Source organism: Notamacropus eugenii, chromosome 6 (assembly GCF_028372415.1).
Source record: "Notamacropus eugenii isolate mMacEug1 chromosome 6, mMacEug1.pri_v2, whole genome shotgun sequence".
NCBI lineage: Eukaryota > Metazoa > Chordata > Mammalia > Diprotodontia > Macropodidae > Notamacropus > Notamacropus eugenii.
In genome coordinates, this window is record NC_092877.1 from 135,580,721 (window position 1) to 135,641,668 (window position 60,948).

The 60,948-nt window shown below is 40.5% G+C and overlaps 1 protein-coding gene across 4 annotated transcripts; it reads left to right on the forward strand.

The window, feature by feature from the left end:
• Window positions 1–25,033: 25,033 nt before the first annotated feature.
• On the forward strand, window positions 25,034–57,760 carry NOCT (nocturnin). 4 transcript variants are annotated; one of them, XM_072621064.1, is made up of 3 exons: window positions 25,034–25,667; window positions 53,441–53,710; window positions 55,677–57,760. In XM_072621064.1, exons 1-3 carry the CDS (start codon window positions 25,418–25,420, stop codon window positions 56,510–56,512), a joined length of 1,356 nt encoding a protein of 451 aa, XP_072477165.1. In that variant the 5' UTR covers window positions 25,034–25,417; the 3' UTR covers window positions 56,513–57,760. The 4 variants fall into 4 exon arrangements, with proteins under 4 accessions (XP_072477165.1, XP_072477169.1, XP_072477166.1 ...); XM_072621068.1 differs by lacking the exon at window positions 25,034–25,667 and adding an exon at window positions 35,704–35,848; XM_072621065.1 differs by lacking the exon at window positions 25,034–25,667 and adding an exon at window positions 36,460–44,706.
• The last annotated feature ends 3,188 nt before the right edge of the window (window positions 57,761–60,948 follow it).

Genomic DNA, 60,948 nt, shown 5'->3' on the forward strand with positions numbered 1-60,948 from the left:
CCCCCTACATCCTCCCTTCTCACCTCTGCCTCTTAGATTCCCTAGCTTCCTTCAAGGGTAAGTTCAAACACTTCCTTCCTACATCCCCACCCACCCAACTTGAACTCCCTCCCAAAAATAATTTCAATTTATTCTGTATATACTTTACATTTACTTATCTGTGTACAAGTTGTTTTCCCCTCCCCAAAAGAATATAAACTTCTTGAGGACAGGAACAGTTTTGGTTTTTGCTTTGTATCCACAGTGCCCAACATAGTTCTTAACAAACGGCAGGTACTTAATAATGCTCAACGAATGAAGAGATGAATGAATGAATGAATAAATGAATGAATGAAAAGTGATTTCCCTCATTTGATCTCATGTCCTTTGTACATGGCTTTCATGTTTATTTGATTTTTAGTAGGATTGGTGTAGGAGGCAGATGTTCCTGGAACAGTCCCCAAAATACACAAGCATAGGCAGGTCCTAGGAATCTGGAAAGGCTGTGAATACTGACCCAGAGAGGCACTATGTATCTGTTGTCCAAAGACCAATGTAGTTGCGCTTGGAAAAGCTAGTCATCAAACTGGCCATGTGGTGATGAATTTTGCAGTCATAGCAACTTATGAAACTGCCTTGCAGGTCATATGTGGTTGTGACCTTTATTGATGGATAAAGGACCCACAATGATGAAATCATGGACTTTCTGGTGTGACAGCACTGAAATATGCTTTTTTTTTTCCAATTTGGGAAAAAAGAACAGAGTGCATGTCAGCACCACGGAGAGAGACATGATAGGATTTGTAGCAGTTGGCTAGGTCAGCTCTATAGTCTGTACAATGGCAGAGCTGGTCATACGGATGCATTTTACTTCTACTGTGGATATCAGTAGACAGAAATTAAAGGAAGCAAAAGAAGATTGTTTGCTGTTGGTAGTAGTTAGACTGGTTGCCACTGTGAAATCCTTGGGCCAATGAGGTTGTTTGTGGGAAGATTCAACCCAGGTAAGTCTGTGTATAAACATCTCCATGCCCCAGTGGGCTCAGGAAAGGCATGACTGCCTTGTTTACAATGCCCAGGAGACCCTCTTGACATCAGTGTGCCTCTGTGTATGTCTCTTGGTACCTCTGGGAAGGCACACAGGAGACATGTGTGATATGTTTTACATTCTCCCTTCCTTTGGAGAACACTGGGGCTGTGTCTAAAACTTTCCTAGTGGCTCAAGGTTCAACCTTCTAGTACAGATGAGTATGTGATGATAAAGACTTTCTGCAATGATCTGGGCTGCATATCTGGGACAACATTCACCTGAAATTCTATCCCATCGATCTAGAGATCTAGAGAGCTCAAGTTCATAGATTTTTCAGAGTGCCTAGAAAAGATCCCCCTATGTGACATACTGGACAAGTAGTCATTCAACCTCTAACTGAAGAATTCCAGTGAGGAGAAATTTCTTGACTCTGGTGAAAACCCTATTACCTTTGTTATTAGTTCTAATCATTAAAAAGTTTTTTCTTGTAACACACACACACACACACACACACACACACACATTACTTCTTTGCAGCTTTCATATGTATCTCTCCTCTGGACCTAAACAGAGAAGATACAACTCATCTTTCACCTGAGGGAAAGTTCTAGACAAAATAAGAAGGAGGTAAAGGTCAAGAGTACAATAAAGGGCAAAAGTGAAGGGAAGCAGAAGCTTGGGAACTATCCCAGAAATCAGAGTCCTGTATTGTGCTAAGGCTGCATGAACCATTTTTCACAGAGCTCCAGGAACTTTCAGTGTCCCTTTGTACAGCTCCTGTCTCAACCCAAATTATCTTCTCAATGACAAACTGTCAGTTACGGTCACAGGTCTCAGACCTGGAATTTAGATCATATTTTATATATGAAGAAACCCAGGCCAGAGACAAAAATAAAACCATCTCAGAGTCTCTCCGGGAACTTACATGTTAACATGAAAACAGTAGAATATAAATAAACAGATACACCTTACAAGTTTGTTTGTTTGTTTTAATATTAAATTGGGGGGGGGTGCAACCTAAAATAAATTAGGCTACAGAAAATCAAAAAATAATAAAGATATAAAATACAACTTATGGCATTTCTTTGTAGTACCACAAGTTATCACAATGATGATAGATGACCTGAAGTGTAGAAACAATTGTGGAAATTTTGTTAAAGGAAAAATATCCAAACAGCATTTTTTGTTTCTAAACCCACAAGGTATATCTGTTCTTTTATATTATACCATGTAAAGCATTCTAGTACCATTTCATTTTTGTCTCTGTATCCCCAGTGCCTACCAAAGAGCCTTGCACATAGTAAGCATTTAATAAATGCTGGCTGGGTCAGATTGAATTGAATTGAATGCTTGGTTGCTAGATAGTCAACTTTCTTTTTGGTAACTAAAAAGCATGGCCTCTGCTAGAAATTAATAAAGCCACATTACCAATCTGAGATGAGTTCTCAGCAGTCAAGTTGTGATTATTTTTAATTATTACTTTCGTCAGTTTAAACACAAAACAAAATCAAAGCTCTGACACAAGACTGAGTATAGCTCTCACATTAATTGGTATGTATGTATGTCAAGGAGCAACATTTCAATCACCTCCTTGTGTCATCCCCTTTCTAAAAATGAAAGTACTTGGCAACAGGGACTAGATTGTGAGTAAAGAGATGGTAGACCTAGCTTTGAAAGCCTTCTGTATCATTATCTAATTGGACACTTAGACAAGTTCCTTAATGGCTTAATGGGGGGCCATCTCTAGTGGTCATGATCTATATCTGGCCATTGAACCCAGATGGCTCTGGAGGAGAAAGTGAGGTTGATGACTTTGCACAGCCTGCCTTCACTTCAATCCAATTCACTTGCAAGTCATGGCATCATTTTCCTGATGTCATGGTCCTCTGCGAGAATGAAAGGCAAACAACAACGACTTGATGTCTCCTATTCCTCATCAGGTAAAATGGGAGACTGAAGCATTCAGATTAGGTGATCATGGGGTCATAGATTTAGAGTTGGAAAGAATTTTAAATGACATCCAATTTCCCCTCCTGATTACAGAGATGAAGACACAAACTCAGAGTGGTTAAATGACTACCGGTGATCACAGAGCTAGTGAGCATGAAAGGCAGGATTTGAACTCAGGCCTTCCAGCGCTCTATCCACCATGCTATGGAAATAACAGTAGCTCCCCCCCGTACCTCACAGAGATGTTGTAAGGATAATATGACATAGCAACTATGAAGGTACCTTCAAACTAGAAGAGGCTACACAAAGGTAAACTATTATTAAGAGGCCTTATCACATTTGGGAAATCACCCAGTATTTTCAATGATCCTGAACTATTTATTGTTACAAAAATCCATCTCTTCAGTGAGAGTATGCTGGTGTCTACACTCTCCAATCCATCCTCCCCATAGATGCCAAATTGACATTGCTACAAAAGAGATTTGGCGATGCCATTCCCTACTCTAAAATCTTCCATGGCTCCATATTGCCCTTAGACAAAATACAAACTCCTCACTCTGGCATTTAAAGCCCTTCAAAACATGGCTAGACAGCTAGGTGACTCAATGGATAGAGTACTTGGCCTAAGGAAAACCTGAGTTTAAATCTGATGTCACACACTCACCTAGGCAAGTCACTTAAACTCTGCCTCAATACACTAGAGAAGGAAATGGCAAACCATTCCAGTTTCTTTGCCAAGAAAACCCCATAGACAAAAATAATGGTCTAAGGGGTCACAAGGAGTCAGTTACAACTCAACAACAATACATACAGATGTATGTGTATACATATATGTATCTATGTATGTATGTGTGTATAGAAATATAAACATATATATTTGTGTGTGTATATGGTGAGTCACTTATCCTGTTGACCTCAGTTTCTGAAAGGGCAAATCACTTCAGTATCTTTGCCAAGAAAAGCCCAAATGTGGTCACAGAGTCAGACAGGACTGAACAACAACAAAAATGTGGCCCTTGTGTAAGTTTCCAAGCTTTTTTCACATTACTTCCTTTCATGTACTCTATACTCCAGTTAAACTGGCCTTCTACATTGTCCCCATACTCATGATTCCACTTCCCACCTCTTCATCTTTTTCACAGGGCATCCCCATATCTGGAGTGCCCTCCTCCCTCACTTCTACTTCATAGATTACTGATCTTCTTTCAAAGCAAAATTCTGACTGAGCATGCTACCAATGGTGACTCAAGTGAGAGGAGTGACTCAGAAGAGACAAGGATTTGAAGAGTCAAAGAAACGTGAGAGGTTGTCAGATAACAAGAAGGAGAGACAAGAGATGGGCAGCAGTGTTACATTGATATTAAAAGAAAAAGAGAAGGCCATTGGGCAAGATTTTTAGCAAGATACAAACAAGAATCACACCAAATGAGAAGACATGGGAGCTCACAGTTTCTTTGCAACTAATGAAAGTTAATCAGACAGGCATCATTCTCAACAGGGAAGAAGACTGAGGAAAATCAAGAGACCAATCAATCAACAAGCACTTATTAAGCATTTACTGTATGCCAGGCCACTTTTCTAAGTGCTAGGGGTAAAAGAAAAAGTAAAAATAGTCCTTTCTCTCAAGAAGTTTACATTGTAATGTACATATTAGACATGTATGTGATACACAAAAAAATTACATGAAGTAACCTTAGACTTATCCCATGAGGAGGGGTGGGAAAGGGCAAGTAATTCTAATTAGTATCATTGGAGATCATCTCTTCAGCAATCAAGGGAATGAATATATTTCCTGTACCCTTCACCCATTAAATGACCAATGAAAGAGAGAAAAGGAAGGAAGGAAGGAGGAAACAAATATTTACTAAGTATCTACTGTGTGCAAGGCACTCTGCTAAGCACTTTACAATCATCATGTCATTTGAACATGACAATGACCCTGGGAGGTAGGTGTTATTATAATCCCCTTTTGTTCTAGCAAGGATATTACAGCAATATATCCCAAAGATTATATACATTGACCACGTTGAATTTACCTCAAAAATGCAGGGCTCGTTCAATATTAAGAAAACTATAAGCATAATTGACCACATCAATTTAAAAACAAGAATTGTATGATTATATCAATGAATGCAGAAAAAGTTTTTTTGAAAAATTACAACACCCATTCATATTAAAAACACTAGAAAATATAGGAATACATGGAACTTTTCTATCTCCATTTTACAGTTGAGGAAACTGAAGCAGGTTAAATAATATGCCCAGGGTCACATAGCTACTAAGAGTCTGAGGTTAAATTTGAATTCAGGACATCCTGATCCCCAGGTCCAACATTCTATCCCTTGAGTCAACAACGACCTCTTTAGGTAAATATACTATTTATTAATATATGTAAAATCCTTCAAAAATCTATGACCAATATAATAGCCTTCACTAATAATAATAGCATATATTTATATATTACTTTAAGATTTTCAAAGCATTTTAATATGTTATCTCATTTGATCCTCATTATTTCTTTCAGCAGTACCGGTATTTACTTAGTCTCCTAAGGGTGAAGTTACTTTGTACACATTTTATATTTATTTATCCGTATACAACAAAACAATCACTGGGCCATTTGTGGCCCAACAAAGGATTTCAGATGATCCATGAAAAATGTAAAAGAAAGTAAAGATGTAAGGAGTGCTTTGTCCATGCCCCGCTTAACCCACCTTCCACTAGTCGTTGTGTCTGCATTATAACTTGATAGATGGGTTGCCACTGTGTACTCTCTCCTGTTTATCATGTGACTCATTAATAAGTGTAATTAATTAACATTTATGGAAATTTTCCTTTTTTAAAATAGGATTTATTTGAAAAATAGTTAAATCATGGAAAGTGAGCCACTAAAAACCAATCTGCAGCCCAAAGAAGTTTAGCCTATTTTAATTTTGGCCCCTGCCAACTGTCAAGTTGTGCAGGTCTAACATAGCAGAATGCAAGTTCCCTGTGGCCAGGAGCCACTTTATTCTTATCTTTGTCTTCCCAGTGCCTGGCATATGCTAGTCAATTAATGTTTGTTGAACTGAATTTTGAAGAAATCTCTCCTTCCCTTGAATGCTCAAGCAACTTCTGTGCCCAAGAAAATTTTCAAATTCGTCCCTCTCATTTCCATTAACCCTCATTTCTACTGGTCTCAATTATTGTAATATTGTATCCTAACAAGTATTCTCATTTCTGCTTTCTCCTCTGCCCAATTCATTCTTCACAAGGCTCCTGATTTATCTTTCTTACGTACAGATATTTTTTGTGTTTGTCCTTTGTTGCCGAAGAAGACCATGCCATCAAACAAATGATGACATGACTTTCACTTGACTTTGTTTTGAGTGAGGGCGGGCTGTGCAGGTCACCAGCCTCACTTCTCCTCCAGAGCCATCTGGATCCAGTGACCAGATATTCATCAGGATGACTGGCGATGACCCAGGATGCACTGGGAGACCTGGGCCCTTTAGGCCAAGGTCTTTGCAAATGCTCACTTAGGGTGAGGCAATGGCCATTCATTCAGTAGGACTATTTAAGAGGCAGCCAGGGCATGGCCCCTTTAATGAGGTCAAGAAAACAAAAGCATCCTGCTGGGCGGGAAACAGCAACAGTTACTATTGATAATCACTCTAAAGCCAGGAGGGTCCAGAGGAGCCCTTTGGCAGGGCCCCATTGGTGACCCAGCTACTCTGAGAGAAAGAACAATTGAGTGGGTAGAGAGCTGACTTTGACCAGGTCAAGTCTAGCCCTATGACCCTGGGCAAATCACTTAACCTCTCATTGCCCAAAACACTTCTCTAAGCCTACAAGCTTCAGAGAAGGTGCTGACCTTCATTTGGGAAAGGAGTTTCTTCCCTGAGAATTCCCTGTACCAATGACATCACAAGGCGAGCTCCAAAAATTAAAAAAGTCTATATCTGATTATATCACTCATTGTAATTCTTAAAACTCATACATTTTAGCCAAGCATTCAAGACACACTGCCACATAACTCTAGATCAGGATTTCTTAAACTATTCCCACTCACAACCCCTTCAGCATTTCTTTAACTGTAGGTCATGACACCATATGAGTCTAGATCAGGGGTGAGGAATCTGTGTCATCAAGTCTACATGTAGCCCCGAGGCCACAGTTTCCCCATCCCAGTCTGGTTAATAGATTATAGAGTTTAGATCTGGAAGGACCTAGACAACTAGTTAACTAAAAGCCATCTAGTCCAATGGACTTGTTTTACATGTAAGGAAATCTACACTCAGGTAAAAATAATTTGACCATCTTCACAAAATAGCAGAACTAAGCATAGAACTCAAGCCAAGTTGGACTAACCCACTTCTAAATGTGTCTCAGGGGCAGCTAGGTGATATAGTTGACAGACTGCTGGGCCTGGAATCAGGAATGCCTGAGTTCAAATCTAGCCTCAGACACTTAAAAGCTGGGTCACCCTGGACAAGTCACTTAACTTTGCTTGCCTCAGTTTTCTCATCTGTAAAATGAACTGGAAAAGGAAATGGCAAACCACTCCAATAAACCCCAAGTGGGGTAACAAAAACTGAAATGACCAAATAAGAAGTGTGTCCCACACTTTCCCACCTCTATGCTTTTGCTAGACCACTCCTTTTACTAAGAATTGAACTTAAGAAACAAAGGAGCCAGGTTGTAAAGTGCTTTAAATGCCTAGCAGAAATTTTTATATTTGATCCTGAATGTAATATGGAACCTTTAAAATTTACTGAAGTAATGGGTAAAGGGAGAAGATGCAGAAGGTTGATGAGGCCAGACCTGCACATTAAGAAAATCAATTTACCAGCTCTATAGAGTGCGGATTGGAGTAGAAGATCATGATGTTGAAAAAGTTCGAGAGGTATGATTGCTGAATATGTAATCGTTCTATTAATAATGTTAAAATATTACCAACAAAATAGGTTAATGACATTCTTGAATTAGAAAGACCAGTCATGGTGGTGGGTTCACAGCTTATATGCCCTTGGGAAAGTGAGTGTTCCTGAGGATGGCAATCAACTCTAATTGGCTTACAATTAGTGAGAAAGAATAAATATTACAATAGAGGTGGACCTGTTCTAATGATGGACTGGAGGGAGGGGGGAAATGTAACACTGATTAAGTCATTTACTTCTAAAAGACACAGCCTTCAGCAATTTACTCAAAGAATGTTTCCCCATCCAACCTGCCAGAACACAATGGGTTTCTCCACTTGGGTGGGCGTGAACAAGACTGAGGAGAAACTTAATTCAATCTCATTAGCAGCAATATCCTTCAGAGACTAAATAGCCTGCATGCTTCTGAAAAAATCCTGGTCCTAATTCAATAATTGATTATGAGTGTGAGGGAGAAATAATTATTTTTCTCAAGAGACTTGAGTCAAGGAGGCAACCAGAAAGGTTATTTAAATAGTCCAGGAAAGAAATGTGGCCTGAATTTAGTGGGGAGAGGGGAGCAGAAAAGAATGTATAGAAATGACAAGATTTGGCAAGTGATTGGGATATGTTATGTAGGAATGTTAAAGAAAGGGAACCATGTATTGAGGTTTGAGGTGCTTGGGACCCCAAAATACAAACACCCCAGGTCCTGCCCAAATGAATTTAACCCAAACCTTCTTTCAGCTAAAGTAAAACAAAGTTTATTAAAGATTTGCCATATTGGGTTGACTCTTTTTTTTATTTAAGTTTTCAACATTCATTTTCACAAAATTTTGAGTTCCAAATTTTCTTCCCATCTCCCCTCCCCCCACTCCAAAATGAGGAACATTCTAATTACCCCTATCACCAATCTGCCCTCCCTTCTAACATCCGTCCCTTCCCTTATCCCCATCTTCTCTTTTGTCCTGTAGGGCAAAATAAATTTCTATACCCCATTACCTGTATTTCTCATTTCCTAGTTGTATGTAAGAACAATACTCAACAGTTGTTCCTAAAACTTTGAGTTCCAACTTCTGTTCCTCCCTCCCTCCCCACCCATCCCCACTGGGAAGGCAAGCAATTCAATACAGGCCATATCTGTGTAGTTTTACAAATGGCTTCCATAATAGTTGTGTTATGTAAGACTAACTATGTTTCCCTCCATCCTATCCTGCCCCCTATTTCTTCTACTCTCTCTTTTGACCCTGTCCCTCCCCAAGAATGTTGACTTCTAATTGCTTCCTCCTCCCATTACCCTCCCTTCCATCATCCCCCTGTCCTACTTATCCCCTTCTTCCCCACTCTCCTGTATTGTAAGATAGGCTTTCATACCAAAATGAGTGTGCATTTTATTCCTTCCTTTAGTTCAATGAGATGAGAGTAAGCTTCATGTTTTTTCTCTCACCTCCCCCCTTTTTCCCTCCACTGAAAAGTCTTTTACTTGCCTCTTTTATGAGAGATAATTTGCCCCATTCCATTTCGCCCTTTCTCCTCCCAATATATTTCTCACCCCTTAATTTCATTTTTTTAAAGATATGATCCCATCCTATTTGACTCACCCTGTGCTCTCAGCCTGTGTGTGTGTGTGTGTGTGCATGTGTGCGTGTGTGTGAGTATGTGTGTGAGTGTGTGTAACCCCACCAACTACCTAGAAACTGAAAAAAGTTTCAAGAGTTACAAATATTGTCTTTCCATGTAGGAATGTAAACAGTTCAACTTTAGTAAGTCCCTTATGACTTCTCTTTCCTGTTTACCTTTTCATGCTTCTCTTGATTCTTGTGTTTGAAAGTCAAATTTTCTTTTCAGCTCTGGTCTTTTCATCAAGAATGCTTGAAAGTCCTCTATTTCATTGAAAGACCATTTTTTTTCCCCTGACGTATTATACTCAGTTTTGCTGGGTAGGTGATTCTTGGTTTTAGTCCTAGTTCCTTTGGCTTCTGGAATATCATATTCCAAGTTCATCAGTCCCTTAATGTAGAAGTTGCTAGATCTTGTGTTATCCTGATTGTATTTCCACAATACTTGAATTGTTTCTTTCTAGCTGCTTGCAATATTTTCTTCTTGACCTAGGAACTCTGGAATTTGGCCACAATGTTCCTAGGAGTTTCTTTCTTTTTTTTTTTTTTTTGGATCTCTTTCAGGAGGTGATTGGTGAATTCTTTCAATATTTATTTTGCCCCCTGGTTCTAGAATATCAGGGCAGTTTTCCTTGATAATTTCATGAAAGATGATGTCTGGGCTCTTTTTTTGATCATGGCTTTCAGGTAGTCCCATAATTTTTAAATTGTCTCTCCTGGATCTATTTTCCAGGTCAGTTGTTTTTCCAATGAGATATTTCACATTATCTTCCATTTTTTCATTCTTTTGGTTTTGTTTTGTGATTTCTTGGTTTCTCATAAAATCATTAGCCTCCATCTGTTCCATTCTAATTTTGAAAGAACTATTTTCTTCAGTGAGCTTTTGAACCTCCTTTTCCATTTGGCTAATTCTGCTTTTTAAAGTATTCTTCTCCTCTTTGGCTTTTTGAACCTCTTTTGCCAATTGAGTTAACCTATTTTTCAAGGTGTTATTTTCTTCAGCATTTTTTTGGGTCTCCTTTAGCAAGGTGTTGACCCGCTTTCATGATTTTCTTGCATCTCTCTCATTTCTCTTCCCAATTTTTCCTCTACTTCTCTTACTTGATTTTCAAAATCCTTTTTGAGCTCTTCCGTGGCCTGAGCCCATTGAACATTAATTATGGATGTTTGGGATACAGAATCCTTGACTTTTATGTCTTTCCCTGATGGTAAGCATTGTTCTTCCTTATCTGAAAGGATGGGAGAAGATATCTGTTCACCAAGAGAGTAACCTTCTATAGTCTTATTTTTTTCCCTTTTTTGGGCTTTTTCCCAACCAGTTACTTGACTTTTGGGTCCTTTGTCCAGAGTAGGGTATAGTCTGAGGGTCTGTAAGATCTCAGTTCCTCCCAAGTGGCACAATCAAACGTGTACACTGGTCTAGGAGCAGGGAGAGATTTTTGGGCCCAGAATCTTAGCAGAGTTTCCTCTTCACAACCACCTGGCCTCCAGTTCCACCAAGAAAGCACTGGGGGCTGAGATTCAGATAAGCTTCGGGGGCAGGGACATCATTCAGTGTGAGATAAAGATTGCTGCAATGCCTCTACACAGGGCCGAGGTAAGAATCAGCTGCTCAGTGCCCCCAGGGGTTTTACTATCCAACAATGGATGTAGGCTGCTGTAGGGGCTGCTGTGGGAACAGCTACCACATACCCCATGTGGCTTCTGTGCTCGCTGCCTGAGGCCGGAGCTAAGGGAAGGTCCTTCATCCTTCTGCCTTCTCAGCCAGCTGAAAAAACCCTCTCACTGACCTTTGGCACCTGTGGGTTGAGGGATCTGCAAACCGCCGCTACTGAGACTGGAGATTCCGCCCCTGAGCCCTGTTCATATCTTCCTCCCAGAGCTGAGCTGCACCTAGCGGCCAAGGCTGGGTTGGTCTCCACTCCGGGTCTGGTGCGACTCATTTTTTCATTCATATTTCTCATCGGCCTTTCAAGTCACCCTGGGCTGGAAATCTCCTCTACTCTGTTGTTCTATGGCTTCTGCTGCTCTAGAATTTATTGAGAGTCTTTCTTTACAGGTATTTTACGGGCTGTGGGGGAAGAGCTAGCAGTATGTGCGTCTTTCTACTCCGCCATCTTGGCTCCGCTCCCATATTGGATTGACTCTTAAGACTCACCATTTGTGATACTTGTACTAACAAGAGGGCCAGACAGAATCTGAGCTAGATTGAATCTAAACTAGATAAAACCTGAGCTGGATTAAATCTGAGTTCCTTCATGGAGACAAGAAGGATCTCATATACAGAAAGACTGTGGGAGGGATCTGGGGTGGTCTAGTAGGCTAGGGTGACAGGAGGAAGGGTTGAAGGAGGATCTTGATGGGACTGGGGTGACTGATCAAGGGTGGGAACAGCTGGAGGCAATAGGAGATCAGACAATGGAAGGTTTAGGTGGGAAGTATTCAAGGACAGAAAGGAGCCAGTCAACAGACAATGGAGGGCCAGGCTAGGTTAAGGGTAACAAATTTGGGTATGAAAAGCTAGATTAAGTGGAAAAGTTCAAGGAGAGTTCAAAGAGTTTCCCAGAGTCTGTACTCCATCAAGAATAGGGAGTCACGGATAAAACTGGGGCTGCAAACCTGGGTGACTGGAAGTGTAAGAAGGGATATTGGTTTTGCTCTTATTTTGCTTCCACAAATGTTCTTGAAAAATAGTAAAATTCCTAGGCTGATGGCACCTTGTGATAAGATAAACTTGCCAGGATGATGGTCAAGCACATCTTGGCCTCAGGGGAAACAAGAAGGGTGGGGACTTGACTTGACAAATAACTCACTGCCACTACCATGCCTGTGTAATCTGCATGAAGAGGGAATGTTGGAAAATAAAGTGAGGAATTTGACTAACCCTAACTGTACCAGGAAGGACAGAACTGTATAACCTCACTCTTTCTTCTATAGTGGTGTGGGTGTTCCTAGGGAGCACCACACCCACTTCTTCCTGAGAAGCCTTAAAAATAAGTATCTTCCTCCACCCACTCTGTCTCTGAATTCTTTCGGTGAGAATGGGTCTTCCAGACAGTACTCTGAAAAGGGGAGCAATGGGCAGCGACAACTCAACCCCAGGCTAACTCCCTGACCTTGCCTGGGAAGCCCTATATTCCCCACAGCCATGTTAAGGGGCACATGTGGGGTATTTTTGATCCCCTTGTAATAATCAGTCAGAGACTTGTCTTAGAAAAGGCAAAAAGGAGTTTATTGCTTTCTCATGAGAAAGGGTACCCCTTCATTGCCCTAATAGCATCAGCCAGGGAGTACAAATGTGTGTGTTCGTCCTTCACCACTGAAGAAAACCATGCTGTCAGAGAAATGATGACATGACTTGCACTTGACTTTGTTTTGAGTGAGGGAGGGCTGTGCAGGTCACCAGCCTCACTTCTCCTCCAGAGCCATCTGAATCCAATGATCACAGATTCATCAGGATGACTGGAGATGACCCAAGATGAGGCACCTGGGGTTAAGTGACTTGCCCAAGGTCACACACTAGTGACACTAGTGAGTGTCAAGTATCTGAGGTGAGATTTGAACTCAGGTCATCCTGACTCCTGCACTGGTGGTCTATACACTGCACCACCTAACTGCCCCTAAGGGAGTGCAAATACACACAGCTCAAAGCAAGTTTATATAGTCCCTAGTGGAACCCCCATCCATTCACTGGCTCCTCCTCCCATTGGCTGGGCCTCAGAGCTCACTGTGTAAACGTGGGAACTTCTCCCCAAGAACAAAGGACAAAAAGGCGGGAAACAGGGAACTGTTTGCTCAGCAAAAACAAAGAAGGGAAGTGGAGGGAGAGTGTAGGGCATAGACAAGATCGGGATGAAGGAGGAGTCAGGCACAGTACAAGATATGTTACAAAGTGTGCTTCTCTACAAGGTTAACTAGCTGCAGATGTTCAAGGAGGTGTGTTTTAATAATGCAAGAAAACAATGAACTCTAAGGAGACTTTGCTTCTGAGAGATGATCTCTCACAGGCACATCACATGGATTTTCCTAAGGGCATGCTACCTGGGAAGCAGTGGACAGTGGAAGCTAGTCCAGGCTAACTCCTTGACCCTGCCTGGGAAGTCCTGTGATCCCTACAACCGTATTTCTCACAGAAGGATGGTGTTGCCTTTAACAATAAGAGGAATGTTTAGAAGAGGGTTGAACTTGGTGGGAAAGAAAATGAGCTATGTTTTGGACATACTGGATTTGAGGAGCCTATAGGACATCCATTTCTAAATGTCAAATAGGCAGTTTATGATATGAGACTGGAGATCAGAAGAGAGACTAAGGCTGGATGTATAGATTCAAGAGTCATCAGCATGAGGACAACTGAACTTATGGGAGTTGATAGGATCAACAAAGGAGAAAGTATAGAGAGAAAAGAGAAGAAAGCAGGTCAGAGCATTGGGTGACACTCACTGTTAGTGACCAAGATATGGATGAAGATCCAGCTAAGAAGACTATGAAGGAGCAGTCAGACATATAAAGAAAGAGCAAGAGAGATCAGTATAAAAAAATCTAGAGAAAAGAGAGGAGCCAGGAGGCAAAGGTCAAATGTGTCAAATGCTTCAGAGATGCCAAAAAGGATGAGGACTGAAATAAAAACATTAGATCTAAAAATTAAGAGATCACTGGTAACTTTGGAGAGAGCAGTTATGCTTGAAGGATGATGGTTGAAGACAGATTGTAGGGGGTTTAGAAGAGAGTGACAAGAGAGGAGGTAGAAGCACTGAGCACAGATGGCTTTTTCAAGGAATTGAGAAAGGAAAGAGATGTGATGATCACTAGCAGGGATCCAAGATCTAGCAAGAGTATTTTAAGGATGGTGATCAGTCCAGATCAAAGGGAGAGGGTATTTATAGATAGCAGAAAAGGAACTAGTAGATCAATTAAAGACTGGGGCAGGAAGAATAATGATAGTGGGAGGCATCTGGTAGAGAAGATGGGAGGGAATCGGATCAAGGGTACATTTAGAGGGGTTAACCTTGACAAAGAAAAAAATCACCTCTTCATGAGAAAATAGAGTAGAAAAGTACATAGTATGGGATGATATCAGGGGGATATATGAGAAAAAGAGGATAGAAGGAGTTTGCCTTAATTTTTTTTTTTTGGTAAAGAATTGGGCAAGACAGAAAAGAGTGCTAAAAGAAGCTTGAAAAGAGAACATTTGGAATAGCTATATCCAGTAAGGAGAGAAAATCAATTAGGAAAGTGGAAAGATTGCCTAGCTACAATGAGTTTAAAGAAAATAAATTTATAGAAAATCCAGTTGGCATGGTTTCATGAGTTCCTCCAGTTTCATTTGGCACCACAGGAGTAAGATTAAAAAAATTTAATGAGCTGGTAGGTGCAATCCAAGGTTGTATTCAATAAGACATGATATGCAGTAGAGTAAGGAGAAAGGAATGCAGAAGTAGAGAGTGTAGAGTTGAACTGTTTCATTAAGGGATCAAGACTGGGAAGAAGAACACGTAACCAGTGCAAAATTGATGGCAAGGGGAGCTACTAATGGGCAGATGGATTGGAGGCCATGAGAGGAATATAAAGCATAGGAAGAGAGAGAATGATAAAAAAATGATCAGATAATAGAGTTTTGAATTTCTTGAATGTGAAAAGATCAAGGGTATGACCACTCCATCATCTAGCTGAAACTGAGTGAACTGGAAAGTTGGGATATTTGCAGGGATATCAACATGTGTATCGAAGTGCCCTAGGATGAGGAGAAAGTGAGATTGTGCTGAAAAACATGAAATGACTTACCCAACGTCACATAGTAGATTAGTGGCAAGATCTGTGATAGGACTTACCATTGGCTCCCAATCACTGCCATCACAACCATCACACCATAGTTGATCAGTGAATCTTTCTTTCTTACACTGAGCTGTATTGTTTGGATAGAGAGAATCTGGAAGGAGAGGTAGCAGAGAGGGAGAGTCATGAAATGGCAACATGATACCCAGTTGTCCATGTCCATGATATCCATAGTCCAGTCTATGAAAAGGAACATTCTTCAGATGAAGGCAGATGACTGAAAGACCAATATGTATTAAAATGTTTATAGCAGCATTATTAGGAATCACAAAAAGCTAGAAACAAAATTTTCATTTAATTACTAAGAAGCATTCACTTAATCAACCACTTTTGTTATTGTTCATTTTCAGTCATATCCAACTTTTCATGACCTCACTTGGAGTTTTCTTCGAAAAAATACTGGAGTGATTTGCCATTTCCTCATCCAGTTCATTTTATAAGTGAGAAAACTGAGACAAATAGGGTTAAATGAGTTGCCCAGGGTGACACAGCTAGTAAATGTATGAAGTCAGATAGGAACTCAGGAGTAGGAGTCTTCCTGATTTTAGGCCCTATCCACTATGCCACCTAGATGTCCCAGTCGAGCACTGTGTACCAAACACTGTGCTAAACTCTAGTGAGATAGCAAGGTCCAATGGTCCTTAAGGTGCAATGACAAAGCAATGGATAAGATCCAATAATCTTAGGGTGCAGTGACAGGGCAAAGGATAACACAGCCATAGGAAAAGTGGCAAGATCCAGTCATCCACATGACAAGTAATCCACTTTGGCTGGAATGTAAAGGGAAATTAGGCTGAAGTACAAACACATCTTCTCTAGTGTCATTTGCATGATAGGACAGGAAAAGCTAGTTACATGGCAAGAGAAGGATAAAATATAAACAACCAGAATGTTCCACTTGTGTGCTGAAAATGTTAGGAGAAACCAAGCAAATCCTTCCACTGTGGACTCAGAGTGAACTTTTAGGAAAACACAGAAAAGAGACTCATTGGATTAGCAGCCATGGATGGGCTGAAATCTTCATTGTTAGAGGAAGTACCCAAAAGAATGAGATCACAGATCCACTTGAGAGGTTCTGCAAGCATTAGTTATGTTACTGTGGGCATCACTTAACCTCAAAGAACATTAGTTTCCTTATTTGGGCATTAGAGGAGTACGAGTAAAACATTTCCAAGATCCTTTCCAACTCTGAAACTCTTCTAAGTGTAATTCTGAATGATGGTCTTGAGCCCAGATTTAGCATTCTGAATCTCAAACTGAGTTGCTTTCCTGTAGAACTAAACTTGCTTAAGTCTAATTCACTGCTTGTGAGCTATGAATTCATTCACCATTCTGGAAAACAACTTGTTGCTACATTTGTCCTTCTTTCTTAAAGAGGACCATGACATCAGGATGATGACATGACTTGCAGTTGACTTTGATTTGAGTGAATGAGGGCTGTGCAAGGTCACCAACCTCACTTTCTTCTCCTCAGCCATTGGAAAACAACTTAGAAAGATGAAGGAAAAGTTATGAAATTCTTTCTACTCTTTGACCCAGAGATTCTATCATGAGAAATATACCACAACAAGTTAAGACATAGATGTACAAAAATGTTTATAGCAGCATTATTTGTATTCACAAAAAGCCAGAAATAAAATGTGTCCAGTGAGGAATACGTGCCCAGATTATGAAATATGAATGTACTTGAGAGAACTATAATGAGGACAGAGTGAAAGGAGCACTAAAATTTAAAGGATATAAAGTTTAATGCACTTGAAATATTTCCGCAGCATAGAAGACAGTAAGTAAATGGCTCTCATTCTCAACTAAATTTGCTTTAATTAATTCTTAAATTACTTTCTCATCATGTAATGCAAAGCACCATGTGTGGTGCTTACACCAGGCACATTTCTTGCTGGTTGCCTTGGGTGCCAAAATTACTCACTATAACCCTAATAATGGAACATTACTGTGCCATAAGGAATTATGAACATGAAAAAGAGAAATATGGAAAGACTTGCATTAATGATGCACAATCAAGAAAATAATTAAAAGAACACTATAAGGATAACTATAAGAGTCTAGATGAAGATAACAGAGAATAAAACCCTGGTCCAATACAAAAGTTAGTATCCGGCTGTCAAAGTTGAAGGACATACTACTCCTCTCTATAAACTCCTTGGGGAGAGAACGAACATACTTTGTTGATTTGAAAGGGTTTAGGGTGCTGTTATAAAGCATTTTTCGTAAAGGGTCTATTGTGTCAAAAACAAAATGTATAGGAAATTTTTAAGGTTAAACATATTTGTGCTCTTATGATCAACCCATATTAAAGAGTGTTTGCTTAGCCTTTAGCCCTGACATATAGAGGAGGGTCTGCTATCACAGGTTCTTTGATCTGCTTTTCTAAAAGGAAAGGCAACTTTTGAAGGATCAACAATCACTTTAATTAAGCACATAAACATATGTATATATATCATTCACTTAGTTCAGGGGAAAAAGTCACCACTCTGAACTTCAGAGAAAATACAGAGAAATACAGATCAACAGACTTCCAGCTGCCTGACCATAAGCAATACATACATCACAGATCAACAGACAGATCCAACTGTCTGACATACATACATAGTTACCAGAGAGAGAAGCACCAACCTCTGGGTTTTCAAAGCTGGGGGGCTCCTCAGCAGCTGCCTAGAGTTTCGTCTGGCCAAACAAACACTTCCAATGAGTAAGCGCCAAAGTAAATCCTTACCTCAGAGTACTTATACATTTTTCAGAGCCAGAGGCCCTCACAACCCTTGAGAGCCAGTGCTTCCTTGACAAAAGGTGTGGGCCTTCCTACAAATCTTCCCAGGTCCATTAATGGGTGGGGAAGATCTTCCCATTAAGAAGGAATTACATTGTTAATATAATTTTAACAATAAGCAAAAATATATTATCAATACCACCCTCATTATTGATAGAGCATACTCTGCTTCATACATTGTTCATCTCTGACCTGAAATGTGGTGCCTTGCTTATGTAAGTTACCTGATAGATGTCATTCTAACCTTACTTGATTGCATGTGTTATAGAATTAGAAAGAATAGATTGGTTCCCCAAAGTCCAAATCTTAACTCCTTTCTCTCATCCAAATTGCATAGGCAATCCTGATTCATATCTAAAGGTAATTAGGAGAATGGCCAGGCTGGAGTGGAAGGTTACTAATAACACAAACAAGTAGGTGAAATGGAAAAAAAATGTTACATATAGTAATAGCAAGATTGTTTTAAAATAACTTTGAGTGACTAAGTCATTTTGTCTATTATATATATCCAAATTTACCACAAAGGACATGTGAAGGAAGATGCTGTCTGCATCCAGAGAAAGAACTGATAAACAGAAGTGTGTATGTTAAGCTCCTCCAATAAAACGTAAGTTCTTCGAGGGCAGAGACTATTTCATTTTTATCTCTGTACCCCCCAACATCTAACACAGTGCTGTGGACCAATTTTACAGCAAAAAACAGAGCCAGGATCATCATAGGGAATGAAGGGGGACACATATAATGGTTGACATGCATATAATGCTTTAAGTTTTGAAGGGCTCTACCTTTGCATCGTACCTTCTTTGAGCCTCATGAAAACCCTCTGAGATAGATCCTTTCAGGGGATATTATAACCATTTTGCAACTGGGGAAGCTATAGGTTCAGAGGGCTGAAGTGACATCAGCACACAGCTAGTAAGCACCAGAGATAAGATTTGAACCAAGGTCTTTCTAATTCCAAGTCCAGCAGATATCTGTAGCATGTATCGTCTACACAAGTACAGCCTACTACATCAGTCTGCTGGAAACTGTACAGGGAGAGACAGCATGGCCACCCAATATAGTATAGAAGCAAACAATGACATCCCAACCCCAAAAGCTTACAACCTCTTGATCTATCTTTATAGAAGCATAGTTTTCAGTATGAGAGATGTGAGCATTCCACATGCAATACCAGGTAGATGAGGTTCCTTAACTTTCTTCCAAAGTAAGTTGCCTAAGTTATTTCTGATTGATTAGAATGTAGATGAGAGCATGAAATTCAATGAGCCTTTTAGGGGAGAGGGGAGAGGCTTATGGGGGCAGGGTTTTGGGGAAAAGAAAAAGCATTAATGGACATGAACTACCTGAGATACAGTTTTTTCTTCTTGGAAGGGTAGAGAAGGATGACATTCTATAGGGAAACATCTTTTAAGTACAACTATTACTTTCAAGATGACTTTGCTTGTTTTCTTTAACATTTACCCTTTGTTATTTGTTTTGTATACATTACATCAAGAGGGAATAAAATTCTATGCCTTAGGAAATCACAGTATAGTTTAAAAATAAAAGGGTCCCTTGTAACTTCACAGTTCAAAGATCAATCTTTCCTACCTACCACCATTTAAATGGGATTTGACCTTCCATGATAATTCTCTCTTTGGACCAACAAGATAAAGTGTGTACTGGTTCAATCTGCCTGGTCCATTATTCAAGATTACATATGAGTGAACTCCTCTCAGGCCTCTGCATAAAAAAAAAAGCCCCCTAAATATATGAGTGTATATAACGAGTATCTGAGTGATTGATCCATTAAAGAGAATAAATTTCTTATTGAGTCAACCAAACAATTTATCATCCTCACCAAGAATGCTGATTCAAAAGACATTTATTAAGCGAGAACCAAGTCACTGCTCTAGGAACCAGGTAAAAAGGAGAGCTGTCTGATTTCACAGCATGAAAACTAGCTTTGAATTTCAGCTCTAAACTATACTAACAAGCTGTGATATCTCTGAGCCTCAGTTTCCTCATGTGTAAAATGAGGATGGAAAGGGAGGTACCACCCAACTACCATGAGGCTATTAAGGGGAAATTTCTTTGCAGAACTTTTAGTGATTTGTAGATATCAGTAAGTGTAATACATTCTAATCTCTAGCGAAACCCTTTTAATGTACCAGCTATTAATTTTTTCTTAATGAAATCTTCAAGTCATTTTGTAAGATTTTAATATTCATTAACAAGGTAAGTCAAGTCTGTATGGAGCGCTATTTTCCTATAAACCTAAGTTTCTTTGTATTAGTTAAATGCTGCTGGAGTTGCACTCATTTATTCTGGCTATGAGGGTAACATTTAGTAATGGGGAAAATATAGCCTGATATTTCACAAGAGCCCAAGTGGGTGAAAGGTTCTTTCCTTTGTCATTGGTACCATTTGTCACATGGAGATAATGATGCTGAGAAACATGAAATGACTTGCTCAAGATCACATAGTAGATTAGTGACAGAATTAGTGATAGCTCTTACCCATGATTCCCAATCACTGCCATCCCAACCATAGTGGATCATTGAATCTTTCATCCTGAGATGTTTTCTTCTGAGTTACTTTTGTCATGGTTATTGTTGCCTGCCCTTGATTCTCAAAGAGAACCATGACATCAGGAAGATGATGCCATGACTTGCAAGTGAATTGGATTTAAATGACGGAGCACTATGCAAAATCACCTGCCTCACTTTCCCCTTCAGAGCCATGTGGGTCCAGCCATGCAATATCAAGTTGTGCCCAACCCTAACCCTGGTCTTTTTTAAGCTAAGATCTTTCCCAGCTCTCAATTTGCCTGAGGCAATGCTCATTCAGTGATTAAGACTAGATAAGAAATCCTGAATCCAAAAAAAGTGGAAAGGAGGGAAGGAGGGAACTTTCTGGGCTTTGCTTTCCTGTGAAAGCTCATAGGTTCCTGTGTTTTTCATTTGTAAATCAAGTTGTAGTCATAGGGGACTTGAAAGTGGCTATCCACAAGAGGAATTAATAATAATAGCTGGCATTTACATGATGTTTTACAGTATACAGTTTTACATACATGATCTCATTGACTCTTCATTGAAATAGTTTATTTGTATATATTCTATATGTGCTTATTTCCATACAGTTGTCTTCTCCAGCAGCACATAAACTCTTTGAGGTCAGAAACTGTTTTATTTTTGTCTCTGTAACACTAATACCTTGCACAGTGCCTGGAATATAGTAGGTACTTTAAAAAATGACTGTTTGATTGTTTCATAACCCTGAAACAAAGACCAATCTTTTAAACACCAATTTGTTTTAGTCATACTATTTGACTGCCAGTCTTGGGAAACTAGCTTCGTCAAAGAACCGAAGTTGAGGGTTGCCTTGAGGGCAAAGGAGAATCACTCGGTAGGTGAAGGCAAGAGTAACCCGGCACGCTCCACAGTTATCCATACAATGTCAAGAGAATGAAACGAAAGTCCACAACACTTTGGGTGGACTCTCCTTGGGGCAAATTTAGGGGAGGATGAACAGGAGGGTCTTGGCTTTCAACCTGGGAGGGATTGTGGAAGACTTCTAGTTAAACTCACTCATTTTACAGCTAATGTGAAGCAAATAAAACTTAGGGGATAATTTGCCAGAGATCAGAACAATAGTGCGAAACAAAGATGTCCTTTGAACATGACTAAGAGTCAGTTTCTATTGCACCATGTTATCTCTAGTGAGTTGCAATTTTCATGGCTGGAGGGAGTATCCATCTCATGGAGATCATATATCTATTAGAGCATTAGCATAACTTGTTGTGAACTGAATTTTCCAGAATAATAAAACCAATTCTACTTATGTTTACAATTAACTGCATTTTAAAAACAGACCTTCAAGATTCAATGTGGTGTTCTCTCTTTTTAAAGTCTTGAAACTCTAACCAACACTATGAATGATGTAAAAAATATAAGAAACAGAAAATATGTTTGCTTTTGCTCTTTCATTTCCTTTTCCATCTTGTTTTTATTGATGTTTTGTTTTTACAGTAATTCATTTCTAAGTATATATCTTGTTTAAAACAAAACAAGATTTTAAAAGAGAAAGGAAGCAGTTCAGCAGAACCAATGTATCCACTTTATTTGATAATATTCTGCACCCATAGTAGCTTTTGTATTTGTAATGACCTCTCCAAAAAAAAGAGACCTATATTTGTCATTCCAGAATGAGTGCTATCCATTGTTTGAGTTTTCTAGAGCATTTTCTGTCCCTAGTCATCATCTGAACAAAATAGGAAAACATAAAAGACTGATTTCCCAAGAATTAGAATGAATAACACTTTGACCTTTGAAAAATTTCCTGACATCATATGATACACGTAGGAGGAGGAAGGATTTCCTCAGAAGGAAATCCAGCTGTCACACACATTCACATGCATAATAGTTTAGTAATAATATTAAAATTTAAAATAATCACAGATATTTAAATAGTCCTTTAAAGTTTGCAAAGTGCTTTTACCTACATGATCTCATTTGATCCTCTCAATGAGCCCACTATGACAGATGTTATTATCTCCATTCTATAGATGAATCAACTGAGGTTAAAAAGTTTAAGTGGACTTGCCCAAGGTCACACAACCAGTAAGTGTCAGAGGCAAGATTTGACATAAAATTTCCTGACTCCAAGATCAGCTATTTTTTATTTGCTACAGCATGCCACCAGAGCCTACATGATGCCAAGCACAGCCTTCGAGAACCCAGGACTGTCTCCAACCCATGATGAGGCTTCAAAGAAATTCTGGTGGCAGATTCCAGTAACTATTCTCTTTAAACTCTATAAATCTCTTTTAAAAAAATATTTATTTTTTGTTTACAACATTCAATTGCACACGTTTTTGAGTTTTAAATTTTCTCCCCCTCCTTCTCTTCTCCCCTCCCCAAGACAGTATGAAATCTGATATAAGCTCTGCATATACATTCATACTGAACATATTTTACATCAGTCACGCTGTAAAGAAGAATTAGAATCAATGGAATGAATCACAAGAAAGAAAACAAAACAAAAAAGAGCAAATAGTATGCTTCGATCTGCATTCAGATCCCATAATTCTTTTTCTGGGTGTGGATGGCATTTTCCGTGGCGAGCCTTTTGGAGTTGTCTTTCGTTGCTGAGAACAACCAAATCTGTCAGACTTAGTCACGGAACGATGTGAATGTGTGTTTGATGTTCTCCTGGTTCGGCTCTCCTCGCTCAGCATCAGTTCTTAACATTCTTTCTAAACTCTGTAAATCTTATAAAAGCGTTACCTACTGCAAGAGAAAATACAATTTTTCATAATTTTTTGAATGAAAAAATGGCATGCTTCGTATAGATGTGTGTATAACAATCTCCTAAGGAAAGCATATCTTTTGAAATACTTTTAATAAAGACTACACTTTAAGAGGACAGTAGGAGAAACATTTTGACAATGTGTCAATTGGATACAAAAATCCACTTGGTCCCTTGAGATATTCTTAAATTACATTTGTTCTTAATTTTTCAAAGATCTTCTTATACATGTTATCCTATTCATAGTTGACAGAGCACGTCTTACAGATTGGGAAACCCAAGCCCTAAAAGTTTGGACTCCCAGGTCAGGTGCTGGGTTTATACTGATCTAACCGCTCACTCCCTTTGGTACTTGGCTATTATTAAGATCATATAAGATTTTATTTTCATAGACACAAAAACAGAGATGACTTTGATAGTCCTCTCTGGTTACTAATATCGAGACAAGAAGACAGACTTGCCAAAGGTCTTTGCTGCTGTCATAGAGGACTAAATTCAAACAGAAGAGACATTCAATCAGAGCTAGAAGACATCTCAGAAGTCATCCAGTCCAAACCTCACATGGTCCACAGCAGTTAAATAAAGGGCTGGAGAGGTTAAATAATTTGTCCAAAATCTCACAAGTTGTGACAAGAGTTGTGACTTGACTCCAGGTACTCCAGTGCTTTTCCACTTTTTCCATGTTCCTCGCCCTCAGTGGAAATAGAAAGGGGGATCCCATCTTCAAATGTCTTTGTGTTGCTTCCCTCACAGGTTCCTCAGCTTGGTTCCAGCCTCCTTCTCCGAACATTTGACATTATTCTCCTTCATTCAGTCCACCAGTCAATCCGCATTTAGCACTCTCTCTAAGTTCCAGCCAAAGTAAACTACTTGGAATTCCGTCTCCTAGTTTAGCCTAACTATCCACACAGGAAAAATCAAGTGATGAAGGCAGTTAACAGACTGCGGCATGCTACCAGTGATGACTCGGAGGACAAAGACAAGGAAGGGTTGCAGAATACTTCATCAAAGGGATTTATAACCAGAAAAGAGCAAGATCGAAGAAGATCAGACAAGCCTGGGACTGCGCTGGTGCGCAAGTAGAATCGAGGAGCCCAGCACGACGGCTGGAGAGATCTAGGGAGGCAAGGACAGACGGGTTACAGTGTATCAACGAGATCACAGACCTATTACAGTATCAAGGTACTTCGACAAACATCTGGAGGGAGGCTTGTGACAAGTGTGAGCGGACGCGGCTTAGCCGAAATGTCACAACATACAGCGCGTGGCCCGGGGCTGTTTGACCTTTGCTCTAGTTCATGTTCAGACGCACAGAGAAGCACAGACACACGCACGCACTTTCTCGGGGCCCCTGCAGCAGAACCAGCTTGGGACACCCGGCCTGGAGAGAGCGCTTCCATTCCAGACACCGGAAGGGGGGAGGCGTCAGTTTGCAAACCCCGAAACTGGCCCTTCATCCTCCCAGAAACCTAGGAAGCCTTGACGCTGAATGAGATAAACGTGTTCTTCTTTCTAGGACAGCGTAGTTTCCCGCCTGGAAGGCTGAGTGTGACTGGGGCGTGGGGCCCCTGTTCCCGGAACACCCCTCCCCTTCCTGCTTGGTAGCGCCCATTTCGTCAGGGCCCTGCGCTAGCCCTCCCGCTTAGCCTTCCAGCCTTCGCGGTGCGCCAGGCAGACGTAGCTGCCGCCGGCTCCGCGGGCTCTGCTGTCTGCGCTGTCCCCGCTCCAGCTGCCGCGCTCCGTCCTGCTCGGCCCCGAGGACGAGAGCAGCCTTACGGGAGGGCTCGCCTCGCCCGCTCTCCAGCGCACCTGGTGCCCCGCGCTGGCGTTCCCGGCCCCGGCTCCACTGTGAATGCTGACGGAGGAGGCTGCGGGGGCTGCGGCAGCCGCCGGGCAGCGCTGAGCCCGGCCCTCCTGCGGCCCCCGCCTCGGCCGCCCGCCCTCCCTCCATCCTTCCCTCCTGCCCTCCCGCTCCGGACCCCTGCTCGCCCGGCCGTCTGTGCCCTCGGCCGGTCCGCGCCCTCGCGGAATGTATCAGAGCCCGACCCGCCTTTGCTCGGCCCTGCTCCAGAGAGACATGTCCAGCCTCTGCTGCGTCTCCTTGTCCCGGCTGCGGAGGCAATCCCCTTCTCCCCCCGCGCCTCCGCGAACGCAGTCCCCTCGGTCCCTGTCGGAGGCTGCTGCTTCTCCTCCCCCTCTGCAGCCCCCTCCTCCACCACTGCCTTACCTGGCGGCCACCGAGCTGGCTTCGGGGCCCGGGAGCGCGTCCTCCGGGACAGGTGAGTGCATGGACGTTGGCTCCGCCCGCCGGCGCCTAGACCCCCCTGGACCGATGGGAACGCGCGTGGTGCCCCGGCGCCTGGGAATGAATGGGAAGCCCGGGTCAGCCCGCCCGCCCCTCAGCCAGCCTGTCTAACCGGGCTCCTGGGGAGGCACCTTCCCTGCTGGAGAAGTCCGAAATAACCTAGTCAGGGCTCGGACCCTGCCTTTGCTTGGGTCTTACACCACGCATGCTAAGAACGGGAACAGGGTGTCCCTTATTACTCCGTGCTTGGCCCCTGGGGACCTTTCTTCCATTTCCACTTTGAGAGACGGCGGGGCGTTTCTCCGAACTGGGCTCGTTAGCTCTTCTAAACATCCTTAGCTGTGATTTTGCATAAGTATCTTTTGGTCAGTGAGTGTTCTCAGTCTAAGTTAAGGCCAGGTGGTTGGTTCTGAAACAATCATTTGTCCTACTTTTTTCACGCATCTAGTCTCAGCAGCATGATCCCATGTAAGATAAATACTGATTGTGTGACCCTAGACGAGTCATTTGATCTCTGCATGCTCTGGGCTAGAGAAGGTGCTGACCCGCCTTATTGGAGAGAGGGTGTCTTCCAGCTGGAAGGTTCTCCCTATATCAGTGGAAATCACATGTCCAATCTCAATCCCTAATTTTTAAACGATGCGTTTCTTTTTTACCACTGTTTGGTTACAATTCCACTTACTGGTATATATCTAGCGTAGACTAACACACTTTGCTTTTGTTGGATTATTGAGCAGTTCTTGGGATCTTCCCTTTTTATTCTCACCGTGTTCTTTGTTGTTCATAGTTCCCTGATTAAGAATTTGCAACGGTTGAAATAGCTATATCCTCAGAAATGATTTTAAAGTTATCTTAATAAACCAGGGGCTTCCCTTTTCCTTTTGCCTCATCCCACCTGGGGGGAGGGGCAGAGGGAAGGGTCTACAAGTCACATACCTACTAAGCATATTTTTCTTATCTGAGAAGTTGTTTGACTTCACAGAATGGGCTGTCATCAACTTTCCTTATTGTTAAAACTAAGATATTAGTATTTAAGACTTAAGAAGTATATGAAACAATTCTTTGGAGATTCATTTCCAGTCTCCGTTCTTATAAAGGACAAGCATATCAAAATGCGGAACTGGGAAAATGTATAAGAAGAAATGTAGCTTCCTTTTAGTAACTGAAAATTATCCTCTGAGGTTGGATGTAGCAAATGTTATTTAAATGTGTTCTGAAATTGTTGATAAATGTTGGGAGGCTATACGGTCTCTTTCAGCAGTAACTTTTAAGAATGAGCTATTGAAAACTTTTCAGAATGGTCTGCTGAAAACTTTAAATGGACTCTGAAGGGGTCTGTGATGTCTGTAAATTATAGTTGAGCTGCTCTGGTTGAGTGTTTCTTTCCTGGCACTGTAGCTAACAAACCTCTTAACACCTTTTTGTAGCCCTCTAGGAGAGGCCTGCACTTTAGGCCGATTTGATGACACTTATCTAGTCTCCTAGGAGGCAGAGATAGAATTAGCCAATTTTTGGGTGTGAGACAGAGTAACACTATTTCTAAGGAGGCATCCTGGTTATGAAAGGAGTATTAATTAAGACATCCAGTGTTGTCTTTTTGTGAGTCTGGGATGTTTTTCCCTGGGAATTTGAAGAGTCTTTACTGTGGAAAAGATCTGAGGCCAGGAAAAGGAAAAGAAGGAACCTTGAAACTAGGTGAGTCCTCCAGGGTTATACTCAGATGGAGGCTGCCCTAAACAGTAGGCAACTATGAAGGAGAGAGAACTGTTGAATCAGTGTGCCAGACAGTTAAACAAGGAGGGGCTTTCATGGACTCATGAAAGGTTAGTCTGGCTTCCAGGCTAGCTTCTTCATTTTACAGAAGAAATTGAGGACCAGAGAAGGGAAAATTACTTAAAAGGTCTGATCAAGCAGCAGAACTGAACCTTGAATCCACATCCCCAGACTTCAGGATCCAGTGTTTTTTCTACTGTATCACACTGCCTTCTCTTGTTCAGTTCCACCCCACAAGTATTTATGGATAAACTGCAGTGTCCAAGTCATTAACTTGGTTAGGTGTTAAGGATACAAAGACCTTCCCCTCCCCCCCCCAAAAAAAGGAGCAATCTCTGCCTTTACTGATTTACAATATACTGGAACCATTAGAAAGCAAGCCTTCCAGTTTCCACTTATTTTCTACATGCTGATTCTTTTTTAAATAGCCTTTTAGTTTTCTTGTTTGAAATCTCTCTCTAAAAGGAACATTTTGTACTCCAGGGGTGGGGAACCTGCGGTCTCAGGCCACATGTAGCCCTCTAAGTCCTCAAGTTCACAAACGAATTTATTCTGTAAAACTTGGACTCAGTCAAAAGGCCACACCCAAGGACCTAGAGGGCCGCAGGTTCCCCACCCCTGTAACTATATATATTGAACTGGTTAGGCTTTCTTTCTCCCTTCTCAAGCTATTGATCTTATCTGTTGTCACCTCCACTCAAATCCTACCAAGATGGCACATTTGTGGAGCCCTGAGTTCCAGAGCACAAGCAGATTCTGTCTGGAAAGGCTTTAAGTATGACTGTGGAGAGGGAATGAATGTCTCTTGACAAACCTAGCTACCTTCAGAGGATGGCCCCCCATTTGGTGGATATATCAGTCTCAACACCTCTTGAAATCTATCCACTAAGTTATAGAGTAGAGAGAGGTACCATCCCTGATATTACACATCCTTGAAGAATGAAAGGCTTATCGACTTCATTTTATTTCCACCTGGTGTCTGAAATAACATCCATTCGTTCATTCATTCACCCACAAATTAGTGTAGCACCTGCAGTCACTGCCAGGGCTGTGGGAGATACTAAGCCATATAAGGCAAATTCTCCACTTCTAGGAACCTCAACCTAGGTGAGCTCATAAAACATGTACACAAACAAGAAACACGCAAGGCAACGTAGCTGTCACAAAGTGTACATGCACTTCGTACAGTGCACATTGTACAATGCTCTGGGGTGGGGCCTGGCTCCAGGGGATGACTTCTGTTCCCAGGGGATGACTTCAACTGGGCAGGGAAGGAGTTGAATAATATTTCAGTAGAGATGTGGATGAAGGTTATTCTAAGTAGAGGACAGAAATTGTACAAAAGTAATTCAAACTCTTACTTGGCCTTCAAGGCCAGCCCTCCACAATCTGAACTCACTCCCAAGAGCAGGGATTCTTACACTGAGGTCTGTGAATTTTTTAAAAACTATATTTTCATAACTATTTAAATACAATTGGTTTCTTTGTGATCCTATGTATTTTAACTTATGCATTTAAAAAAACATTTTTCCCATGAGATTTCACCAGATTGCCAAAAGGTTGCATAACACAAAAAAGCCAATAAATTTTTAGTAAATGCCTTCTGTGGTCCTGGCACTCTGCTAAGTGCCGGTAACACAAAAAGAGGCAAAAGACAATCCCAGCTGTCAAGGAGGTCACTCCCCAGTGCATCAGAATCGGATTAAAATGTAATTGGGAATATTTTAACAAAATAAAAATACAGTACAATATAGATAATGTTAATTTGTGGGGTTTTTCAATTATTTATTTATTTATTTTGTTTTCAACATTCATTTCCACAAATTTTTGAGTTCCAAATTTTCTCCCCATCTTTCCTCTCCCCCCACCCCAAAACACTGAGCATTCTGATTACCCCTACCACCAATCTGCCCTCCCTTCTAATATCACTCCCTTCCCTTATCCCCATCTTCTCTTTTGTCCTGTAGGGCAAGATAAATTTCTATACCCCATTACCTGTACTTGTTAGTTGTATGCAGGAACAATACTCAACATTTGTTCCTAAAACTTTGAATTTGTGGTTTTCTAAGTCATTATTCAATATGGGGCTGCTAGGATTGTTCTGTCTGGATTTGTGACTCTCCTTTCTATTTGTGTTTGACCCAATTGTTCTAGGAAACCGAGTGAACCCCCATAATCCCCTTCCATGCACTGTTTCCACCAAACTAGATTATTCTCTGCTCTTCTTACACACACACATAACCTTTTGCTCTTTGTCCCCTTTTTTGTGCCTTTAAAGTCAGGTGAAAATTCTGCCTTCCAATCTCACCATGACCATTTTCCCCATTTGCACCTCTCTGACGATATTTGACTATGTTCATATTAATTGTCTGTGTATGTGTCCTACCAAATTCTGTGAGGATTGAGACTATCCAAATCTTGTGTCCTCCTCAATGACGAGCACTGTGCACAGTAGGAACTCAATATCTGGATTGTAAAATGGACATAATAGAATAAAATGAAAGATCTTTGAGGGTAGGGGTTGTTTCCAGTCTTTTCTTTGTTCCCTCCCTCCTCATAATCTGGCCACAGAACTTTGCACATATCATAAATGCTTGTTGAGTTGTATTAGTGATGATGCTGTGAACGACACATTATGAACAAGCAATCCTTAGGAAGAACAAAACGTTTTGTAAACTTACAGAGCTATATAGAAATGTGTGCTAGCATTATTACTTCCTCTGGTTCATAATCACTTTCTCTTCACCTTCCTGCAACACACTTATGATCCTCAGGACTGTCACTCTGATAACTCAGAGGTCATAAAGCAGTTTGCCTAAAAAACAGATTACTTTTAGAGTGCTGGATAAAATGCAGTTTACAAAATTGATGTGGGCTGCAAAGCCTTCTCCTTCTCCCACAACAAAGGGATTGGCTTCATTTTTCCTCTCCTCACTTCTAACTACAAACCTAAAGGCAAATGATGTCTTGGTTACGTAGCCATACTTAGTTGGTATGAGTCAGCAGCTTGGGAGGATGGGGGAGGTGATGGACAAGGCTGTAATTTATTTGTTGAGTAAATTGTTCTGGTCTGTGGGAAGACTGTGTCCCTCGCCTGCAAGCAACATTCGGGAGGTCTCTGGCTGGGTTGGCTTCTAAGTGGAGTTCTTTGTTTTATGAAAGTATACACCCTGTGTATGAACCTCTGAAACATCTGGTAGGGAGGTAGGTACCCTGAATGCCAGGAGATGCAAAGAGTAAAAATAGCCTGATAGATCAAGGTTACAAATAGAGACCAATAGAGTCTGGTTCAACCACTCCCAATTTTACAGAAGGGGAAACTGAGGAAATTAGTCACCACTACTAAGAAACAAAGCTAGGATTTAAACTCAGATCTTCTGATTCCAGTGCCGGCATTCATTTCACCACACTGGCAGTCCACCAGCATTGGTCCTAGAACCAGACTTTGCTCCAGTTTGCTTCAATTTACCTGCCTCCATATTTTCTAGATAGATATATTGAGAGTATAATACCCACAGGACCCTTTATTCTCATCACCAGAGTAAATGAGAGAAATTGTTATCAGCCAATCTACAAATATTCTTTGGTCACCTATAGGTCTTTTCCAACCTTTTCCTTTGGATAAACTTAAAATTTCTCTAAAATAGGAGCTGGAAGGAATTTGCAGCTTAAGGTTAGAGATCTCCCTCCTGTGCTATTCACTCCCATTGGCGATCATTCCAGGAATCTAGAAGGGAGGAAACATTGTCCAAATTGTAGCAGCTCCAGGTGGATATCAGCCCTTGGAAATCTTCAATAATTCTACCTTTCTTAGCAGCACAAGATCCTAGATTTAGAGCTGGAAAAGGGACCTTAGAAATAATGAAATCTAGCACCCCTCAGTTATGTATCGTGTTATTGATGCTTTAAAAAACAATAAGTTGTTTCTCATTCTTTTCCCCATGGAATCTTCTTTTAGGACAGAATTAAGCAAAACAATTTTGAAGGATACACACAAAGTGGCAGTCGTGGGATTTGAACTCAGGTTTTCTGACCCCAAAGGCTCTTTGAATCAATCAGTCAATCACCCAGCATTTATTAAGCATGTACATGTACCAGGCGTTTTGCACTGTGCCTTGCAGTCTATTCCAATACACCTGGGGAGAGAGGGTCTTCTGTGGGCAAAAAATAGGGTATCTGGCCTCCAAAAGTCCATAGGCCATGGGGAGAAAGAGTAACAACAGAAATGAAACATAAATTGGATGTTCAGTTTTGCCATACTAAGAGAAGAAAGGAGCTGGGGTTGTCTGGAGTAGTTGGAGAGAGCTTCTGAAGCCTGGAGATAAATTCCAGGTGTTGAAATAGCATGAGGATTGGCAGAGATGGAAATGAACATGAGAGAAGGCATGGAGATCATTCTGACTGGAGCATGTGACTTTTAAAAAGATTGAGAGACATAGTTTCTGGGTAATTAGTCGTTTTATTAATAATGCTAATATATTACCAATAAAATGGGTGAGTGACACTCATATGGCAAAGACCAATCATGGCAGGGTGGGCTCATAATTTGTAGGCCCTTAGAAGAATGGGTGTTTCAGAGGGTAGCAGTCAACTCTGATTGGTTAACAATTAATGAAAGAGAATGAATATTACAATGAGGGAGGGGGTTGTAACTTTGATTATGTCATTTACTTCTAAATTACCCAGTCTTAAGACAGTGTAAGAATTGATTCCCACACATACAGTGTAGAGCAAAATAATGGACTTCCTCACCCTGGTAGGGTGTGAAGTAGGTTGAGGAGAAAGTTAGTTCACTTGCCCTGGAGATACAAAGACCCTTTTTAGCCTATTGGGGAAAAGAACGTGTGTGTGTGTGTGTGTGTGTGTGTGTGAGACAGAGAAAGAGAGAGATATTAGGGAAGAGTGCAGTAAGAACTCTAGGGGTTCAGGTGGAGCCTTTTGTAGGTGCTGAGCCTTAAAAGAAATTAGGACTTTCATGAGGTACAAGGACGCATATTCCAGGCATGGGAGACAGATTAGACAAAGGTGCAGAGATAGGAAATGAAGTGCAGAGACTAGCACATAGACCAGTTTGACTACATTGTGGATGTTTTAATAAGCCTGAAAAAAGGCGGGTCGTTAAATAGCCAAACATAAGATTATTATCATATTTGACATCAGGGGCCATAGGGGACTTCGAGCCTCTTGAGCGGAAGATTAAAATGATCCACAGACTTATGCCCAACCACTACAACGATCATTTCCATAGAACCAATGGGGAAATACAAGCAAACATGCTGGGTGTATGGGTTATCCTGGCTTAGCCTCTTCCTGTGTGGTCTTCAAGGGCAGGCAGACTTGAGTCATCCAGATAATGGAGAACTTTGACCAAATGACCTCTAAGCTCCTTTCCATTTCTAAACCCTGTGATTCCAAAATCATGTGAGAACCTGTTGTCCAGCTTCCTGAAATGCCCCTGACGTCTAAGTTAGTGTTTCATTCTCTCTCTTCCTTCCCTATTATCAACATTCATGACTCATTTTCTCATTTTTTTTTTGTCTTAAGATGATATGTTGGTGGGATGCCTAAGAAAGAATGGATACAGAAAGGAAGCCTAATTTGAGACTTAAAACAAAATTATATGTTACCCTTATCTATGGCATTTTAAGTTTGCAAAGGAATATATATATATGGTATCTTCAAACCCTTACAATAATTTTTGTGAAGTAGGTGCTATAATATCACCCCCATATTACAGCTGAGGAAAAGAATCATGAAAAGAAAGGAAAAGATTCCTACATCCTCATCCAGTCCTTTTATTTTTACTAAAGTTTATTGAAAGACCTCCAACGGTTTCATTAGTTACCATGGTCAAATAAAAATCGCTTACCTGCAGTCCTCTCTTTGGTGAAGAGCTTGTTGGAACTGTTTGTTGCCAGGAGTACTTTAAAATCTTTCCAGCCAGATAGGACTTAAATTTTATTAGCATAGCCTTTGAGATCCCAGATTTATATCCACCTCACAAATGAAGGGGTCCCAGGGGAACTGAACTGAGGAATTTGAAAAATGGTGAGATTTGTATTAACTTGGGGGGGAGGAGGGCTCACATTAGTCTATAAGTTCTTTGAGGGTGGGGACTTTTTTCATTTTTTATATCCCCAGAGATTACTATAGTAGGATAGTAGGCATTTATTAAAAGCCCATTGTTATTAATTTAGTAAAAGTGGGGTGTGTGTGTGTGTGTTGTCTTTGGGTGGATCTTATCTACCAAAACACTTTTTCAAACCATTACCCTCCACCAGCATCACCACTCCACCTCCACCCTATCTTAACATTCAGCCCACTATCAACACTATAGGGTTATCACTACTATGTAAATGGGTTAACGTCTACCCAGTTTCTCTGAGACCCTTGTACGTTATCCTGCTGTTTCATTTAAATCCAATTCATGTGCAAGTCAAGACGTTACCCCATTACATCACTGGTTCTCTTTAAAAAGGAAAAGGAATTAAAAGTCAATGGATTTGCAAGAAGCAGTGTGGCATAATGGATAGAGATCTGGCCATGGCTTTGGGAAAACCCAGATTCTAGTCCCAGCTTGGTCATTCACTTGCTAATTTTGTGATCCAGCCAAGTCACTTAACCAATACTAACAATCTAACTAATTAAGTAATACTAACAATACTATGCAGTAGTAACCTATACTATATAGCAATCTAAGATATGATGAGCAAAGTCTAATTTCCCACTTCTCGGGAAGAATAGTGGTGGTCCAGAGGTATGCATTGAGACCTACATTTTCTTATATGGCCAGTGTGTTAATGTTTTTTGTTTGACACTACTTATTTGTTATAAGGCATGCTCCCAGTGGGGGCTCATAGTCAGTGGGAAGTATATGCACCAAAAAGTATCAGTAACTTTTAGAAGCAATTTATAGAGCTGTGGACTTGAAGTCAGGAAAACCAGAGTTCAAATTTGACCTCAGATACTTACTAGCTGTGTGACTCTGGGCAAGACACTTAACCCTGTTTGCCTCAGTTTCCTCATTTGTAAAATGAGCTGGAAAAGGAAATGGCAAATCATTCCAGTATCTTTGCCAAGAAATCCTCATGGATAGGGAGGTCAGACACAAATGAGCAGCATCAAAAAGAAATGTGAGCTGTCATTGTGTTCAATATCAGTACAGTTATCAGTTATCAGTACAGTTCGAAGTGTCTGCAATAGGGTGTTTGGGGCTTCTTTAACCAAGGCAGATTTTATAAACAGAAAGCCAAATCCATCAGTAGCCAAGAAGTCAGTACACATTATCGTTGCAGGGGAAGTGGGATTTTGAGCAAAATTTCCCAAACAAATAATATCCCTTGGGCTTCTAGGTTAGTCTTTGTTTTTCCAAAGTTTGTCACTTCTTTTGCTGTCTTAAGATTTTAAATGATTTCCTCAGTCATTCCAAGCTGAGTACATTCGGTGTTGCCATCCTATTTTTTAGGTACCCATTGTGGGGTGAATATATCATTGATGATAGGATCCCTGCTTTAAAAACTCTTTTGAAACTAATTGGAGTTCTTCCTTTCTACCTCCTGCCCCAGTTGGTAGCAGTTCCTTTCCCTATATTTGCCCAAAGTATCATAGCCAAGTGATACAGTGGGAGCTTGTGTATGAAAAGGCAGACTTTCATATAGAAGAGGTAGAGGTGACCTATTCTAACATTTTAAGAATGAATAGCAAGTAATCTCGTGTCATATTTGAACATCAAGAGTCATTTGAATTTAATCCACTCGAGAAGTTTTCTGCTTTTAGAGCAATACCTGGTGGGCTTTATACCTCTCCCCTTGAGCCTGCCCCCATAGCTACTATAGCAGATGACCCAGGGGTTCCACCAATATGCGTTATGGAAATACTTAATTCATAGAATGCATAAATATGGTTGTAGTTAAACCTTTCTTGACCTAAGTGGTGAGAAGGGGACAGTGAACTATGGCCTTTCAGTTCACTCGCCTCACCTTTTTTACTCCAAATAACTCACATTTATTGTGCTTTACCCATGCACTTCCCTTGCAACAAACAGCCCTGTGAGAGAGGTATTACAAGTATTATTATCTTCACCTTACAGCTGAGGAAACTAAGGTTCTTGGAGGTTATAACCTCCAAGTTATAGGAGTCAGTGTTGCAGGCTGGATTTCCTTTAACTACATAGCAATGCCTTTTGTGTTTACATCACAATCATTTCCAGATATAACCTCTCCCCCCACACCCACACCCACACCCACACCCACCCAGGGAGCTTTCCTTGTAACAAAGAAAAGTGGTTAAGTAAAACTGACCTAGGAATCACACCTGATGGACTATGTGACATTCCACACCCACATTCCCCCACCCCCCACCCCCCACAAGGAGAGAAGAAAGGTAAGTTCCCTTGTTTCTTAGGGGCCAAGATGGGCACAGCCTGGTTTTGAACTCCAGTTTCCTGTCTCTTTGCACAAGTATTGCCATTCCTTCTAGGACACCATCCTGTCTTTCTTGGAAGGGGAGAGGCCTTCTAAGATGCTATCCAGAAGACAGATTGGGGAAAGGCAGAGAATGGAATGGGAAGGAAGGAAAAAAGAAAAATAAATCTTCTCTTAAAAAAAAAAAATCCCTTTCCTAGAATGACCTGCTCCCACTTTTTCTTTGAACTTCTCTTTTTTTCTTTCTGAGTCAGTTGGGCTTAGGTGACTTGCCCAGGGTCATACAACTAGGAAGTATCAAGCATCTGAGGTCGGATTTGAACTCAGGTCCTCCTGACTCCAGGGCTGGTGCTCTAGTCCACTACGCCATCTAGTTGTCCCGCTTCATACACTATTAAGTTGCTAATACTTTCTTGATGACCATGTTAAAGGATGGCACTTTTGTCCTCTTTAGTCTTTGATATTCTAAAGTGCAGCTAGCATTATCACTACCTGATGATTGGGGTTTTTATTTTCTTACCATAGATAGGAAAAAGGCAGTGTTTTTGAGCGTTGGCCAAACTAACCCAGCAGTTAGGAGCTCTAGAGTATTGACATAGAGAGTGCCAGGTTTTAAAATGGTGCTAAATAATATAGAATGTTTGCATATCACCATGTAACAGGGCACCGTCACTCGTTCTCCAGGTTCTTAGTTTCAACTTACTTTAAAAAAATTTTTATTGTGAACTTCTCAAATATCAACAGATATCAGCACTTTAGTCTACAATAACGGGAAAAGAGGATTGTGGATGAAATTATGACATCTCTTATATACAGCTTGGTTTTCTTTCTTTAAAAGTGTTGATTAAAGACCATAGGACCAGCATTGCCTTGCTTTCCTGTGTCACCTGAACTGCCTTCTGCTGCCTTCTATGTATTTTTAAAATGTTTTGCTTTTCTTTATTTTTTTTTTTTGTGGGGGGAGCATCATTCATTGTCACCTACGCATTCCACTCCCATAGTTCTCCTTCCCTTCAAAATAAAAGCCTTCCTTTGAAATACATAAGCATAGTCAAATAAAACAAGTTCACACATTGGCCATGTCCATCTCATTCTTCATTTAGCCCTTTACCTCTCTAAGAATTGGGAGGCATGCTTCATCAGTCTTCTTGGAGCCAGGAATGGTTGTTTCATTGGTCAGAGTTCTTAAGATTTTCTTAGTTTTCTTTTACATTATTGTAGACTTACATGTTCTCAAAGTTCTGCTCGCCTCACATTTCTCCCAAGTCTCTCTGAACGCTTCCCCTTTTGTCATTTCTTATGCCGCCATGCACCTTTCATATGCTCCAACTTGTTTGGCCATTTCCCAGTTGACAGTCAATTGACCACTTTTTTTGCTGTGCCCACTCTATTTTGGTACATATCTCTCTGATCCTTTTGAGATATAGGCATGGAATGGAATTGTCCCCTGGGTGAAAGGGTGTGCTCAGTTTAGTGATTTGTAGGGCATAGTTCCAAATTACTTTTCCCCAACGATTGGGTCAATTCATAGTTCTACCAACAATGCATTAGTGTGCCTTTGCTCCTGTAATTCATCTTCCTTGTCATCTTTTCCATTGTAAAAGGAATGAGATAGAACATCATCAGAGTTTTTTGTTTTGTATTATTTGGTTTTTTGTATTGCTTATATTTGAAGCATTTTTCATATGATTTGAAACTACCTTGTTTATGTACTTTTACTCTCCATTGGGGAATGGCTCTTATTATATATTTGCGTTGGTTCCCTATACAATGTATTTTAATTTTATCTGAGAAGTCAGCTACAAGGACTTTCACCCAGATAACTAGTTCCCTTCTAATTCTAACTTGCTTTTCGTTGCATCCACAATAAACGTTACCTAGCTCAAGAAGATATCTGGTTGGGTACCAATTAGATGAACTAAGAGGACTGGTTGGTGGTGGGATTTCATTTTTGAAGGGAGGGATGGTAGTGAGCTTTGATGAATTCATACTGGGTCATCTTCATTTGGATAAATTCTTCAACATCCTCATACAGCAGTTTAGTAGAGGGTCTGCTTTAATTGTCTCATTGCCTCATGGGCCCTAATATTTTTAGACTTGTCAAGTTGGCTGGCCTGTCTGCCTTTCATTTGACCTCTCTCATTATGCTGCATGACTTATGTCACTGTCTTGTAATCTGAGACCAAATGTATGCTCGGACTTTGGTTCATGATATTGGCTATAAGTATGGGAAGAGAGGGGTAGATCATGAGTTCAGGATTCTTTTTCTTCTTGACTTTCGGACAAGCTGTTGACTCATGACCTCATCTAGTCTCCATCTCAGTTGACCCACATCAAAATGAGCAGTTCGTTTTAATTACAGAATTTTAAGCATCCTGATCACAGTAAATGAAGAAACTCTTTTTATTCGTTTCTTTTAACATGAGTTATAGTTACTACTATCTGACATCCAATCAGGTATGCACACACCTACATGATAAATTTTGCTGAATTTTTTTCTTTTCTGCTTTTTTCAATCTTTGTTCTGAAGGAATGGGAAAAATTTTAAAACAGAACATATCAATAAAAATTGATTTAGAAAACAAAGGGAGGCTTGCTTAGCAATAGCATGGAAAGGTTATTCAGCAAGGATATAGCACTGATTCTGTTGAACAAAGTTCCTTGGTGACTGCCATGGTTCCTAAGCATATGTGTAACCTGAAGGAGGATGCTTCTGACTCTTTGCTGGCTCTTAGTACTGAGACCAAGTCACATTACCGCATTTGGCAGTGCTTACTGTGTACCAGGAACTGTGTGAATCACTGGGGATACAAGTACAAGAAAAGAAAAAGATAATTCCTGCCATCAAAGAATATATTTACATTCTAATGAAAGAAAAGGAACCATAAAAGATGACTGAATCCAAAAGAAGAGGTCCCAAGAATGACGCGTGCCTACTCTGGACCCTTCCTCTAAGTGGAAGTTGTGGGGAAAACTAACAGGGAAAGGGAGCCCCAGGGATAGATGGAGAAGGAGGCAGCTGGAGAGGCATGGTGAGGTCCAGTGGTAAGATTTGTCAGTTCCCCAGGCCAATAAGGATGGTTTCTACACCTTTTAAAGTAGCTAACCTGGATGGGAAAGTGCCTTAGGAAAAAGGAGCCCAGCCTTGTGGCACTGTGTTAGGAATTATTACTCCTATTATCCGGATATGGGGACTACTTCCCCTGGTGCAGATTGCAACCTTTCTCAAGCCTTGCCTAGCCCCCAAAGTTTTCCTATGGTACATAAAAGGAATCATGGAGTACCCAAGCTCTGGAACACCTGGCAAATTGGACATGTATTGATTGTGGACCCATGAACAGACTATCTCAACTATCCTAGGACCAGCCTGAGTGCAGAAACCTGTCCTTTACAAAGAAGACTGACCCTGGGATGATGCATTTCATTTTTTGTTTGTTAATTTCTTTATTTTGAACATGGTAGCCTACTTCTTTGAAGCTGATAATTGTAAAAAATAAAATTTATTTCACAATTCTGTTATCCTGTTATCCCCTGAGAGATGGCAAATGCAGGATTCTCTTCCTTTCGACTTAACCTTACCTTCTGCTATAAAATCCATTAAACTATGACCCATCAGTTAATCTAATAGTGTCTGGTTTGTAGTTTCCATGACCTTTCTTACAGTATATGTAAGGCTATGTTTGCATCTTAAAAGTTTGTATCTGGAAGTGCCATCTCGCCTTTGGTTAAGGTAAACAAATTGATATTGCTTGCAAGAGAACATTTATGCAGACATACTTATATAATACCTGTACTCATAATTAAGACCCCCACCCCCATTACCATCTTTGTATCAGAAGTTTATTTCTTCTTCCCTATAAAGTCTGAGTTAGGATTCACATGTAGATTCCCAAGGGAAAAATGTTCTAAATATCTTTAATCTTCACTTGTGAAAACAACTCCAGGCTATATTCCTGGAACTGGTCCAGCAATTAGAGACAGAATGCCCTGGGAAGATTAATCCCCAGGGTCCAGAGATAGGGACTGAACCTATGACTCACATATGGACAGCCCACATTGATTGGTTACTACCCTCAATAGCAAGGGTTCCTAACCTAGAGTCAGATAGCTTTTTTTTTAAATATGTATTTGGGAAAATGTATAATTCAGTATAATTTTTTGTAATCCTGTATATTTTATATGTGCATTTAAAAATGCTCCACGGACTGCCAAAAGGGGTCCAGAAGACAAAAAGGTTAGCAATCCCTGCTTTGTTAGCTGTGTAGTTTTAATTGATTCACAATTTCTTTTGCTTTACCCATAAAACTAAGTGAGAAAGTTCTCCCTGTTTCTTCCATTTTAACTTTCTTTCTGAAATTTAAATAATACAGTAAGAAAAGAAAAAATATTATGAACTTAAATGTCCACTCCAGCCCAAATGGCACTCAACCTTGATAAAATTGGGGAACAATTCAATTCCATGTTTTTTGTCCTCCCTTAACTAGTTACTTTGTTTAAAGATCTAAAAGTATGAATCAGGGAACAGAAATTTGCCTCCCACCAGTCACCATTCTGGAAGCCCTATAAAGGAGGGTTGGCACACCACTAATTCTTTATCTCCAGGGTTTAGCACAGTGCCTGGTACAGATGAAGCCCATAATTAATTTTTAGTGACTGCCTGATCTCACAGAGGTAGGATAATTCGAACCCAAGCCCTCTGACTTCAGATCTACTGTTCTGGACACTGTACCTCTTTCTTCTTTGTACTTCATGTTGTGAATATAGAATGTTGTTCATTTTCAGTCAAGTCTGACTCTTTGTGACCCATTTGGAATTTTCTTGGAAACAATACTGGAGTGGTTTGCCATTTCCTTCTTTGGTTCATTTTACAATAGAGGAAACTGAGGCAAACAGGGTTAAATGACTCGCCCAGGGTCACATAGCTAGTAAGTGTCTGAGGCCAGATTTCCTGACTTCCATTCAGGCTTAGCACTCGATCTACTCACTGTGCCATCAAACTGCCCTGGTTCAAGTTAGCCCTTCCACTAATTCATTATGGCCTTGAGCATGTGCTAAGTGAGGAGTTAGGACTAAGGTCAAAGGACCCTTATTAGAGCTACAAAATTTTGGTCCAGCTTCATTTTGTTATGAAGAGAGAGCCTCAGCACCCAGTATTTTAGGCAAAGTTTTGGTTGCAACGTTAACTGACATTAGTATGGGGATTTCCCAATCCCTATTGTTATAGAAGCATACTACATACTACATACCCTAACCAAAACTTTGCATTTGTTCCCTCCCTGCATGTGGAACTAGAACTGTTTAGTTCCTTAGGCACTGAGCTGGGGGGAGATGCTAAGGCATCTCTCTGCATCTGTGGATTAGGTGCCCAGGCTGCTTCCATGGGAGGAAAGGAATGGATATGAAAGCAGCCAGGGCTCCTGTCCTCCCACCCCTCAGCTTCCAACTAGAGTTATTCGGAAGGAGTAGGAGAGGGGGCGAGCTTCCCAGTCGAAAATCTAAAAGATGTTATTTTTGAAAAGAAAATTTTCCTTTCATTTTGTACATATGTTTCTACATTTAAACACAGTTGACCAGATTTAGACTTGCCCTGTTGGGGTCATCAGCAGCAGGTTACATATCCAGATCCCTCTCCCAGAAAGGCTACTGGTACCAAGCTCTGTTTTCTAACTCTTACCCCTACAGAGGATTTTAAAACTAGCCAGGTCTTGCGACTGTCCAGCCCTCTAAGTGGGCATGAAGGGAGTTAGATTTAACGTAAAAAAACTTCCCAACCATTGAGGGCTATCCTGAAATGCAATGGGAGGAAGCTGGATGATCCCTGGGTGGGGATTTTCTTTGGAGTGTTACTTGCTGCATCCTTTCCGACTCTGAAATCTCCGCCCTTGAGTGACTGTTTGAGCTGGTTAAAGAAGTGACCAGTAGATGGCATCATTGGACTTAGCTATTTCAGAGAGCCTTTTCTGTTACTGTTTTCAGGGGCTGTTTAACCTTTCTTCTCCCTCTGCCTCCCACCCCCTCAGAATTTTCTTGAGTCCTCAGGCAGCCTCCTGACAGGTGTGCAGCCTAGTAATCCTGGCCTTTGTGCATTGTTCAGCTTTTAATTGGCACATGTGCAAAACCCAGGGACTGCAGCCTGGGGTAACAGCTGGGAAAGATTATTCACAATCTCCCCAACCTGCTGTGCTTATCAGCAAAGAAAATATTCTGTAAACAGATGACTTAGGGCAGACACTCAGTGCTGCTGGAGCAGGATTAAAAAATAGATTAGTGTTTGTCAGTATCCTGAAGAGCTTATTAAAGGAGCTCTGTCTGGTTGGGGCAAGTTTAAGGGTGTGGTTTTTTTTCTAATTGCAAGTACCAGTATTTTTTTTTCAAGTACAGGGATTTTAAAAGCATATTTTAATGAAACTACGGTACCACACACCCCGCCCCCATTGCCACCTCTCTCATAATGAGCAGGAATGCAGAGGAAGAAGCAGGTAGAGTCAAGTTTGGCGATAAATTTTTCTGCCTGTTTCTGTGTGGCCTGATTAAATTAAGCCCATTACAATCATTTCTTAATTTTTTAAAAATTAGTAAAGCATTCATTTTTCTCTCCTCCCTTTCTCCCCCCCAGAAAAGAAACTAGAAAAGCAAAAAAAACCCCATATAATAAACGTGCAGTCAAACAAGAATTCAAACCCAATACTTGGATTCCAGACCCAGCATTGCCCCCTCTCTCATACTCCTTTATTGAGAATGAGACAATGTATAGATGAAATTTCAGGTTCCAGCAGTAGGCTTCCTTATTTGGGATCCGAAATTGACTTGTCTTTTGCAGAATTCTGTATTACATGATTTGAGAAACAGATCCTGAGTACATTTGAACCTTCTTGGACTAAAAAAGAAACAAAGGCTGGTATGGAGTTGAGATGCCAGCAGTGAATAGGGCACAGGGCCTGGACTCAGGAAGATCTGAGTTCAGATTCAGCTTCAGACATATCCTAGCTGTGTGACCTGGGCAAGTCACTTAACCTCTGATTGACTGACAAAATTGGATCCACTGGAAAAGGAAATTGCAAACCATTCCAGCCAAGAAAACCCCAAATTCAGGCAGAGGGTTGAGCACTACAGAAAAAAAAACAAACTGCTGAACAATGGATTTAAGGACTTCTAAAGAAGTTGGTCACATTTCTTTTCTAATTTGACTTCACCTAGATAATACCAGGATACCCTTTTACATAAAGATGTAAAAATTTTACATCTTTATGTTGGCTAACCTTTGGTTTCCTTTGTAATCTTGTGAGGTTTATGCATTTAAATACCTTATTGTGAGGAGGATGAGGGGTCTGTAGACATCACCAATACTACCAGAGAGATCCAGTCAGGTAACAGCATTTAGATTTAATAACAGATATAGCACTGTGCTGATAAGTTTCCATGTGGGTCATGTTGTGAAAGAAGAATCCGAGCAAAAAGGAAAGAGAGAGAAAATAGAATACCTCATTCTGCATTCAGAACTAGTTTTTTCTCTAGATGTGGACAGCATTTTCCCACTATGAGTCTTTTTGAGTTGCCTTAGATCCTTGCATTGTTCCAAAGAGCCAAGTCTGTCAAAGTTGTTCATCGCACAGTGTGGCTGTTACTGTGTATAATGTTCTCCTGGTTCTGCTCACTTCACACAGCATCAGTTCATACAAGTCCAGTTTTTTTGAAATCCAGCTACTCATCATTTCTCATGGAACAGTAACGTTCCATTACAACTTGCTCGGCCATTCCGCAACTGATGAGTATGCCTGGAATTTCCAGTTCTTTGTCACCACAAAAGAGCTGCTTTAAATATAAGTCTGCCAGGCCCGGTGCTCATAAGTTTTGGGGGACGCAAACAGAAGCAGAAGGAAAGATGGTCCTTACCCTCCAAGAGCTAGCTTACGTTCTAATGAGGAAAAGGCAACCCAGAGAAGGGAGGAGAGAGAGTGAAGAACAACCTAGAAAAGGTTAAAAATGCCTGCTTTCCCAAGACTGCACTTGGATCTGGGATAAACTAGGGTGTGGGTGTTGAAGGATTAGAAGAGCTATGGCTTATTTGCCAAAAAGGAGAAAATCTTTCTTCCAAGAAATAGATGGTATTAGATGCTTCCTGAGGAAGGCTCATCATCTGTTAGTGCATTTCCTGGAGTCAGTAGATGTGCTATAACCACAAGTCCCTCCTGACTCAAAGGATCCTGCTGCGTCTGCTTCATAACATATAAGGTAAAAATAATTAATGCTTTCCTTTCATGGGAAGACTGTTAGGGAAGTGTAGAGCCTTTTGCAGAAACTGGTGTTATCTTTTGTTCTCCTCTTATCTGTGCTTTCTCCTGTTTGGTTTTGTGTGTGTTTGAAATAGAGCCTGAGTTTTATTTATAAAGTATTTATCGATTTGCCTTATGCCCGATAATTTCTGTTTCACTTCTGTTCCCTCCCACCCCACTTTTTATAACTCAAGAATTATGGGGAGGCACATTTTGAGTCATTGGGAGGGAAGGACTTCCTGGCAGTCCTGGCTATCATTCCAGGTGGGAATGGGGGCCTTGCTGCCAGGGCAGCGGGTCAGGCAGCAGCTGGTCTCTGGATCACCGTCTGCCTGTATGTAGGAGGGGAGTTTTTTCATTGGGTGGGAGGTGGAGCTGTATGACCTCTACGGGTCTCTTCCAACTCTGATCGTGCGTCACTTGCCTGCTTAAGAACCTGTCATGGCTCCCTGGTACAATGCCAGAGAAATGTCAGCAGCAGTAACAGCCTGTTCACAGGAGGAAGAGCTCGCTTTGTTTGGGGATGGAAGGCTTCCTGGAAGAGGTAGGACTCCTATGACACCATACTTGATGTGCTGTGTAATTTATAGACACGAGCTTTTGCTCACAATCTTGAGAAATAGGAATTTATCTCTGTCTTAGAGAAAAACCAGAAAACAAGAAACTCGGTAATGTGGAACTCAGATTTAGAAGAGATCTGGAATCCAGTTCTGCTTCTGGCAAATCACTTGAATCCTCTGCACCTTAGTTACCCCATCTGTAAAATGGGGATGATAGTGCTTATAGTACCCATCTCATAGGGTTGTTGTGAGGACCAAACCAAGAGAATGCATGTAAACCAGTCTGCAGAAAAGCTGCTTTAAATGTCAGCTCTCAGTATTGTTGTATTTGAGGAAATAGGTCCAGAAAAGTGGGGTGCGCTGTTATCCAAGGCCACACAGGTAGTAATTGTCCATATCTTAATTGTTTTCTTGTTTCCTTATGCATCAGTTAGATGTCACCAGTTAGAATATCTCCCGCCCAATCTTGTACTGACAAAGTGTCCTCCAGTGCTCAGGTAATTTGGATTTATTTCTTGGCTTGGTTTTTCTATTCAATGTCTCTCAGCAATGATCTTTAAAGATTTATATGTCAGCTGGGCATGGTGGTATGAGTCTGAAATCCTTGCTACTGGGGAGATGGAGGCTAGTGGATTTATTTCTCAAGCTCAAAAGTTCTGAGCCGTTGTGGGGCTAAGCTGATTGGGTGAAGGCTGACACCCACGTGATGAGCTGCTTGGCAGCGGGGAGCTAGCTACAAGGCTACGGAGCAGACTGGCCTAGCTTGGAAATGAAGCAAGTCTGAGCTCCTGTGCACTGGGACCCACTGCACTTTCAACCTGTTTGAGGGGAGACTGTATCTCCCCCCCCAAAAAAAGTATCTCCTTGAGGTTCCTTTTGCAGCACTTTTATTTACACCTCGAGAGACTTCTCATGAATTGCTTTGTTTTTATATGTATTACAGCACCTTCCTAGAATTCAGGAGGGCAGAGATAGTATCTCACCACACTCCATGTGGGGGTGGGGGGAGGAAGGGAGATTGTTGAAAGGTTTTTTGGTATTTCTGGTTAGCTGAAATGTAGGTGTTTAATAAATGTTGATCGAACTGTTCAGTTAACGTTAGGTGTGACTATGCTAGGACTGCTCACATTCCTCTTTGGTTGGGTAATAGGGGCAGAGTTTCCAGGGGTGGGGAAGGTGTGGCCTCGAGGCCTTCTAGGTCCTCAAGTGCAGCCCTTTAACTGAATCCAAACTTCACAGAACAATAATACTAATATTATTTATTATTACTATATTATGTGTAGTAATTCTATTTGTATTGTAATATAATTAATTTAATTATTTCTTAATTTAATATTATGTAAGGATATAATAATATCCTTAATATATAATATCCTTAATAAAAGGATTTGTTGGAAGTTTGAATTCAGTCAAAGGGCTACACTTGAGGACCTAGAGGGCCACATGTAGCCTTGAGGCTGCAGGTTCCCCAGCCCTGATTTAGCCCCTTGGCTCTGCCCCCACAACCTTAGCAACACCTTGTTCCAGTGGCTTCTTCTCCAAGAGGAAATCTTAAGTGAGCCCCAAATTAAGGTTATAGGGCTCTGCCACAAGATCATTCACAAAATTAAACTGACTTGATTGCACAAACCCCTAGATTTTTTAACTCCCACTAGAAAAGCTGAGTTTTCACATAGTAAAATAGAAAACCCCTTTAGGGCTGTCTCTCCACACACTCTCTGATCTCAAGTAACAACATGCCCATAGACAATAGGAATGAAATCATTTTATAAGAAGAATATCAAGCTTGCAAAATACCACCAACAGTGATGAATAGGACATAGTTGGGGAATTTTCAGCTCTGCCCAAATGGCTGAAAGAAAGGGAAAAAGAAGAAAAAGAAGATGCTCATTAGACACTGTGCATTGCCACCTAGGCCCATGGGGCCATTCTTCCAATGAAGTCCCCATCCCCTCCGGGGAACCTGGTTGTTTTCCAATCGAAGAGTCTTTCACTTAAGAGTCTGTTCCTTGCTGCCATTTTTGTAATTGGGCTCCTCTTCTCCGCTCTGATGCTGCTTCCCATCTTTGTGCCATGATGTATCTCCTCTTTTCTTCCATAATTAGAAGCAGATTTTATCTATTCTTTTATCCTTCTGGGTTGGACCTTCACTCATACTCCCCCACTCTCTGGTCTGGAGGGAGAATAAGAAAGAATCATTGTTCCCAGACGCTTTTTCTAGACTATCCTTCTACCATCACCTCTTTGAGGCTCACTCACCCAATGAAGATCCTCATAGCTGCTATTTATGGATTCCCCAGGCATTTTACTTCCTTTCTTAATGAGTTCAGCCCTAAAATCTGTGATCTTATGATCTCTTCAGTACTAAATGTTACGGTCTCTTCTAGCTTCATTGTTGACTTTTTTGAAACTTTTGACCACATTGAGCACCCTCTACCTCCTGGATATTCTCTCCTTTGGTTATCAGGACACTTTTCTGTCTCAGCTCTCTTATTACCTGTCTTGAGTGTTCCTAAATCTCTTTTGGTGGATCAGCGCCCATGTCAGTCCACTGATTGGGGCTGAAGGCTTTGTTCTGGGTTGTACAACATTCCCTCCCAGCAGAACTTCATACAGTTGAGATAGTCAACCCTCAGGGAGCTAGTTTTTAGTTAATAGAAACTTATGGTAGGTGCTGCATTCCTCCCTCAGGGTTGAAATTTCACCGTACCTTGCAGAACTAGCAGCTGTATGATTGTAATCTGGAATAATACAACATAGCATGGAATATAGATTTGTATACAGTGTAATGAGGATAATTAATTCAGTGTGCCAGGAAATCACTTTAGGTTGCCAAGTACAGTAGATATACAACAGAATTTGTGTCATAGAGATAGCATGTCAGGTGATGTTTTGCATTGTGCTATGACGACCGGTCTCATCTATAAGCAGAACACATTGAATGCACACATCCTGTCAGTACACACATATCCCAAACCTAAATTTAGTAAACCTAAATCAGAAATGTATGTCAAGACGAAAATAATGAAATAGGAGCCTACTTAGCACGTAGTTATTACTGCTTACATCAACAATATGCAGTTACATGTAAAATACAAGCATAGGTAAACACTTGCCATTTTAGCCTGGTGACACATCTGACCTTTACCATGGAACACCATCAGTTAGGATGGTCACTGGTCACAGAACCCAGATCTCCTGAAGTCTGATGACCCATCTGCCCTCATGCCAGTGCTAGTTGATGGCCGGGCTCGTGCTCCTCCTCATCACAACCACCTGATATTGTCCCCATGCACCTGATCTTGGCTCTGGACAGTTTGCAGCAGCTCAACATTAGGGGATGTGAGAAGAAGGGAAGAGGGTCTATAATGAATTAAAGTGGTTCAAGGAAATTTTTTTTTTTGGAGTTCATGTTCTTGTTGATTTCTACCATATTTGACTTTGCTTTCTCCAAACAATTACATTAAAATACATATGATACATAATTATATGTTAAAATAAAAATCTTTCACCCAAACCAGAAAGAATCAGATAAGAGGCTTTCAAAGTTGTATTATCAGTCTAAAACAATAAAAAGTACCTTATCTGGAGTTATAAGGGCACATTTTGTGTGTATACAAATACATAAGCGCATATGTATATATCAAGCCATCAAGAATTGACATCAGACCACAACCCATCCATAATTTCAAATCCTTGAGATAAGAAATAGTTCTTATTTAGTTAAATATACATCTAAATACATCTAAATATCTTTTCCAGCTAGAAGTCTCAAACTCAGAGGTTAAGTGATTTGCTCAGAGTCCACAGGCAAGCTGTTGTTAGATGTGGATGTAGAATCTGAGTCCAGGTCTTCCTGACTCCACTATGAACTTTTAAGAAAATTATAGTTCCAGACCCTGTCTCTATGTTTATAATATATAGATCTGCAAATAGGCCAGTAAATGTGACATTTTAGACACATACCAAGCAGTTAAAATCTTTACTCTCAGAATACAACTTGAGGAATTCAAAAGTCATGGGAGAAATCATTTTATTTCTCCCCCTGCAGACCAATTTTTCTTCTCTGTGTTACTTCCCATTCCACAGTGAATTAACAAAGGGATGGCAAAGGTAGAACATTTATTATATATAGACTTGTCATCTTGGGAGCATGGTAGGTGGTAGGTGTTTGACTTTGCTTTGGTAACCATCCAGAGTCAATCTGATCCACCTCTGGTTTCATATTCCATCAGTAAAGTCTGCCAAATGAGCATGGCATTTTATGAATAAAACCTTTTGTATTCTTTTAAAGAAGCCATGGAAGTGGGTGTGGGGAATATCTGTAACCTGGTACTACAGAACCATGACCCATCATGCCCAAAAGCTCTTTAATGAAGGGAAGAGCGTCTGCTATACTATTTTTCTAAACTTTGAGGTTAAGGTCATGTGGAACACTCCTATTGCTGAACAGAGAGAGGGACTTTAGGGTTCTAAACCTCTCCCAACAAAGAATATTCAGGTTGGCCTGGTGTTGATTAGAATTCATTCATAAACAGGTTATTAACCTGGAGCCTGTGAGCTTTTATTGATATAGAGTTCTCTCAATATAACTGGGAGTTTTGTGTGTGTGAGATCCTCAAGTATTTTATTTTACACATTTCAAAATATCCTTCTGAAAAAGGATCTCAGAATTTACTAGCCTACCAAAGGGGTCCATGATACACAAAAAAGGCCCTATACTAAAGGAAGCAAGTTGGCATTTTAACTCAGTTGTTTCATTACAAAACTTACAAGGATGTGTAACCAAGGAAAGTATTTCAGTAGGCATTAAATAGCTATCAACTTTATACGTATGTTTTTATTGCTGTCTTTTGTTTTATACATCATCAGCCTTTCCCCGTATCTCTCCCCTCTTCCTCCTAGAGAGCCATCTCATATAATGTGTGTGTGTGTGTGTGTGTGTGTGTGTGTGTGTGTGTGTGTGTGTATTAGCTATTGATTCTGAATCCCAACTTGAATGTTTCAAAGGTCTATAATTTGGTGGGTATGAACATTCCTTCCACAGTGCAGACCAACACCCCTCTGTAACTTTATAGATGGTTGTCCAGAATTGCTTGGTCGAAAAGATCCTTCCCCTCTCCCCCCTCTCCTCTTCTCCCTTCCAATTTAGTTGAGATCATACTTAGAAAACAGATAACACTTTATCAGTAGGCCCTTTCTCAAAGTCTTTTGAGCTGGACTGAACTCACCAGAACTTGAACTCCGTGACACCATCTTCAGGAACTTAGTCACCTCTCTACCTCAGGGTGAGCCATTTGAGGAATATGAGCTCATCCCTAATCGGACCCTGGAAAATCTCCTCTAATCTAGTCATTTTTACAGTGTAAGATGAAGACCTCTGGGAGTCCCCAAGACCCTATTTTGTGGAGGGTGGGAGTGTGTGCAGTCAAAACTATTTTTATAATGATACTAAGATGTTGTTTACTTATTCAAATACTCCTCCCTTTTCTAACCACATCCGTGTGAGGCTGGATTTTCTTCCTAATACTTCAATCAAAAAAAAAAAAATCACAACAAAATTGAATGCAGAAGTGTATCCATTTCTATACAGTAAATAGTGATAGACATAACTTACATTTTTTTTTAAAAAAAAAAGCTTGTTGAGGGAGAGATCCTTACTAATATTTGAGTGTAAAGGGGTCCTGAGACCAAAAAGTTTGAGAGCTACTGCTGTAATCCATCCTTGGAGAAATAGATTTTGTTCTGAAAAAGGCCCTGGACCTAACTTAACCTTCTGTCCTTAACCAAGGACAGTAAATGTGGTATCTTAAAATGGGATGGACCTAAAGCAATCTAGTCATAGAATCAGACATACCTGGAAAAGACTTTAGAGGAAGTCTCAAGGGTAGGATTATTTTAAGAGACTGAAGTGTGCATTTGGCTCCTGCCTTTTCAAGAGCCCTCTGGCAGGAGAATAGATATCCATTAATCAACAAACTTTGAATATGGTAAGGTGACTGACAGGATATAATTCCTCATTTTTCATAAAGAAGGCAGGCAATGTTGGAAGAGAGTCCTAACTGGATACTCGTAAACAAGTCATTCCTCAGTTTCCTCTTCTGTAAAACAGTGATGATAATAGCTGCAGTCTCTACATCTGGAGATTGTCTGATGCTCTAATAAAACAACGTGTTGGAAGGCAGGCATTAAGTGTTATGTCAGCATTGTTAACCTTTGAAGGATAAGGGAAATCAAAGGAAGTATAATAGTTGTTACCATGATTGGATATTTAAAGAGTTCAGTAGAATGCCATCACTCCATGCCCCTAATCCTATGCCCTCTCTAAAAAAATACAAGTAGAGCTTTGGAAGGAGAAAAGAAGGAACTGGACAGACGGGAGAACAGGACTGTCACCAACTGTGTCACTAGCTATGTCAAATACAGGCTGACCCAAATATCTGAACAGCTTTAAGCTTTCATAACTTAAAAAGTATAAATGCTACAAACTTAACAAAAAAAAACACTGGAAGGATTGTTTAAATAAAATGTCATACGTTTATTCAGTTTGCGAATTTTAAATAATACTTTTTTTAATTTTAATTTTAACAAAATGAGGTGGCATCCTTGTCATTCTGAGGTGGCATCCTTGTCATTCTGAATTGCATGTGGGACAGTTTCTGATGACATTTTCTCAGATTAGTGGTTCAGTAAGGAAGACCTCTTCCTCAGCAACCTCAGTTGCCAGATCTGTCTCCTGTAGATTTTCCCTATGGGATCAAGTCGGAACTGTCACATGTGCATCCCAACTGGAGTTGTTGGATGACCTTAAGATTCAGATCTACAAGGGCAGTCCTTTAAGTCAGAGCAGCAGCTAATGAAAGTTATTAGACTATTCAAAATCAGCTAGAAGGTAGATAGCACAAGATGGTGATTATGTTGGATTTTAATAAGAAACATTAAATTTTTGCATAATTAACCTTTCCATTGTTGAATTTTGTAAGTTTTTAGTGGTGGTACTTCTGAAGTTTTAAATTGTAGTAAGACTTTTGGAACACATGTGCACACACGAATGCATGCATGCACACACACATTTTAATTGAACTTTGTAATATAACAGCTCCCTCATCCCATGATCTAGTTATTAATTATGAGGATCAATTAGATGACTGTATGTAAATTAATTTGCAAAACTTAAAAGTGCTATATACATGTCAGTTATTATCATAGGAGTAAAGCTCATAAGAACAACATTGCCAGAGAAAAATAGCCCAAGCTCTTCTTTAGTTTCAGTGTGGGTTTGTTTCTTCAACTATAACTATTTCTAATTTAAGTTTTAAGTTTTTACTAAGCTATATATTTATAAGTTTATTCTTGCTTAGGTGAGAATGAGCCACAGAGAATTATGAAGTCATCCTAGATTAGAAGATCCCCATAAATTTAAATGGGGCAGCTAGGGGCTGGAGTCAGGACCTGAGTTCAAATCCAGACTCAGACACTTACTAGCTGTGTGGCCCTGGGCAAGTCAGTTAACCTTGTTTGCCTCCGTTTCCTCCTCTGTAAAATCAACTGGAGAAGGAAATGGCAAACCACTCCAGTATCTTTGCCAAAAAACAAAAACAAAACCCAAATGAGGTCATGAGGAGTCAGATACTACTGAAACGACTGAACAACAAATTAGTTTAAATGCAGATACTTCCCCTTTTTAATTAGTGGTGGGAGCTAAACAGATGTTGCTACTAATAAGAGGTCATTTTATATAGACCTTTAAAACTTGCAAAATGCGTTACATACATTTTTTATCTTTTGATCTCCACAGTATGCCTTTGTTAGATGCACCTACTTTATAAAGGCAAAACTTAGGCTTGGAGAGATTAGGGGGACTGGCCCTTAACTGTTATTATTAAGTGTCTAAAATGGGATTTGAGTCCATCCAGGATTTCCTAGCTCCAAGTTCAGTTCTCCATCCACTGTACTGCTTGCTTCATAATCTTATTTATTCTAAACATACATATTTGCATGGCAGCACTTAAGTTTATGTACATGTATATGAACACACAAACTTACATGGTATAGGCTCTAGACATCTTCTCTGGCTGTCCACCATGCCTGGAATGCTCTCATTCCTTTACCCTAAATATTGATCTCCCTAGCTTCCTTTAAGACCAACTAAAATCCCACTCTCTCCAGGAAACCTTTCCTAACCCTCTTAACTCCAGTGCCTTCCCTTTGTTATTTCATATTGATCCTGTATATACTTTGCTTTGTTTCTTAATCTCTCCCCCATTAGATGGTGAGTTCCTTTAGGGCAGAGACTGTCTTTTGCCTCTTTTAATATACCCAGTGCTTAGCATAGTAAAGTGGCACATAGTAAAGTGTTTAATAAAGGTTTATTGATTGATTATACACACACATACCTACTGTAATTGGGATCAAAAAATTACTTAAGCCCCTTGGTTTTATAAGAACAGTTACTTCATGCAGAAGTTCATTTAAAGAGTATAAATTAGCCTTTACAGCATCGGACTAACCCCTCCATTTGCAACCTAGAAAATACCTTTCCATGGACCCCTAGAAAAATAGATTTTTGTTAATGAAGATGGCTGCTTTAGCAGCACATCAGCTTCTGTGCTGTGGGGGTAGTCAAAGGTCTCTCTGACACCAAATGGGATGGGTTTTCAGGAGAGGGAAGGGCAGGCTAAGGAGCCCTGTGGATAACTGTGTTTTCCTTTCCTGTAGCGTGCTCCATGAGAAACGGAACGAGCAGGCTCTATGGTGCTATCGCCAAGACCCTGAACGGCTCTGCAGCCACTCAGCACCCAGAGTGTTTGGTGCCTCCTGACTCAGAACAGCTGGATCCCATAGATCCCAAAGAGCTGCTTGAAGAATGCAGGGCAGTCCTGCACACACGGCCTCCCCGGTTCCAGAGGGATTTTGTGGACTTGAGGACGGACTCAACAAGTAGCCACCCACCCATTAGGGTCATGCAGTGGAACATCCTTGCTCAAGGTATGTTCAGTAACTACTGCCCCTAGTACAGCTAAGTTTACTATGCCAGGGAGTAGTGAATATTTGTTGAATTTTTATTATATCCTTCCACTCCTCTTCCTGCCAACATACACATACATACCAGATGTGATTTTTAAAAATATATATTAAATCTAGATCAGCATACTTAAATCTAATTTAAAGAACCACCTCAAGGCCAACGGTGAATTATATGGATAGAATAAAAGGCAATTATATCCTAGGACCTAGCCAAGAGAATTTAAAGGAAGGAGACCCTGCCGTCATCTTTTGTTACCCTAATAACCAAGGTTGCTTCCTAGTAAGCAGTGTGCTCAGGCCATTGAAGACAGTTAAGGCAGGCTTCTGTAGTGCAGGGTGGGGTGGGAATCTTAGCCTTCCTAACCCCTGCTTCTCAATCTCTCTGCCAGATCATTTACAATGCCAGGATCATAGATGCACAGAAGTATTAGAATGCATGTGTGCCACAGATAAAATATAAATTTACAGTGTTGTCATGCAAATGGACAGCACACTTCTTGGAAAGGTTGTATTCATAAGGGGCTATTATTACTTATTTTAAGGCAAAAAAAATTTAATATCAAAGCTGTAATAGTTCTTGTTTTTCTACCTTTAGACACTGCATTATTATGTAAGAGGGAAGCCTTTTCCAGATTAAAAACTATATGTTGACTGTACATATATAAATATATTTGTATAAATATATTTGGTATGCACACAAATACATACCAATATGTACATATGTTCAAACATATATATATACCTATATATACATAATACATTTGTAACTAGTTATGTATGTACATACAGATACATATTAACACTGAGAGAAGTGGTGTAGAAGGTGTTGGAGAAATATGTGACTAGGGAAAAAAAATATAAACTGGCCATGCGGTGAGAGCAAGGGATAATTAATGCATAGCCTGTGTGTGCTTTACTGGTATCCATGCAAAGGCAAGAGGAAGACCCCCGGCCATATCCATCAGATGGACACTTTGGGGTGAATGGATGGCAGAACATGGGTGAGGCCTGCATAGAGTAAGAAGGCCAAGGTGGGTGGAGATCTATATCACTGGAAGGAAAATACGCATCGCTTAGATCAGAGATAACCTCAAGTATTAGAATGTATACTTGCCATAGATAAATTTATACACATAAATATATAATATTGCCTTGAAATTTAGTGGTTAGAATAAGAAATAAAATTTGTCTTGATAGTAACCAATCTTTGACTAGGAAGGGGAAAATCTTGGCAGTTTGATCCAGTTGTCATTAAATAGGCAACCCAGTTTGACAAAATGCAGAATTCTGTAAGGCTTTTTAGGTGATATGGCATTGGAGGGTTGAGGGAAAACACAATTTGGTTGCAAAAGCACAATCTTCTTGTTTTCACCCAATACTTATTCACCATGTGAAAGAAAATATTTACCCCATTCTCATGGTTACATAATGCTTGTGGAGAGGGACCACCCAGAGTGCTCACAGCTCAGATATTCTGTCCTATGTTCTCTCTCAAACAGAGAGGCAAATTGTAACCTCATTCTTTCTCCTCATTACTCTTATCCATAACCTCTCTTAGGTTTATCATAGATGATCCATCCACCATGCTGGGTGGATGCCTTTCTTACTTTCTCTTGACAAGACAAAGATAGCGGTAGAACTGGTCCATTGTGTATTCCATGCTCTTGCCATACATGTGACCAGCCCGTATTCTTTTTCACTCATACATGTCTGTGAAGACATCTTCTATTACAGTTTCCCCCTAGTAATGCCTACTCACACCTACCATACCTGTCCCTGTTGCAGAGACTGTAACCTCTCTTATCCATACAACATATCACTTATAGCTCAAGGGTGGCCACGCTATTCCACCGGTCTTTTGGTCTCGTTAGAGAAGGTAGAAGCCTCTGTTCTTATAGCTGATAGCTGACTGACTTCTCTGTTTCAGCTCTTGGGGAAGGCAAAGATAACTTTGTACAGTGCCCTGTTGAGGCACTCAAGTGGGAAGAAAGAAAATGTCTCATCCTAGAAGAGATCCTGGCCTACCAGCCAGACATCCTGTGCCTGCAAGAGGTGGACCACTACTTTGACACTTTCCAGCCGCTCCTCAGTAGATTGGGCTACCAGGGTACCTTCTTCCCAAAGCCATGGTCGCCCTGTCTGGATGTGGAACACAACAATGGTCCAGATGGCTGTGCTTTGTTTTTTCTTCAGAACAGATTCAAGCTAGTCAATAGCACTAACATCAGGTTGACTGCTATGACTTTTAAAACTAACCAGGTGGCCATAGCACAGACGCTGGAGTGCATGCAGACAGGGAAGCTGTTCTGCATCGCTGTCACCCACCTCAAAGCACGGACTGGCTGGGAGCAGTTTCGATCTGCACAAGGCTGTGACCTCCTCCAGAACCTGCAGAACATTACCCAGGGAGCCAAGATCCCCCTTATCGTCTGTGGGGACTTTAATGCGGAGCCCACAGAGGAAGTCTACAAACACTTTGCCTCCTCCAGCCTAAACTTAAACAGTGCCTATAAACTACTGAGTGCAGACGGACAGTCTGAACCACCATACACAACCTGGAAGATCCGGACATCTGGGGAGTGCCGGCACACACTGGATTATATCTGGTATTCCAAGCATGCTTTAAATGTTCAGTCAGCTCTTGGCTTACTCACTGAGGAACAGATTGGACCCAACCGGCTACCATCCTTCAATTACCCTTCTGACCACCTGTCTTTAGTGTGTGACTTCAGCTTTAATGAAGACCAGGACGAGCTTTTATAGCTTGTCCGGAGCTAAATTTCTAGTCACGAAAGTCTTAACTAGGGAAATGCAAATAAGAGGTTGCTTGAGGGAGGATTCACTGTCTTTCTTTCTGGTATGGCCTTTGGGGGAGGGGAGACACAATTTCACAGCCTTTTTGATTAAAGTCTATCAAAAAGAGGGTGTGTGTACCCCAGTTTTGGCTTGTGGTGTTTTCTCTCCCCTCAGCATTAACTTTTGATGAAGGGGAACCATGTCATTTATTTGGAACTTTTTTTCCTTCATGAGGACTTGGTGCCAATGTGGACTTGCTTGAGTCCTCCCCAACCGAAGTTGGGTATACATATAAATTATCAGGACAACACTCCTATTTTTATTTATTTATGGCATTTAAAAAGACATTAATAGGAAAGGACTGCATGACCACATTATTTATTTATTTTTTAGCATTGCATTGTAAATGACATAAGCAAACATTTAGAAACTTAGTGTGTGAGAACAATACAGGATGTCGTGGAGCTGATGAAGGTTTCATGGCATTCTTCTTACTATAGATGTTTAAACATTTTTGCATTTGGTCTATCTGATAGAACAGTGCTGGTACAACAGGTTTAGAACAGAACATTTGCCCAAGAGTTGCCTTTGTTTTCAAGTGGAAGAGCGGTATCACACGGGGGGAACCTGTTCTTTCTTCCTTGAATCATAGAGGCATTGTCTCTCTCCTGTGTCTTTCCAACCTGTCCCAGGCAGGAACTAAACATATCCATCCACATCCTCTCTATTTACATGTATGTTTCATGCAAAGATGTGAGTTGATCCAAATACTTAACCACTACTTTATGTGTTTTTACTTATCTACCAATTTATTGGGGTGACCTAGTCCTCCCTCTTAATTCATTTGACCTAATTCTATTTTATATATGACACTGAAATTTTTCAAGAAAAGGGTTTTGTTTGTTTTTTTTTGTGGGTTTTTTTTTTTGTTTGATTTTTTAGGAGCAGTTCTAACATGGCGCCTGAGAAAATCAGGGGTCCTTCCTCTCAGTTTGGTAAAAAAGATGGGCAGCCACTTAGGGCCCATACTGAAATTTGTGGTTTGACTAGAAGGAAGACCTGTAACTCTGCACTGGAGATAAGAGTTGGTCAGAATTAACATGTTGCCCCCAAAACCCTACCCAAATAACAAAAAAATGACCAACCAAGTACACTTGTTGAACCATGAGTTGTATAAATGTTCCAAGTTATTTAATAAAATTTTTTAAAAGCTGAGCTCCTGAAATCTTAGTTTTTTTATCTTAAAAGCAGCCATCTCAAGCAAGCTGGTTGTTTTATTTGTAGTCCAGTTTTCTACACCAGAAATGTTCACTGCCCAGTAACACACAAAACATATGTTAAAACGGGTAAGGTAGGTGATTGTCATGTATTTGTCTTCTTGGTAGTTGTTGACATCATACCATCTCAGTCCCAAAGGATGTCCCAAAATGGGAGAGTCTATATTGCTACACTTGATTTAAGTGAGTTCTTTAAATGTTCAGAATAAGGCTGAGGTTATCTGTAGTTATATAACACATGAAAACACAAATTTAGAAGGAGGGACAAGTAGGAATCACAACATCAGGAAGAAGTCATACCTACAGTTACCATTATGGAACCAAGAAAATGGGTTTGTATGGGTGTCAAAATGCTGTTTGAAGACAATATGATTCGGAGGAAGGGTGGAAGTCAGAGGATCATGGATTTTGAATTGGAAGGAACCCCTCAGGACATCTAAACCACTTCCCTCATTTTACAGGCAATAAAACTAAGGTCAACAAAGGTCACACAGGTAGTAGTATGTTAAAGTAGTGTGTTAAAGGCTTTCAATTCAAATCATAACTAAGAAGCTCGTCTACTCTACTACGCTGTCTCTGAAGTTCAGTCCAACTCAGATGATTTGGATTCAGATTCTGGGCCTCAGTTTCATCGTCTATAAAAATGAAAGGTTTAAACTGGATGGTCCTTTGAGATCCCCCTTCCACCTCAATCCATAATTCTAGGTAACTGTGCTAATAGTGTATATATAGTAAGGCAGTGGAGTAAAGTGGATAGTGTCCTAAGACCTGGGTTCAAATCCTGGCTCATATACTAGGTGTCACTGCCAGCAACATCAATTTCTTCCATCGATAGAATGAAGTTAATGATAACATTTACTTCAGGGTTGTTCAAAAGAGGTAACATATAAAGTACTGTAACAGCCAAAATGTCTGCAATTAGAATCTTATGTGCTTCTCACCAAAAAATAACCCAGTGTAAGTACCATGGCACACTAGAAGTGGTAAAATTCAAATCAGTTCTACACAATCCAGAGTCTCACCTTCGGAATTGCTTTTGGATCAAGTAAGAATTATACAAAAGCAGTGTGGAAACCTCCTATACAAATGCAGGACCCACATGAACTTTTTTTGAACAACCTTGTTTAATACTAACTGGATCATCCAGTTGCCAAGTAACCTAGGCTCTATACTGGTTCTTTCTTTTTCTATCTTGTGTGCCTCTTGTGTGCCTTGGTTGTCTCAAAAGTGTCATTGTTCTTCTGCTATTCCCACGGGGCTTAGGAATAAGTAGATATGGGTATTATTAACATTTTCTCTCCGCTCTTATCACTATCTAGCATACAACCTTAAAACTTTCTACCTGGGAACAGGTGACCAACAATCACACGAATCAAAGGAGAAAGAATTAAGTAGTATTGTGGGAGATTTTATATATATATAAATGAATGTTTTGTATATAAAATATAATTTATATATGCATATTTGTATATATAAATATAATTTATATAATCATATGATATATATATATGATGCTTTCTTGATGAGAGTAGATTAGAAAATTGGTAAGATGGGAGTAGTTGTAGGGAGGACGTCTGTGGAAATCTTTCTGCTATGAAACATTGATTGAGCATCTGACCTCCTTGATTTCATGGCGGTGAAACTTTTTCTTTGTCAGGACCAGTTACAACTGAATAGCCATTCAGGCAAAAGAAGGCAGTAAGGCTTACACAGAGATTCTGTGGTTGAAATGTGCAAACGACATTTATTCAAATGTACAGAAAGCTAGAAAGAGTCATGGAGGGGCAGGGATCTAAGAATGGGGTGAGGCAGGCTAAATGCCAGTTTGAACTGAGGTTAGCAGAAACATAAAAGAGGGCTTTCGGTAACTATATAAAAACAAAAGGGAGTGGGGGGCAGATAGAACCAGTACTGGCATTTTAACTAGATGTAGATGGCACTTCTACATTCATTAGGAAAAAACAACAATAAACATGGTTGAAAGGGAACTAGTCAACTGTAAGCAAGGGAGAGAAAGTGCACTCAGCTGCTTTCAGTGGAGTTTGGGTCAACAAATGATTGTTGGCTTCAAGTCCTTAGACTGGGACAAATTAAATCCATGGGTTCTGGGGGATCTGGCAGATATGATTGACAAGACTGTCAGTCATCTTTAAAAAATGGAAAACTGGCAAGAAATAAGAAAATTATCTGTTTTTCCAAGAGAAAATAGATCCTGGAAACTATAAACAATTTTTTAGCATCAAGTAAACATGAAAAACAAAGATCCCAATTTAGTCTTCTGGTAGGTACTTAGAAAGGAAAGCAGGTTTTCCTAAAAAAAGCTCTTAATCCATAAAATGAGGGATTAGACAAAAGTTTAGGGGTTCTTCACCTTTTTTTCATCTCACTAACTCCTTGGGAAACCTGTGGACCCCCCTCCAAATAATGTCTTTGAAGGTATAAGATAAAATGCATAGGATTACAAAGGAAACCAATGATGAGTGAAAAATATATATTTTTTTACATTTAAATTCAAAGGACCCCCTCCCCACATCTATTCTGTGGATTTTCAGGTTAAAAACCCATGGACTAGGTGATCTCTATGGCCTTTCGAACTCTGAATGGTATAAATCAACCTTCAAAGTCATTGCCTTGGGAGGTTAGGTACTTGTCCCATAGATGTTACCATTTTAAAAAAACATTTTAATATCTCATGGACCTACCTTTGATGAGCATTTAGCCTCAAACAATATTACCAGGCTCAGTCACCCACTTTATTCAATCCAATAAGCATTTATTAAGCACCTACTATGTACCAAGTACATAGTACAAGTATAGTACAAGGCGCTGGGGTAACAAAGAGCTTATTACATTCTCCTGGGGGGAAATAGCATATACTGTACATGATAAGCACAAGATATACACAGAGTAAATACAAAGCAGTTTCTGGGGGAGGGGATGCTATGCAAATCAAAATTGAGCCCACCTAACCAGGGTGGAATTAATATGGAATTAGAGGATCAAATGGTGCTAGGGATTCCATGAGATGAAGGCAAGGAGGGAGTTCCAAGCCTGGGTAACAAAAATTTATCTCATTTGATCCTAACAAGCAGCCCTGTCAAGTAGGTCCTCTAGGTATGATTATTC

Coding starts and splice junctions, on each gene's coding strand:
- NOCT (XM_072621064.1), top strand. CDS start 25,418: ATGTATCAGAGCCCGACCCGCCTTTGCTCGGCCCTGCTCCAGAGAGAC. Junction 25,668..53,440: donor GAGCGCGTCCTCCGGGACAG/GTGAGTGCATGG, acceptor CCTTTCCTGTAG/CGTGCTCCATGAGAAACGGA. Junction 53,711..55,676: donor GTGGAACATCCTTGCTCAAG/GTATGTTCAGTA, acceptor TCTCTGTTTCAG/CTCTTGGGGAAGGCAAAGAT.